The 72,089-nt window shown below is 42.5% G+C and overlaps 2 protein-coding genes, 1 long non-coding RNA gene and 2 pseudogenes across 3 annotated transcripts in view; 2 read left to right on the top strand and 3 right to left on the bottom strand.

The window, feature by feature from the left end:
• Positions 1-12,288, bottom strand: part of SAR1A (secretion associated Ras related GTPase 1A) — a 14,783-nt gene extending 2,495 nt beyond the window's left edge. The window contains exons 1-6 of the mRNA XM_029931818.1: positions 12,198-12,288; positions 8,617-8,691; positions 8,359-8,478; positions 7,868-7,933; positions 4,646-4,749; positions 1,734-1,865 (exon numbers count right to left, since the gene is read on the bottom strand). Coding sequence (XP_029787678.1) covers positions 1,734-1,865; positions 4,646-4,749; positions 7,868-7,933; positions 8,359-8,478; positions 8,617-8,674 — 480 coding nt within the window. The 5' untranslated portion in view covers positions 8,675-8,691; positions 12,198-12,288. The remainder of the gene's footprint in view (positions 1-1,733; positions 1,866-4,645; positions 4,750-7,867; positions 7,934-8,358; positions 8,479-8,616; positions 8,692-12,197) is intronic.
• LOC115275999 lies at positions 11,973-13,970 on the top strand (annotated as a pseudogene).
• A 1,915-nt stretch (positions 13,971-15,885) lies between these two features.
• LOC115286152 lies at positions 15,886-16,001 on the bottom strand (annotated as a pseudogene).
• Positions 16,002-25,925: 9,924 nt separating this feature from the next.
• PPA1 (inorganic pyrophosphatase 1) lies at positions 25,926-57,350 on the bottom strand. The gene is made up of 11 exons (XM_029931819.1): positions 57,181-57,350; positions 54,237-54,295; positions 44,013-44,066; positions 43,020-43,139; positions 40,578-40,664; positions 39,559-39,685; positions 33,753-33,880; positions 33,394-33,479; positions 27,926-27,995; positions 26,861-26,903; positions 25,926-26,277 (listed from the first exon to the last, which is right to left on the bottom strand). Exons 1-11 carry the CDS (start codon positions 57,242-57,244, stop codon positions 26,246-26,248), a joined length of 870 nt encoding a protein of 289 aa, XP_029787679.1. The 5' UTR covers positions 57,245-57,350; the 3' UTR covers positions 25,926-26,245.
• On the top strand, positions 53,478-56,235 carry LOC115285494. Its single transcript, XR_003905546.1, has 3 exons — positions 53,478-53,571; positions 54,132-54,221; positions 56,087-56,235. It is a non-coding gene; the product is annotated as an uncharacterized LOC115285494 (long non-coding RNA).
• Positions 57,351-72,089: the final 14,739 nt, after the last annotated feature.

Below are 72,089 nucleotides of genomic sequence, written 5' to 3' on the forward strand. Positions count from 1 at the left end.
ATCCCTCAAAAGCATATTGAAGCAGGGATTAATGATAGAAATGTAGTCAACAGGGGGCGCTGGGGTGGCTCAGTTGGTTAAGCGCCAGACTTTGGCTCAGGTCATGATCTCACAGTTGACGGACGGGTTCGGGCCCCATATCAGACTCTGTGCTGACAGATCAGAGCCTGGAGCCTGCTTCAGATTCTGTGTGTCTCTCTCTCTCTGCCCCTCTTCCACTCATGCTCTGTCTCTCTCTCAAAAATAAATTTTTAAAAAAATGTTAAAAAAAAGAAATGTGGTCAAGGCCATACACGTAACCTGCCCAGGGCTTCATGTCTCAGGAGAAAAAAAGCGACACTGTCCTATTCCCAGACTCTCTTTGTAAAGAGGCTTTACTTTGAACACACCAGCATCTGGAAAGTTATGGCTGCAAACCAGGACAAAGGCCACTAGGTCCCACAGAACCAGCATGCCGTTTGATGGACAGAAGTCCCCAAGACTTCAGACAGACATTCTCAGGAACACACGCATTCAGAAATCTACACAAATAACAGATTATGTTGAGAAAATTAAGAATTCGTGTGTGTTAACACTCATGTAAAAGGGGAGAAACTAAATTATTTAAAGCAAGCATTTCTAGAAAGAAAGCAATGACGAAAAAGAGGCAAGACTGAGAAACCATGTAAAAAAGTGTGAAAGTTACGAGCGATCCCAAAACTGCACACTAAAAAAGCCAGAATTCCTGCTTAACTATAGCTGATCTCGATTTTTCTCTCGGACAAGCACTTCTCTGCAACAGAGCTCTCCTTCCATCTGGGGACTGCATAGCCCACTGATCTGGAAGACTCGGCTTCTACTCCTAAACTCATCTTGAAATTGAGGATGTCCTACCTCTCTGAGCAGGAACACTGAGGACAGTCCAGGGCTGGGTTTCACTACTTGGAAGTGATAATGAAAGGTCACTCTTCGTCATAACCTGAAATCTCCCGTCAAAAACAAAACTGATTTCTGGTTAAGGAGGCCGCCTTCAGGGGCACCTGGGTGACTCAGTCAGTTAAGCATCCGGCTTCAGCTCAGGTCATGATCTCAGGGTTCATGGTTTTGAGCCCTGCATCAGGCTCTGTGCTGACAGCTAGCTCAGAGCCTGGAACCTGCTTCAGATTCTATATGTCTCTCTCTCTCTCTTTTAGCCTCCCCTGCTTGTGCTGTCTCTCTCTGTCTCTCAAAAATAAATAAAAAAACAGAAAAAAAAAAAAAAAAGAAGGCCGTGTTCAAAAAAGATTTCTCTAGGGGTACCTGGGTGGCTCAGTCTGCTGAGCATCAAACTTCGTGAGTTTGAGCCCCGCATCGGGCACTGTGCTGTCGGCACAGAGCCCACTTCAGATCCTCTGTCCTCCCCACCCCTCCCTGGCTTGCACTCTCTCTCAAAATTAAACATTACACACACACACACAAAAAAAAAGATTTCTCTGAATTGGATTTGAAAGGGAATCAGAAAAGTCTTAAATTTTTAGGTTTGCTTTCCCCACCCATTTCCTCATCCTCATATACCCGAGGAAAATCTCATAAAAAAACAGGGGAAAAAAATAGTCCTGCCTTCAGAGTGATCACAAATCACCGATGGTAAAACAAACCCTAAACCCAGTTAAACATTTGAACGACAACTAAAATCTAGACAGCAAAACACGAATGTTTCAAAGGTTGTGAGTTTCCTTTATAATAGGTCTCCCTCCTTGAGATTTTTCTGTTACCTTTCCCGTGGTCTGTCCATAAAGCCCAAATATCTCACGCAGTTTTTCTTCACTGATGGCATCTGTTCTGTCAATCTTGTTACCCAAGATAAGGATTGGCACGTTGGATATTGTTTCATCAGTCATTAGAGCCTAAAGACAACGTAAGAGCTATGTGAGGAATCTATGAATGCCCACCAGAAAATGAAAACAACTCTGCCTTTCTCTTGTCTATAAAGCGTCAAATGTTATGTGAAAATCTGATCTTTTTTTTTTTTTTTTTTACTCATGTGACTAACTAAAAATCTTGACATGATACAACACTCTTAACATTAGGTAGGAAGCCCTAAAAATTACCTTGACGTTAGGTAACAATTTCCTAAGAGCCTCCAAACTGCAACTTAAGGCTGTGTCTATTTACAAGGCACTTCACTGTGAGGTCTGTCGCCCAGCCACACGCCCTCCTCGGGCTACCCACTGGGCGCGGTCCTAGAAGACTGGGTGCTCCGGCTACAGGAGCTCCCAGCATATTCACTGAGTGTCGGATGTGTGCCAACTATCTCAGCCACGGAGAGGGATACAAAAAGAAGGTAAGACATTATCAGTGGCCTCCGGAAATCCTCACTCTATGTTCATCCACCTGTCAGCAAAGCAGGGCAAGTGGATGACGAAGTGTCACAATGAACAGGGACAGAATATAAATACTAAAAGATGTTCTAGGAAATCAAAGGAAAGTCTTAGCAAGTCCTGAGGAACCCAATCTAAGCGGTGAAAGAGGGTGGGATTTGGATAGGGAGAAAGGAGAAAAATATAAGCCATGGCCTTACAGTAGGAAAGGAACTCAGAAAGTCATATAGAGGAGCTCTGCCTGTCGTTACGCTGACATGCAGTAAAACAGGATGGGAAGGTATGACCACCGTTGCGGTGCCAGTGTGAGGAGGCAGCTGCGATAGATCCTAAATCCAGAGGTTCCCGGACAGAATCTGTATGTAAAAACACAGTGAGTTCACCCAATCTGTGCTCAGGTAAGAGACAACAACCTAGTCCAAGATGGCGGCGTCCCAGGAAGAGTGCAGCAGGCACTGTGGAGAAAGAAACAGACACTGCCGTCTAGACGGGAAGACAGATAAAAGAAAGGCTGGAGCTGGCAGAGATCTGGAGCCTGGGAATCCAGTGACCGGTGACAGGAAAAGCTAGGAAGAGAGAGGAGAGCTGAAGGGATAAAGGGGAACATACTTTGACCATCTTAAATTCCAGGAAGTGTCAGACAAGATCAGAGTCAGGATGTCATTCATTCATTAAATGCTAACCAGATGCCTCCTGTAAGTCTGTCACTTTACTAGGTGCCAGGGTTTCACAAAGAAACAAGACTAGGTCCCCACTGAGTGCACAATTTGATGAGACCTATAAGAAAACCAGTAAAGAACACAGACGCTGATAAGGCGGACAAACTATCCCAGAGGTCAAGAGAAGGCTTCCTAGAAGAGGTCATGGCTGAACTGAGATCTCTTACAGGGTATTTTTTAATTTACCAGCAAAAGGGGGTGGGGGTCCGATGAGAAAGCCAGGCAGGGAGAGCCACTTGTGCATGCTGAAGGAAGGACGGGTTGTTCTCTACATCTGGAATAGAGTTCAAGGTAGGCAATAAAGAGAAAAGCAGCTGGAGAAATAAAGAGAGGAAAGATTAGGAGAGATCTTACACGCTACACAGATTTGTGGGTTTTATCCTGAAAGTGATAGAGAGCTATTAAAGGATGTTAAGTAGACCAATGACAAGTCTGAAAAAGTCCCTTCTAGCATTACAGCATGTGACAGGGGGATGGTGAAATCTACCGTAATTCACAGGACCTACACCACATGTCCGGGTAACAGTGGGGAAGAGTTCCATTCTGGAAGACCGGAAGTCGTAGGTGGAGCTGTCTAGTAGGCAGCGTCATGTATGAGGCTGGAGCTCAAGAGACGTTTAAACAAGAGAAATCTATTTGGGAGCCACTGGCATGTGGGTGGCAGATGAAGCAATGGGAGTGACCTAGACCAGCCTGGGAGAAAAGTACCCACCCCGGGGAACACCAAGATTTAAGCTAAGCAGGGGAAAGGGTGCTTGTGAAAGAATCTGAGAAGTATCAGCCAGAGAAAGCACACCAAAACCAAGAATATAAGTGGGAGTTGGAAGGAAGCGAGAATACCAAGGCCGAGAGGTGGAGTAAGGGAAGGGATGGCGTACAAGCGAGTCTATAGAGACCGGAGCTGTAGATTCAAGAAACACACTCATGAATAACTGTGACACAGTTCACACTGCCAGGAACAAGAACGCAGAGACGGAAATCAGATAAAAAGAGGCATAGGGTAAAGCAGGAGAGGTAACAAAAGCAGTGTGGCAGAAACTGCGAAGCCAAGGAAATGCAATCAATGTTGAGGAAAGAGAAAACTTGAAGCGAGTCCTTCATAGTACCAAATGCTGCCGGTGCCCAAAACTGAAGACTGAAAACGGACTGTGAGCACATCTGCGAAGAACTTACTCGAGTTCAAGCTGAGTTTCCTCAGGAGAGTGAAAAGTAATGTCTTAGATTTTAAAACACCTTCTATCTGCAACCAGGACTTTGGTCACGCGTTAACTGCAATAATGAAGTACTGGCACTACTGAGCTGTATCTCTTAAAAGAAACAGAGGCCGAGGGGCACCTGGGTGGCTCAGTCAGTTGAGCGACCAACTCTTGGTTTCAGCTCAGGTTATGACCTCACGGCTCATGGAATCAATCGAGCCTGCGACACATTCCACACTAACAATAAGGAGCCTGCGTGGGATCCTCACGCTCGCTCTCTGCCCCCTCCAAGTACATGCACACACTTGCTCTCTCTCTCTCTCTCCCAAAATAAATAAACATAAAAAAAAAGAAAGAAAAGAAACAGAGGCCAAGAAAACTGTAATCTTACATTTAGCTCAACTTTGGATTCCATGAGACGAGGATGATCTGCACAGTCCACCAGAAACACAATCCCATTAATTGCTGGGAGATAATTTTTCCAAACCCGGCGTGCTGAAAGACAAAGTTTATAGTTGCCTTAATTTAAAAAAAAAACTGTTTTGAAAAATCGATTTTTTGCCCTAAAATGGGCAAATCTTGGCTAGGTTTCAATAGCATTCGACTCCATATGGCTTCTCCAAGTCCTAACCAGTATTAAACCAGAATCAAGGGTATACATGGATAGTCCCTGAACTAAATCTGACTTTTTTCAAACTCAAAAATCAAGGCTTTCTGCCAAACTGCAACATGTGGCAATGCCGCACACACCCACCCGCGGGTCAGGGGTCAGTCGTCTGCTGGAATTGAGATGTGGCTGCCCCTTCAGATGAGGTCAGGCTCTTCAGTTTAGCAAAGTTTCCACCACTCCCTACCATCTGACACCCAGTCACTTCTCAGTTAATGACCTACCTTGCCGATGCCATTTGTAACCCGAGGTAAATTCCTCAGGATGCAAATTACCTATCCACACACCTATAGTCCCAGGTGAGGTGAGTTCCTGACTAACCAAAGTGCAGGCGCTGGAAGTCCCCAGGCAATCACTTCAGTCTCCCACCTTTAACACCAGCATGCCCCCAGGCAGGGGTGGCTCAGTCAGTCAAGTGTCTCCAGCTGACTTCTGGCTCACGACTTCCCAGGTAGATGAATCTGAGCCCAGCATTCGGCTCGGAGCTGACAGTATGGAGCCTGCTTGGGATTCCCTCTCTCTGCTGCTCCCTCCCCTACTTGCCTGAGCTCTCTCAAAATAAATAAACTTTAAACCAGGATGCCCTACAAATTTTATTTTTTTAAGACAGGAGGTGGTAAAGATTTGGGAAGCAATGCTTCAATTATATTATAATTTCTAAGCCATCCATTTCTAGTGCTTCCCGTGGGAAGAATAACAAAGCATCTCTTCATCAGAGAGTTAATACTGGTGAACTCTGAAGCGTGGGATGGGGAAGGAGAGGCTGGGGAAATGTTCACCTTCCATATTGGTAAGCTGACTATATACTGAGAATTTGTTACGTTGAGCCTGGACTACTTTATTTTTTTTAAGTAACCTCTACACCCAACATGGGGCTTGAACTCATAACCCTGAGATCAGAGTCGCATGCTCTGACTGAGCCAGCCAGACACCCTGAGCCTGGACTACTTTTATAAGTTAAACACTGGAAGTTTTCTTTTCTTAAAAGGAAATCTCCGTATGTATAGCACTTTAATAACTTCTGTAAAATAATAATTAAGTTACTATGATACAGTTTTTCTGTTAAATACATTTTCCTCAAGCAAAACTATATATAACACATTTCCTTTCTTACTCTATCAAAACCTGACAGCTACACATACCATACCAAATAACATCATTCTCAGTCCAGGTGTCTAAACACTTGTACTCCTGCATTCTCCAAATGGTCTCCGTTCAGCTTATAATTGTATTATCTCTGAATTTGAATCCTTGGAAAGCAGAAAAGCCACCATATGCCCATTTCTACTGCAATGACAACAATATGAGCTGATTATAGAAAAAAAAGGATACAAGAGGTGCCTGGGTGGCTCAGTCAGTTAAAGTTCTGACTCCGGCTCAGCGCATGATCTCACTGCTTGTGACTTCGAGCCCTGTGTCAGGCTGACGGCTAGCTCAGAGCCTGGAGCCTGCTTCGGATTCTGTGTCTCCCTCTCTGACCCTCCCCCACTCACTCTCTGTCTCTCAAAAATAAAATAAAAGACACAAAAAACTAAAAAAAGAAAAGATAAAAGGATACAAGACCATCTGTAATCCTCCATTAAAATACACATACTGCTAATATATTCTTTCAGTCTTTTCTCTGTACAGGTATTTTATGTGATTGTGATCATACTACGTATGATTCTGTGGGATACAAATATTAAATGAATAAAATACATGTAATTATATGTTAATGAAATCACATAATATAAAATCATCTAGATCACTCCTTTCCCTTTTGTTTAAAATTACCAAAATTCTAACCACTGGCTAAAGGATGGCTCAGGTGGTTGAAGGTCCAACTCATCATTTCGACCCAGGTCATGATCCCAGGGTCGCGCGTGGGTTCAAGCCCCACATCTGGCTCCATGCTCAGCACAAAGCCTGCTTAAGATTCTCCCTCTTTCTCTCTCTGTCTTCCTCTCCTTCTGCCCCTCTCCCCCATGCATGTGCTGTCTCAAATTAAAAAAAAAATTACTTGGCTAAACAATTAAAACTGTCAATCATGTGGGTTTTTTTAAACTACACTTTTAAAAAGCTATATTATATTCAACCTAATAACATAATTAATGCTCCAAAAGGAGACTTCTCAATTCAGTTTAATAACAATGAATAAATATGACAGAATTTCAACAGTTTCTTTGTTCTACTTTCCCAGAATATTGATTCCCACTTCTTAAATGGTTCACTCCTACGCTTAGAGTCTTGCCAAATGTAAAATGAGTGTCCATCAGAAAAAGATGCCCCGTTCTGTGTCTCTCCAAGACCCACTCAAGGTATGTGACAGGAATCTAGAAACCAAACGAACACAGCCTGCATAAGGCAAAAAGCACTAAGAGAACAAGAGGGTGGGAGGAAAGGCGGATTCTACCAACCACCCCAAGAGGAGAGAGTATACAAAGCAGATCAGAGTGGTCGCAAGTAATCCCTGTGTTAGTTTTGCAACTTTGGACAAACTTGAAATTACTTACAAAAAATAACAATTTTCTACATACTGACACTGCATTGAATAAGCGATAGAAAAGAGACATGATATATGTGTGATATTGTACTGGATCTTGTTCAAGAAGAAAAATGTTACAAAGGAGATTTTGGAGACAATTGAAATTAGAGAAGTACACACTACAGAGTAGATAAAAATAAAACTTCCTGGGTTTGATAACTTAAACATTAATATGTGCTACACAGGGAGGCAGACTAATAAATCAGGGCAAAAAGTATAAAGAAGTGGAGTTCTCTGTATTTATGCAACTTCTGACAAGTCTGATATTACTTAATAATAAAACTTCATTTAATCAGATCTCAATCATAATTTAATTGCAACTTAAGAGGTAAAAATGACACGCTGCTTTAAAAAAAAAAGGGTATGAAAAGAACCAAAATGGTGACCCCTAAGTCAATACCACTCTTCCACTGAATTCTTACCTTGCTCATGCCCGCCAAGATCAAAAGTTGTAAAAGTCATTCCAGCAATCGTCAGCTCTTCTGATGCTGAAAAATGTTAAAATAGAAAACAAATCAACTTCTTCATCCAACAGGGCCCAGCTACCAGTACTGTAAGCCGATACAAATGAAAAACCTAATGAAGCTTTTACCGTGTAGAGGATACAAGAGTAAAAATATTCTGAAACTATTCTAAAAAGCCAAGTTTTCTCTCCAAAGTGTTTGCTGCTTCTTAGAAGTAGGTATGGGAGATGCGTCCCCTTCCAGAGCTAGTGAGAACAAGCAGTGACAGACTTCCAGAGGTGGACACTCATGAGTATATGACCTGAGTGTGTCCTGAAGGGAACTTTTTTCAAGTGAGCTGTCTTTTGGGACCTCAGTTAAAACGAGAACTGCATCAACTGGGGATTCTTCCCCCAACCCTGACACTGGCCTTCAAATATCAAAAGGTCACCTGGTATTTTCAAACCTACTCGGATGTAGTGTTGGAACATGCTGGCCCAATCGGTCATCTTTGAGCATGTGTAGGAGTGTGGTTTTGCCTGCATTGTCCAAACCCAAGAATACAAGTTTTCCAGATTTCTTGTAGAGTCCTAAAAAAGAAAAGCATTTTTCTATAACTTTGCTTTCTACATACATACGTACATACATACATACATACATAGATTATAGATTATTGAGGAAATGTACAAGGTTGAAAGCTCTGATACATTTTAAGGAAAGGGCTTTACCTAGGAACTGGAGCACACTGCTGAAGCCATTGTAGATCCACTCAAAGATGAAAGACATTATTAATGGCGCGCTACCTGAAGAAGACATGAAAGCAGCAAACATTAGCTCTCTGCACACTAGTTCAGTTCCGGAGAAGTTAACTCTCTCTCCGTAGCCCTGATGCAGGTTTACGGGTCCATGTTTTCAGCCCCAAGAAAATAAAGGATTTTGCGCCCTGGAGGAAGTCTCTGGGGTCCTCAGAGTTGCACAAAGTCCTGGTTTTCTAACAGATTTTAGTCTATGATACCCCAAAGACTAGAGTTAAAGATAAACTTTCCTCTTTTACTGTATGACTTACTCCTCCAGGCAGCGGTTCGTTCACATTCTCTAGATACATCACTGCTGTCTACTCATTAGCCAAACCTCTAGGACATCAGTCCCATCAATAATCTGGATCAAAATGTCGTATCAATACACTAAGTTGAAAATGAGAATAAAAAGCACATTAACGTGAATGAAAAGCAGATTAACCCTTCCTTGTGAACAGCTCTGAGAAACAATGTCACCCAAATCCTATCGGCTGACATAATTTGTCCTGCTCCACTGGCAATGCTACCTTTCTTTAACAATACTGATTGAGCCCCTCTTGCAGATAGGTGTCTCAACTTATAAAAAGAGATAATATGACTATTTCAGGAGAGCCAGGAAGAAATAAGAGAATCCTTTAATAATGTGAAAAATCAAGGCCTAACTCTACCTCAGATTTGGGGCAGAATGAAAGAAAGATACTCCACTTTCACTCCTCACTCCATCAGCAAGAGCATCTGACACAAGGCTGTACTAGATGCAACCAACTGCTATCGAATATAACTGTCATGAATTTTTGTTTCTTTAAAATAATAAACAAAAATTCACTTTTGGCACTTTTACTAGTGACCTTAACAAGGGTATCCACAAAAACCTACCTATAGCCCACAAAAATCCACTTAGATTAAAAAAAAAATTTTGAGATGCACCTGGGTGGCTCAGTCAGTTAAGCGTCAGGCTTCGGCTCAGGTCATGATCTCACAGTCTGGGGGTTCAAGCCCTGCGTCAGGCTCTGTGCTGACAGCTCAGAGCCTGGAGCCAGCTTCAGATTCTGTGTCCGCCTCTCTCTCTCTGCCCCTCCCCCACTCACTCTCTGTGTCTCTCAAAATAAAGACATAAAAAAAATTTTTTAATTGAAAAATGGAGACAATATACGTTTTCTTTCTTGTGTCCAATAACTAGGGTTGGTTTTTAAATCAAGCCTGATCTATAAACCTTAGGGACTACTTAATGCTTACTTTCTCTGATTCTTCTCAAGGCCAAATGAAGCTTGGGAGTTTGGGTGAAGTCACGTGAAGGCGAAGGCTAAGGCAAAAGCTTTTTTTTTTTTTTTTTTTTTGCGCTCTTCAGTTACATTAAAATATACTTTGGCAGAGACCAAATTTAGAATGTCAAATAATGTGTCTGGAAACTCTGTCTGCACTTTCAGAAGTCCAATGAGTTAAATATATTTACAAAGCTCCTGTTCTTAAGTTTCCACTGTAGGTAAGTAAAGGAACAATGTGCCTCTTCTCTGCAACCCCCGCACCAGTCACCCTTCCCTACTTTTCTCAGTCTACCACTGGGAGAAGCATGGCTCACCTTTACAGAGCACCGCTCATTAAGACTACCTCTACTCTGATCACTCCTTTAAAACCCACAGTTACATATGCATTTGTACTACACTGGTTTGCAGTCAATACCTTATAGACTCTCTAAAGTTCTACCACATCATTTTAGAATTATTCCCAATTCAATGAATTCTCAAATCAAAGGTGATGAGGAGAAAACTCCAACATAGGGAATTTTTCATGGTAACTGAACTAGTTTGATTTTGCAATTCAACTTCCCTTGACATCCCTGCTTTGAAAGTCCTATCATCCTTCCCTCCAAAATGATCTATGGAAAATGCTTGAAAAAACTATCCAGGTGACATTAAAAAATAATAAAACCCATTACTGGACCCAAAGAGTCGCCTTATTTTGCTACCCAAAGTTAATGAAACGTCTTTGATGGCTATTCCAGCCTTGAGACCTCAGGATCCATATCCCTCATGAGTCGTTTCACTGTTTTATACAATGCCTGCATATACGACTCATTTCAACATCACACACACCTTACTGGGGAGGATTCCTTAGCCTCAGATAACAAGACAAGGATGTGGACATTCCTAAGTCAGCTGGCTTAACCAAAACTGCTCAACCATAAAAAGTGTCAGTGCCAAGACCAAAAGCCTCCTTTTAAATTCCAAAGCCAAAGCTCTTCTTGTTAATATCACATAAAATTCAAATCCAGATAACAAAACTGTTTTTAAAGAAAGGTAAAACTTCCTTAACCCAACACCTACCCAGATGATAATCTAAAGTTTTCTTCCTTACAACTGATCACACCTTTTGAGTGGTATTTTAATAATGGTGCTTTCACCATTCAAAAGGGTATTTTAATAACCAGCATTCTACTTCCTATCCTTGATCCACCCTACCACCTTATGGCATCTTAGGGCAAATCAGAGTACTCTAAAATTTAAGAACTCTAAAGTAACACAAATGCACAACTAATGTATCCAAAACCAAATTTGCAAATTTCAGGACTGACAGATTGAAGTCAATAAAAGAGGAGCACCAGCCAAGTAATATATACATTACTGTCTACACATCCTCTTTACAACTTTGACACACCATTCCAGACAGATCTGGGATGGCAAGGTGCTGGTTTTTTAGCTAAGGAACTATGCTTAGCTGCAGGGTAAATGTCAAAGGTCGGCCCCAAGGCTGACACACAAATCCTCTATAACGTCATAAGCAGATGGGTTGAGGTAAAGGAGAAAACACAACAGCAAGGGAGAATTTAATGAGACACAAGTGTGCTCCTGACCTCTAGGTTATAATCATTAAAACATTAATCTATAGCAATGAAGAAATTAATCTATAGCATGAAGATTTTGTCCAAGCATGAAAGGGAGAGAGGAAAAGTGGAAGGTGGAAGAAGAAAATACAGGGTTCGACCCAAAACATCAGATAACACAAGAGCTGAAAGGGGGGGGGGGGTCGGCGCACTGGACTAGGAGCCAAGAGATCTGGTTCGAACGCTCACTCTTGCTATCTGCGAGGCCTTGGCCAATTCGCTGCCTCGGCGAGCTTTATTATTCCCCAAGTTGCAAACCAAGGATAATCATCAAGGACTCCCACCCGCTGACCAAGGGCTGTTAGGCTCATCCGAGAGGAGATATGAAACCGTTTCGCAAACAGGAGCGCCCAGTACAGGCAAGAAAACTGTTATCCCGCCCAGGCGCTGAGGGACCCTCGAAGGAATGCAGATCGACCCGACACCCCAGGGTCTGGCAGGAAACGGAGCAGACCGGCCAAGTCGGCCCGTCCCCACCCAGAACCAGCCCCCGCGGCCCCACAGAACCGCCTGCGTGTCACTTCCCCCCCACCAACCCCGCCTGCGCGGGCCTCCGCCCCGACCCTCCCCGCCGTCCGCCCCAGCCCCTCCGGCTCCCCGGCTCCCTCCCTCGCAGCAGCCCCCGACTCACGGCCAAGGGGCTTCTCCGGCAGCAAGCGGCTTCGACCCTCCCTCACAACACACAGCACAGCAGCACCCGAAACCGCCAGCTACTCGCCGGATATACGTAATACCCCCTCCCCCGGGACTTCCGGGCGCGTGCCTGCCCCGCCCCCTCGAACGTCACTGCGATCTGCGACGCCGGGGCCGCCTACCGAAACCTCCGGCCGCGGAGGGGCGGGCTCAGAAGCGCAGCGCAATCCTAGGGGCGGGCCCGACTTGGCCCCGCCCCCTCTCTTATAGTCCGCGGGACCCGCGAGACGTGGCAGCGCTGGGGCTCCGAAGGCGGGGCGGGAATCTGGAGTGTACCCTGATCGCCGCTTCTGGTCCGACTGCTTTCGCAGGCGCTCGGGCGAAATCGGGAGCTGTGACTGACGGCTCGGTAGGTCCTCGGAAAGAGGCGTTGCCCGGCCGCCCTCGACCTAGGGTGAACCCCAGAAAGCCTTTGCTTTCGGTCGCAGTTCTCTGTTTTTCAAAGAACAGCTAATACTCATTGAGTGTTTATGTTCCAAGCAGTGCCCTCGTCGTATTTGATCCTGATGACAGCCCTTATGAAGCAGATACTATTCTTATCCCCACTTTGGAAATGAGAGAACCAAATCAGAATAGTCCAGTAACCAAGCCCAAATTCTTACGCCTCAAAGTGGCAGAGCAGCACGTTGGCTCCTGCGCTGCCGTCTTTCCCAAGCTTTGTCTCATTTAATTCTGAAAACAGCCCTACGAGATTGATATTCTTGCTCAATTTTACAGACAGGAAAACTAAGTCAGCTGACAAGATGAGTGATGTTTTTGGATTGTAAGACCCAGTATCATAAACCTCTCAATTCTCCTTAAGTACAATTATTAATTGAACATAATTCCTATAAAAGTTCTAACAGGATTAATAGGTTATGTGACTACAGCAGATCACAAATACCCAAGCTGAAATCTTCCAGAAAAACCTAGAAATTGAACTCCAATATAAGGAAAAGATACAGCAGATGTTCATCTTTCCTTTTGGCTCTGAAGTGTCATACTCTGCAAAGCATGAATAATCATTTGGAAGCAGTGCTAAAAAAAAGAAGAGGGTCCCCCCAGGCAGAGACTGTTGAAACCCTTGTGCCAGGAAAATGTGCCTAATGAAGCTTTTATCACAGATACATGGTAAATTGGCTTGTGTTCCCAGTGCCGTTCATTGAGAGATTGGAAAACCATCTTGAAACAATTAGAAATATCCCTCATGTAGATGCAAATCTGAAGAAAATGAACAAGGCTTTAGCAAAGGTGGCTATTTTGATGACTGAGACAGAAGACCTGTCAGAGAACGTACCCAATAGAAAGTTTTCTCTTGCATCCACCTTCAAAATATTAGCGGAAGGAAGTTAGCTTCATACACATGATATTATAATGCCTCCTTTACTTTTTACTTCTATTTTATTTTTTTAAGTTTACTTATTTTTATTTTTGAGAGAGAGACAGAGAGAGTGAGTAGGGCAGAGAGAGAGGGAGAGAGAGAATCCCAAGCAGGCTCCGCACCATCAGCACAGAGTCTGATGTGGGGCTTGAACTCACAATTCGCAGAGATCATGACCTGAACTGAAATCAAGAGTAGGACACTTAACTGACTGAGCCACCCAGATGCCACACCTTTTACTTCTAAAGTTCATATCTAAACTAGTAAGTCCAAGTGGTTACCAACTGTTTTTGCTTCATTATATGTAATCATGTGATGTCCATTCAGTCATAGTGTGGGTATTTTTAAGCTTTGCTGCTAGCTAGTCCTGAAATAGCCCTCTTCATATTGAAGGACTAAGATTCTCCGTTCACTAAGTCCAAACTGAATTTTCCTTTGTTTTCCATTTATTTTTATTCCACTTTTCAGTAAAGCTTGTGAAGATCAAATAGAACTATTACAATTTATTAACATGAATGCATCAGCCATATCTCAGGCAGCAGACTCGATCATGTCTTGTCTTTTTATGTTTTGTTTGTCTGAATTAGAAGAGTTTTCTTGAGCCTGAAAGTATGTTCCTGTGGGATTGTCAGGAAGTGTGCAGAGAAGAGCAATGCAGCAAGCCAGAGTGCTCTCCCCTGAAAGGGTCTGCTTACATTTTTGGTCCTCAGCTGCCATCTGGGAACTTAAGATTTCGAGAAGGTTCCCTTCTCTCTCATTGGTAAGAGTTGCGCAGCATGACTAAGATGTTTGTTTGGTGTGGTTTGTGCTGAACAGCTACTTTCCTTCTGGGAGTCTAGAATTTTAGAACGTGGTAGGCGGAAGGCACCTGTGTGGCTGGCCCCCAGTAATAACCCTGGGCACTCCATCTCTCAGCCACGTCACACACGTTACAGCTCCGTTGCTGGGGAGATGAAGCACATCCTATGTGACCCCACTGGCAGTGGACCCTGGAAGCTAGTGCCCGGCTTGCCCTGGGCACCTTTTCCTTGTACTTTGTGTGCCTTGCTGTGATAAGCTATAGTTGTGGGTACAACGATATGCAGAGGCCTGGATGGGGGTGGCTTGGGGACCCTGACACACTCAGCAATTCCTGAGCATGTCCCCTGGCAGCCTTAGGAAGGGGCAAAGAAGAAAGGTAAAGAAAAAGGCACATTATGGCAAAACTCTTAGAGGGTTACCTTATAAAATGCTCAGAATAGTTTACCTATCTGAGATTATTGTGCATATAAACGGGGTGGTAACAAACACTAATACTAAGCCTCAGGATATATTCATTTGTATCCGTACTATGATTACTCGTGACTTGTTTTCAGACTTCCGGTTCTCTCTGACTTTAAAATGTGTGTATCAATCCTTGTATTCATCACACTCCCTAACACAAGAAGCCCTAAACACAGTGGACAAGTAAGGTTCATAACGATGCAGGATTGTTTCCCAAAACTATCCTGCCAAAATGAGCAGGAAAGATGCTTTGAAGCCTACATTGGTGACGTTTGCAAATGGGGTGTGGAGTGGTCCTGGTGTCTCGAACGTCACTCAACTTAAGCAAAACTTTTAGTTGTGTTTCACCAGAAGTCTGTTCGAGTTCAGCTTTGCTTTCAGACATGCAACCCTGCACTTTCTTCTCCTGGTTTTCTATACTCATATGCCTGGTTGTTCTGTCTTTTGTTTTTGTTTTCTGTCTTTTATGTCTTGGTCCAAATGAAAAAGTAGACCTGCAATTTCTCACTAAAAAAAAAAAAGATTGACAAAGTCAACTAAAGAAAAATAGAAAAGTTTTATATAGCCAAACAGCATGGACACAACAGTGATCACACTATAAACTCAGCAGATGACAAGTTGGGGAAAAAATACGTGTAATTGCATCCCAAGTGAACGATTAATATGGAAAAGACTATCTGTTGTTAGAATAGACAAAGAATAGGACCAGACAATTTGCAGGAAAGAAATCTAGATGGATTTTAAGGATAAGAAATAATAGAGGTATAAGAGATATTGTAGTATATATAGATATGGGAAATAATAGAAGATAAAACATTTAAAACTCACTGAGATAGTATGTTCCCCGCTTAGACTGGCAAACCCGCATCTGTTTACTGGCGGCCAGGCTATTGTAAGGAGACTAGTTGAGGAAGGCTCCATTCAGGCCCCATTTGGACAGGACCTGAAGGACATGGCGGGGAGGGTGAAATGTTCCAGGCCGATAGCAGAGGCCCTAAGGCAGGGCTGATTCTCAGGCCTCCATAAATTTGAGTGTCATCCATGCACAGGGGCCATGCTAATCTTCTCTTTACCATTCCAGTTTTGGTATTTGTGCACTATACTTGCCGAAGCGAGCACAGAACCTCCAGTGTGGTGAGCTTTCTGTGCCTGGTCCATTTGGGCATCTCCATTTTCTACAGGGTTATTCCAATCCTCATCAGCACTGGTTTTCCCTTTCGTCTCTTTGGGTCCCTTCACCCCCTTCTTTGAAGGGGCCTTTCAAGGTATAGGCTTTGGCTTTCAAGAAACAGGTTTAGAGTTGGAGGCATTATTATGAATTCATATTTAGCTTAATAAAGATACAGATGGCTACACATGGAAATATGTATAGATACGTGTATATACGCAGATTGTTACACACACATATTTTTCCTTGCTGTGTCAGCTGAGAGGACCTCAGTAGCAGCAACTCAGTAGCAATGAGCACACCTACCACACAGATCTTGGTATCTAATACCATTCTCCAGTAAAAGAAACCAAGGCTCTTTGAGACATGGCTGACTCCAGGGCCAGGAATGGAGTATACAAAAATAAAACTAAAAGACAACCTATGGAATGGGAGAAATATTTGCTAATCGTATATCTGATAAGGGGTTACTGTCTAAATTTTATAAAGAATTCATACAACTCAATAGCAAAAAAACTAATCTGATTAAAAAACTGGGCAGAGGATCTGAACAGACATTTTTTCAAAGAAGACATAGATGGCCAAAAGGTCATCATCAGGGAAATGCAAATCAAAACCATGATGAGATATTGCCTTGCACCTGTTTTAGAATGGCTGTTATCAAAAAGACAAGAGATGGCACATGTTGGAGGAGGTGGAGAGAAGGGGCCCCTGTGCACTGTTGGTGGGAATGTAAATTGGTGCAGCCACTGTGGAAAACAGTACGGAGTTTCCTCATAAAATTTAAAAAAAAAATTGAACTACCATATGATCCAGCTACTCCATTTCTGGGTATATATCCAAAGAAAATGAAAACAGGATCACAGAGGGATGTCTGCACTCCCATGTTCATTGCAGCACTAGTCCCAATAGCCAAGATGTGGAAACCATCTAAATGCCCATTGATGACTGAATGGATAAAGAAGAGATGGTATGTATACAATGGAATATTATTCAGCCATGAGAAAGAAAGAAATCCTGCCATTTGTGCCAACATGGATGAGCCTGCAGACATTATGCTAAGTGAAATAAGCCAGAAAAAAAGTAAATACTCTAGGATATCACTCATATATGGACTCCAGAAAAAGCCAAACTCCTAGTAACAGAGTGGAGTGGTGGTTGCAGGGGCTGAGGGGCAAGTAGGGAGATTTCGGAACAAGGGGTACAAATTTCCAGTTATGGGATGCCTGGGTGGCTCAGTCGGTTGAGCGTCCGGCTTCAGCTCAGGTCATGATCTCACGGTTTGTGGGTTTGAGCCCCGCGTCAGACTCTGTGCTGACAGCTAGCTCAGAGCCTGGAGCCTGCTTCAGATTCTGTGTCTCCCTCTCTCTCTGACCCTCCTTTGCTCATACTGTCTCTCTCTGTCTCTCAAAAAAGAAATAAATGTTAAAAACAAAAAAAAGAAAAATTCTGAGGATCTAAGGTAGAGCATGGTGATCTATAGTTAATATTGTATTACATGAAGATTGCTGAGAGAGTAGATCTTAAATATTCTCAAAAGAAATGGTCAATGACACGAGGTGATGTTGATGGAGGCATTAGCTGACGCTGTGGTGGCAGTCCTTTTACAGTACATAAGTGTATCTCATCAATATGTTGTCCACCTTCATTTTTTTTAAGTTTTTAAAATTTATTTAAGTAATCTCTACAACCAACGTGGGACTCGGACTCACAATTTGTAGATCACGAGTTGGATGCTCTTCCAACCGAGCCAGCCAGGAGCCCTGACACATTGTACACCTGTAAAGTCACACTGCCATCTGACAGTGTTCTCTCAACCAATCTAGGAGAAGTAAAAGATTGAAAGAGAGGGAGGTGGGGAGCCTGGCTGGCTCAGTCAGGAACCTGCAACTCTTGATCTCGAGGTCGTGAGTTTGAGCCCCAAGTGGGGTGTAGAGATTACTTAAATAAATAAAACTTTAAAAAGAGAGTGATAGAGTACAAGAGAGAAGAAGGGAGAAATGTGTGATGATACTTACGCGTTTACACTAAATGATTAATTTATAATTTATAGGGATGTATCAAAGAACATATTTAAAAATGAGCTCTGGAATCAGACTGCCTGGGTTTGAATCCCAGTTCTTCCACTTACTTCTCATTTTGGGTAACTTATTTAATCTTAATATGCATAAAATGGAAAATACAAGCGTCTACCTCAGTGTAGTGTCTCTGGTGGCACATCAGAGGTGTCCGATGAAATTTGTTCAGTAATTGACGGAGTGAATGAAGTAATGATTTTTATAGAGATTTAATACGATTGTATAACTTTAGTTTGTTGGCACAGTGCAAACATTCAATAAAGGTTGGGTGTTGCCATCAACATCCTCTTTAGCCTTGGGAACGCTTCCTTTGTGTGGGCTGTTCCCTGTTTCTGGAACACCCTTCCATCTCTTCTGCACCTTGTTTCTCAAGGGTCAGATCAAGCAACCCCCCCCTGCCAGTCAGTCTTTCCCAGGCCCCTTCCTGAATTGTCCCACTGCTTCTTTTTTCCAATTATAGCACTTCTGACGTTGGGTTTACAATGATTTTTTCACAATGGCCTTATTGAGATGTAATTCACATGTCGCAAAAGTCACCCATTTACAGGGTACAATTCGGTGATTTTCAGTATGCTCATGGAGTTGGGCAGTCGTCACCCCAATTTTAGCATATTTTTCACCATTCCTCAAAGAACCGCATCCCTGTTGGCCCTTCTCCCCCTCATCCAGCCTCTCTCGCAAGTGCTAACATACTTTCCGCCCTGCTGGATCTTCCTATTCTAGATTTTCATGTAAATGGAATCATGCAAGATACATGGCTTTTTGTGTCTGGCTTCTTTCACTCAGTGTAATGTTTTCTAGGTTCATCCAGGTTGTAGCATGGGCCAGTTTTTCATCCCTTTTCATGGCTGAATAATACCTACTTCATGGTCACACCACTTAGCCACTCAGCAGTTGATAGACACTTGGGATATTTACACTTTTTGGCTGCTCTAAACAATGCTGTTATGAACACATGTCCAAATCGTTGGGTGGACACGTTTCTCTTGGTATACATCTCGGGGTAGACTGCTGCACGATCTGCTAACACTATGTTCAACTTTTTGAGAAACTGCCTGTGTTCCAAGATGGCTGCAACATTTTGGATTCCCACCAGCAGTGTGTGAGGCGGTCCAGTTTCTCCACACCTACAATCATTTTTTAGTGCACCTCCATACCAGTGAACTGCTTGATGGCAAAGAGGGCGGGACTACAGTTTTCTGTCACTCCAGCACTTAGCCCAGTGCCAGTCTCAGAGAGAAACTTTTTTTTCCCAGCTCATCCCTGCTCCACTGGACTATATCAGAGTCATAGAGACATGATATCTTCCACGTTAAAATACATGCTCAGGTAGGCGTCCACTCTGTTATTATACAGAATGAGGAAACTGAGGCCCAGCAAAGTAAACAGATCTGCCTGATGTCGCATAGAGCCAGAGCTAGAACTCAAGAGTCACGATTGGAAGCAAAGCTGTCTCCTGGAAACTGCCTCCGAATTTACTCCAAGACCAGAGGAGAATCAACTTTGACTCCAGGGATCTGGTGGCATAGCCCCTAGATAGCAAAGCCATAGGTAGCAAATTGCCCTGAGGTAGCATGTTTCTCTTGAAAATCCATGGAAAGCCAGCATTCGAAACCACAGCATGTGTGTATGTGTGTGTGTGCGTGTGTGTGTTAACCTAGGAATAACCTTGTGATTATTCACCCTCCAGTAAAATGGAAGCTGCAGGTCTTTGCACAGTGTCACCCTGTGGCTTTAGGACCCCTGGGCCCAGGCTGCATCCCCGTGGGGTGCTGGAGCCCCACTGTGGATATGTTTTAACGAGCTCAGAGTAGAGGTGCGAGGGAAGGCAGGGATGCTAGGGAAGTAGACTTGAAATAGGCGTGCAGGACAACAACCCCTTCTGCCGCCCAGGGAACGGGCAGCAGGCCAGGCTCAGGGAGGATGGCCTCAGGTGCATGGGTGCGGCAGCGAGGAGCTGCATGTCACACTCCAGACCAGTGCTCTGAGGCGTGGGTGTCAGCGCTGGAAGAGGCTTTCAAGGGAACCCAGGTCAAACCTTCTGTTTGCCAAGAGTGGACGTTGTGTGCCGTGTGTTGAAGGTGACCCAGCTAGTTAGTGTCTTGAGACCACCTGACCAACTGCAGCCAGCGTTATGCAGCTTTGCCAGGTGAAAAATGGAGACCGGCCTGTCACTGTGGGGAGGGCCATGCGGCTGGGGGAATGTCACATTCCCTGCCCTTCACAAAGGGCCTGGCTCCAGGCGCTCAGAGACCTCAGACAGGCCAGTCGGCCTCCCTGGTTCCATGTTGCAAGTGAGTTAAACAAGCGGGAAGTACGGGAAGCATATAGCACAGGGCCTGACATTCGGGAAGCACTCCCAAGGGGGAGCTTTTCATTATGATGTTTTTTTAAAGTAGTCTCTACAGCCAACATGGGGCATGAACTCGCAACCCTGAGATCAAGGGTCGCATGCTCTAATTGACTGAGCCAGCCAGGGGCCCCACACATGGGAGCTATTTTTGTTGCTGCTGTTGCTGTGGTAGATGTTTGCTGGTTATCTCCTGCTGATTATATGACAACTCACGGAGACATCGTTTGCTGATGGATGAAAGTCCTGACCAGAGCAATGGTTTCAAACATCGAGGTATGTTAGAGTCACCTGGGGAGCTGGTTCAAAATGAGACTTCAGGCCCTAGCACCTCCTGGGTCTAATTCAGTTGATTTTATATATACATATATATATGTGTGTATATGTATGTATGTATACATGTTTTTATATACATAAATAGAATATATAGAACACATACATAGTATATATATAGAACATATATAGAATACATATATAAAGCATATACATAGAATATATATAGAACATAATAGAATATATGTAGAATATATATGTAGATATATTCTATGTCATCTGTCATATGTAATATTATGTATATTATGTTATATATATTTGTATTTACTACTTTATTTTTTATCAATATCGCAGGTGATTCAGTGCTGGTGGCGCAAGGGTCACCTGCACCGGGCTGCCTGGAGCCAGGAGCCCTCTGTCACAAGCTGTGCTGAGCACTGTCCACTGGTGTTCTACTGCATTTGATTCTCTTAAAAAAATTAAGTTACACATGCTTTTAGAAAAACAATTCCAAGAACACAGAATCTTATGAAATGGAAGGAAACTCCCTGGACCCCACTTCTTCCACGCTTATCTCTGCGTTCTCACCCCAAGATAATGATTGTTAACTGTGGTTTGTTTCCAGAAGTTGTCTATGCCCATACAAGTACATCCACTAATGTATCTTTTTCCCCCATGCTCACTTCATAAAAAAAGGGAATAGGATCATAGGACTGAGCAAAGATTGGCAAGTGTTTTCAGTAACGTGTTGACTGGGAAATATTTTCGGCTTTGAAGGCCATACGGTCTCTGTCGAAACCACTAAACCCTCCGTTGCAGCTTGGAGGCAGCCACAGCGTTTGTAAATGGATGGGTGCGGCTGCGTTCCAACGCAGTTTTAGGTACCAGCCAGGCAGCAGGCTGGATTTGCCCACAGGCCACAGTTAGCTGCTGCAGAGTACAGTATTCTCTTTTCACTTACACATTTCGAACATCTTTTCCGTACCAGCCCATGCAGTGACTTTATTCTTGAACTGCTACCTGGCACTGATAATACATTTAGCCACTTCTCAGCTGGACAATTAATTTGTCCAGGTTTTGCCGTACTAAACAAAGCTGTCATATGCTATGTGCTCTCAGTCAACTGGAATGAATTCTCTGAGCAGAATTGCTGACTCAAAGGGTAGGTATGAGCTTAAAATTTTTTTTAATGCTTAGTTTTGAGAGACAGAGTGCGAGTGGGGGAGGGGCAGAGAGAGAGGGAGACACAGAATCTGAAGACAGGCTCCAGGCTCTGAGCTGTCAGCACAGAGCCCAATGTGGGGCTCAAACCCACAAACCGCGAGATCATGAAAACCCACAAACCGCGAGATCATGACCCGAGCCGAAGTCGGACACCCAAGTGACTGAGCCACCCAGGCGTCCCGAGTTTAAACTTTTGACAGAGGTGGCCAGATTGCTCTCAGGCTTCTTCTTAAATTCAGGTGGCCACATAACCTTGTGATTTTCATTGCTTCATCTTACTTCTGGTGAATATTTTCTGGTTAATTTGAAGGTTTTGTAATAACTAAAGGAAAGATTCCCCAGACAGAGGGAACAATGAACTATGTGGTAATGGACTCAAGTTTGTAATTGTTTAATAAATTCTTGCCTGCCACAAAGCAATTTGTACTGCCTTCTTGTCAATGTAAAAAGCAAATTCCCTTCTGCCCAGAACAGTAGGGGCAGCTCTTTATACACGTAAAGAACGTTCTGTGCAAAAGCACCACTGACGCCCTTGCCAAGCAAATATGCGGATCAGACGGGACATTATTGTCTTTATAGCTGCAGCGCGCGCAGGCCTGGGCTCAGCGATGGTGCAAATGAATTTTGAATTTCCAACTGGAGCGCTCAGTCATACCCTTTACACAATGGGGCCAATGTTTCAGATTCCCTTCTCTGAAGAAAATGTATTGACCCCACTCGGTGTTGTTGAGACTGCAATTATGAACAAGCAGCGCCACTGAGCACCCGCCCCGAGCCTGGCACAGGGGACGTCCTTCACCTCCACTCCTTCCACCCTGTGATGATGGGTCAATGACCATCTCACAGATGGAAAAACTAAGGCTCACATGGTCAAGTAATTTAACCACGGTAATAATATAGTCAGGTTTGACTTCCATGTCCTTGGGGGGGAAAAGTATTTGCTGCATTAAAGACTGGCAAACACCTTGGTGACGGATTCTTAACCATTGGGCCAATCTTTATGAAGTCCCCCACATTGTATAATCTTCTGTTACAAAATATATTTCCCATCATGACTAATAAATCACTTCAGATATCATGTATGACCGTGACGGAGACAACATTTAAAACTAGACTTACAAAAGGAGTAGGAGATTTATTGCTAAAATCTGAATGCTGACATTCCTGATTCTGGTCCAGACACGATTCATCGCCCGATTTTTTCTTCGCTCCTCACGGCAAAGCACAGCTACAAACCCAGGAAATGGCAAGAGACAACCGAAGGAAAACCCTGAGAAGTGGTAAGAAGGTGAGCTGGTTTGGGAGCAGGGCCAGAGAACAGCGCAGTGGCAGGGCACGTGTGTCCCACCACCCACCGGGAGAGTTCTTCCTGACCCGTGGCCTAGCAATAGAAGACGGTCAGATAGGCTCATTTCTCCCCCTTAGAGAATGGGCATCTCTCTGGTGGGTGAGACACCGCCTGGCAAGGGGGATCCCTGGGAGTCCAGCCTGGAATAAGCCACCAGGGAGGTATTCTCCTTCCCCAGACTCCCCTTTTCCACCAAGTATCCTAGGTGGGTGGGTGGGCTGAGCCTGCGGGGGGAATCCAGCTACAGCAGGTGGATGAGTCCAGGAAGCCTCTTGATCCCTGCAGCCTAAGTAAGACTCTCCTCCCCCACCCAGGGACACTGGCCTAGTCCCTAGCTAGATGGAGGGCTTCAGTTCGGGGACCCGACAGCCCTCCCCCACCAAGATACCACCAATCCCTTGAGGCAGCATCTGTAGGCACCAACAGAAGCCCCAAGAACATCAGATAAAACCAGGGACCAATGTAACACTGCAAAGCTGCTGAAAATGAAATTGCCTTTGAAACCACAGTCCCCAATGTAGGCTGAGCCCCAGGTACGAGGTCTAAGTAGGATGACAGCTAAAACATGAGATTTAAATAGGCCATCACAGACGACATGTCTAGGATACCACTAACAATTACCCATCATACCGTGAACCACGTAAATCACAACTGAATGAAAAAAGACAATGGACGCAACACAGATTAATCATGACAAGGATTTTAAAGCAGCCATCTTAAAACTGCCATTAGACTGTCAATTAGAAATTCCCTTGAAATAGGTTAAAAAGTAGAAAATCTCAGCAAAGAAATGGAAGTTATAAAAAAGAAAGAACTGAACGAAAGCCATAGAACTAAAAATACAGTGACTTCACAGTTCCGTCATAACAGCAGACGTGCCAGGTGGGTTCACCGCCAGAGTGGAGATGACGGAGGACAGGCTCCGTGAACGTGGGGACAGAACACTGCTCACCCAGTGTGCAAAAGAAAACAGACTGGGAAAACAGAACCTACGGGCCTGTGGACAGGAACCAAAGACCCAGCCCTCGTAGCACCAGAAAGAAAGGAGAGTGGTCTTAGGCCTAAAAGAGTATTTGAAGAAACACGACTGAACAAGTCCCACATCTGGTGAAAGACACAAACTTACAGGATAAAATGCGAACATAGCAGTAATTGTCTTAAATGGGAGACAGTAAAGCCACTCTGGAAAACAATTTGGCAGCTTATTAAATTAAACATGCATCTGTTGGGGCGCCTGGGTGACTCAGTAGGTTGAACATCTGACTCTTGATTTCGGCCCAGGTCATGATCTCACGTTTTGTGGGATCAAGCCTGCTCGGGGTTTTCTCTCTCTCCCTCTGCCCCTCCTCTGTGCTCTCAAAATAAATAAACAAACATTAAAAAATAATAAGCATGCCTCTATCATTTGACCTAGCAATTACAATGGAAGGTGACATGGACACACAAACGTGTCTGGGAATGTTCACGGCAGATTTGTAACAGCCAAAACCCGCAATGAGCCTAGAAGTCCTTCAACAGGCAAAACAAGGTTTGGTATACATACCATGGAATACTGCTCAACAATTAAAAGGGATGAATAAAAAATAATGAATTACTGAAAGCATGTAACAACCTAGAAGAATCTCCAGGGAATTATGCTGTGTGAAAAAAAGCCAATCCCAAGGTTACCCACTACATGGTACCTTGTACAGAACAGTCTTGAAATGTCAAAATGGTAGAAATAGAGGACAAGTTAGCAGTTGCCAGGGAGTAAGGTGGGGGCTGGAAAGGACATGAAGGAGGAAAGCATGGTTACAAAACGGCGACAGGAGCTTGTGTTGTTAGAACCGTCGAGGATCTTGTGGGATCCAGGATCCTTCCCAGTGATTCAGTTGTGCACAATACACCACATGAATGAGCTTGGGTGAAACTGGAAAATCTGAATAAGATCAGTGGCCTGTCTCAAAGCCACCGTCCTGACTGTGACATTATACTATCGTTTTGCAAAATCGTACTTTGGAGGAAATGGGGAAAGGTATATAGAGAAATTCTCTGTATTATCCCTTACAACTGCATGTGAATCTACATTGATCTCAATAAAAAAATTTCTGTTTAAAAAATCTGCTTATTAACACATGCCATTGCACAAGTAATATCTTATTTACAACTGAGGGAACTGAAGTTGGGTGGCTGGTAACTGACCTAAGGTTACAGAGGTCAAGTCGATGGGCTAGGATTGAAAATTCAGGTCTGTACAGCTCCAAAACCCATGACCTTAATCAGGGAGCTATTTGGGCTAAGAACTCAGAATATAATGTAAATAACTTAAGAATCCAATTAGTTGATTAGACAAATTTAAAAAAGTAACTATGTTATTTCAAAAGGTAAGCAAGGTTTTGCTTTCTGCTAATAGAAAAACTTTTGCTTTAAAATGGGATGCTAGGAATTCGAGACTACCATAAACACAAGGGGTTTCATTCTGAGGTTCCTAAAAATCAAGTAAATTTTAGTCTAATAATAAAAATACTGACTTATAAGATCATTGATAGAAAACAAACACCAAACAGTAACCCACAACTCCTTGGTAACAGCAGGCTTCAGATTAAAGTAAAAATATTATAAATGGAGTTTCAGCAAAATAATTTTATTTCCTAACACATGGTAAACATATACATCCAGTATGTAGTTATCCTGCATGTGTATTCACAAATGACTTCCAAATTACAACTGCTTTACGAGTGAAGCATGTACTAACAGTTATCTTCGTTGAGATATGAAAAACGCTTTTAGATGGCTAACATTCTGAATATACTGGTCACAGCAGAATTCGCTTTAGTAGATGAGCTCTATGAATTTAAAGCTTTGAGAAGGTACTACTTTTGCATCCAATACTCCAGGCGAATAGGATGCAGCAATATCAGCTTGTATTCCACAGAATTTTCCTTAGTTTTTCTGGTGATGGAACCACTTATCCACTGTGTTCAGAGAAAAGAAGACCAAATTAGAATCTCTATCAAGAATCAAAACATAACCAACATACATCCTCGCACGGATTGCCTTAAAACAAACTTACACGTGACATTTCACAATGTGACATTACACACAACACTTGCAGCAAAAACAGGTGATTTATCACAGTGTTTTCTTTTGGGCTTCTTTAATCTTGATACTAATCAACACACATGTGATCCTCACTGGAGGAACCTTACAGAGAATTCTAAATCTAAAGGGCAAGAGGACTGTATTCCGGGTGAAGCAGCCTGTGGCCGGATTGGGATCCAGAGCCGCACCTGCTCCAACATCTACAAGGCATCTACCCAGCACCCAGAGGAGAGGCGTGCGTCGTGGTCTGGAAACGGCCATGATGGGTGCTGGCGGGAAGGGTGGCGTGCACAGCCATCCACCTTCCCACACACATTACAGGACTCTAGAAATGTCTCTCCTCCCCTCCCTTCTCTTTCTCCATACATGTGGTGCATAAGACGTATCTGTAGAAACAGAATTTTCCCAGACATACATACAATGTTTAGTGTAGTTTTACTAGAATGGAGATCTTACCATCTGTTGGTACCGTGCAGGCAGATTCACATGGTGGTGGTAACTAAAATAAAATATGAAAATATATTAGTCTAATGCCAGAAAAAAAATAAGCTAAAAAAGTATACCCACGCTTAAATTAAAAAGAATCTGAATAGAAGAGGACTCTCCCAATTTTTAAGTCCTAAAAATAATTTATAATATATAGGAACAAGACAACATTTGCTCTCCCACCAAGAAACAAATTCAGGCCTCTAAGCTTTTGAAGGCACACAGGAGAATAAACAAAAGGAAATGTGTCTTGAAATAACTGATTTATGCATTTGCAATGATTTTTACATACATAAAAACTAGGCAGAGCATTCTCATTGTACAGTTATGATTGCTAACCAGTGGTGTTTCCTTTCCAATTTTTCTTATTCAACTCACCTTTGTCAGGATTCATATATACAGACAAATCTAAATATACTGGCTTCATTGTTAAATTACTCTTTTGAATACTATAGTACAGTATGGTACTATACCCCACTTACAAGGCAGTAAGAAGTCAGATTTCATGTTTTCCGTGTGTTTTCCTTATTTAATATAGCAAATGAGAATAATTTAAGATTACCTAGTTCAGTGTTTTGGTTACTCCAAATAATTGAAAATAATAGAAAGCCAAAATTATTTCTTTGAAGAACAGTTTTCTCCCTTACAAGAAAGTCTTTTCTAGGATTATGAACCACTCCTGCATGGTGCCTGAAACGTGACCATTTTCTTAGTCCTTTCTATAACAACTCAAGTAAGTTCCCATTAATTCTTTTGTGGAAAATGGCTTATGATAGGTATGCAGGCACTTGGGTTAGTCGGTGCACTCTGGAATCATTTTGATTGTTACAAATTACACTGTTTTCCTATTTGCCCTCTTTAGGGTTGACTAGGGTCTTTCTTAGGTTCTCCCTTCAGCCAAATATCTACTGGTATGCGCTCATGTGCGCAGGAGGAACTCTAATAACTTGTTGAAAGAAGTACTTTCCTTCCCTATTAGCATATTTTTTTCTTTAGCCATGAGGAATGTTCTTTATCAAGGAAAATTTCACATACAGCGTCCACAATAGCTTTGGCAGCATCGGGATCACACTTGAAGGGGCTCTCAGACACCGTGGTATTCATGCTATTAAAGAAAACAGAAGTAGTCATGAGTCACAGTCACAAAACCTTTTAAGAGTTAAAAAAAAAAAAAAAACAGGTTGAGGTGGGAGGCCCAATGAGATTCAAGTTTGGTTTACCTGAATCAAGTTTACTCAAGTTGTAGAAAATCAATATATAAAAAAAATCTGTTACATTTTCTATTCACTAATAACAAACCATCAGAAAGAGAAATTAAGAAAATAATAACATTTGGGGCACCTGGGAGGCTCAGTCGGTTAAGCATCTGATTTCAGCTCAGGTCATAATCACACATTTCATAGGTTTGAGCCCCATGTTGGGCTCTGTGCTGACAACTCAGACCCTGGAGTCTGCTTTGGATTCTATGTTTCCCTCTATCTCAAGAATAAATATTACAAAAAACCCCAAAAAGAATAACATTTACAGTTGCATCAAAGAGAATAAAATACCCAGGAATAATTTTCTTTAAGTAATCCCTATGCCCAACGTGGGGCTCGAACTCATGACCCCGAGATCAAGAGTCGCATGCTTTACCGACTGAAGTAACTAAGCACCCTAATTTAACCCAAGGAGGTGGAAGATCTGTATACTGAAAACTGTAACACATTAATAAAAAGAAATTGAGGAAGACATAAACAAATGGAAAGATACGTCATGCTCACAGACTTGAAGAATTAAAATGGTCAAAATGTTGATACTACCAAAAGCAATCTACAGATTCAATGCAATTCCTATCAAAATTCAACGTCATTTTTCAGAACCAGGACAAACAATTCTAAGATTTGTGTGGAGCCACAAAAGACCCCGAATAGCCCAAAACAATTTTGAGAACTAAGAGCAAAGCTGGAGACCCCACACTCCCTGATTTCACACTACCTTACAAAGCAGCACCAGTCAGAACAGTATGCTACTGGCATATAAACAGACAGAGATCAGTGGAACAGAATAGAGAGCCCGGAAACAAAGCCCATTCATATAAAGTTAATTAATATATGGCAAAGGAGCCAAGAGATACAATGAGAAAAGGACACTCTCTTCAATAAACAGTGTTGGGAAAGCTGGTCAGCCACAAGCAAAAGAATGTAACTGGACTACCATCTTACATCATACACAAAGATTAACCCAAAATAGGTTAAAGACTCGACTATAAGGCCTGAAGCCATTAAACTCCTAGAGGAAAACAAAGGCAGTAAGCTCCCTGACCCCACTTTTGGGGGGTCAATTTTTGGACTTCTCAAAAAGCACAGGCAAGCAAAAGCAAAAACAAATAAGTGGGGACCACATCAAACTAAAAAGCTCCTGCACTGCAAAGGGGACCGTCAGCAAAATGAAAAGGCAGCATACCAAATGGGAGAAAGTACTTGCAAATCATGTATCTAATAGGGGGTTAAGATCCAAGATGTATAAAGAACTCATGCAACTTGATAGCAATCAATCTGACTAAAAAATGGGTAAGAGCATCAGATAGAATTCTTTCCAAAGAAGGCCTACAGTTGGCCAACAGGTCCCTGGGAACGTGCTCAATGACACGCACCATTAGGGAAATGCAAATCAAAGCCACTGTGAATCACACACCTTAGAATGGCTGTTATCCACAAGGTAAGAAATAACAAGTGTTAGTAGGATGTAGAAAAAATGAAGCCCTTGTGCACTGTTGGTAGAAATGCAAAGTGATGCAGTCACTATGGAAAACAGGATGAAAGGTCCTCAAAAAATTAAAAATAGAATTACCACTTGATCCAGCAATCTGACTTCTGTGTTTTTATCTGAAGAATGCGAAAACGCTAAATCCAAAACATATATGTACCCTCATGTTCACTTCAGCTTGATCTGTAACAACCAAGACATGGAAACAACCTAAAGGTCCACCAATGAATGAAAGGAATAAAGAAAATGTAATGTGTATACACACACACACACACACACACACACACACACACAGGAATATTATTCAGCCATAAAAAGGAATGAGATCTTGCCATGACAACATAGATGGACCTTGAGGGCATTATGCTAACTGAAATGTCACACAGAAAAAGATAAACACCGTATCATCTCACTTCTATGTGGAATCTAAAAACACAAAAAACAAAACCAAGCTCATGGATATAGAGAACATATTCGGGGTTACCTGAGGCAGAAGGGAGGGTGGGTGAAATGGGTAAAGGGGGTCAGAGGAGCCAATTTTCAGTTATGAATAAGTCATGGCTCATACTCACTTGTGCGCACTCTCTGTCAAAATAAATAAACTTTCAAAAAATGGTATATCTAGGAGATAGGATATTATACAGAGATGGAATGTTACATATTTTAAAAACATTTTTTAATGACATGGGGAAATACTTACAGTGTTAAATATTTCAAAAATCAGGGGCCCCTGGGTGGCTCATTTGGTTAAGTATCTGACTTCAACTGAGGTCAGGATTTCACGGTTCATGGGTTCAAGCCCTGCATTGGGCTCTGTGCTGACATCTCAGAGCCTGAAGCCTGCTTCGGAAATCTGTGGCTCCCTCTCACTCATGCTTTGTCTGTCTGTCTCTCTCTCTCTCTCTCAAAAATAAACATTAGAAAAATTAAAAAACAAAGACAAAAATCATAAAACAAACTGTAGATGCAATATAAGCTTAATTATTACTGTTTTAAGTTTATTTTGAGAGAGAAACAGCACACGCATGCATGGGGAAGGGGCAGAGAGAGAGGGAGAGAGAGAATCCCAAACAGGCTCTGCATTCAGTGCAAAGCCCAACGCAGGGCTCAACCTCATGAACTGTGAGACCAGGACCTGAGCTGAAATCAGAGTCAGACGCTTAACCAGCCAAGCCACCCAGGTGCACCGCCGCCCCCAACTGAAATATAAATAAAGATACTGTTGTGGGTGTGGGGCATGTGTCTGCCTTGCATAAATGGAGTCATATTAAGTATACTACTAGAGACTTTGCTTTTCTCCCTTAATATATTTTGGATATCACTTCATATCAACACATGCTGTTCTATTACACAGATATCCTTAACCATTACGTTTTTCCTAACTTTTTGCAGTTATAAAGGGCACTATAATGAACATCCTTATCCACGTATCTTGGTGAACTATGGATATACTCCTAGCAGTGGTGGTATGAGGAAAGACATGCAATTTTAATTTCTGGACTGTTATTGTCCCTTCTGTGCCCATTTATGTGCTCAACAGCTACATATGCATGTTGTTGGCAACCCTGGTTATCATCTAACTTTTTTTAATTTTTGCAAATCTAATGGGAGATTCATTATCTCGCTGAATTGCATTTTATAAGTTATGAGTGAGTCTGTATACCTTCCTCTATGAAAACTTCCTTTTTCTATCTTTTCTCTCCATCTATTGATTTGTCTTTTTCTTATTGACTTGAACAAGCTATTTATAAATTATTTTGCCCTATGTTGTGTTTTATTAAAAAAACGGGGAAAAATTGTATCCTGATACATAAAAATATCACAAGTAAACCTCTCTATTATGGATTTTGAGTTTGTATTCTGTTTAGAAAGGCCTTCCCTACCATAAGCTAATTAATAGGTTCACTGTATTTTTCCTATAATTTTTCACATGGAAATTTTGTGTCTAGAATTAAATACTCATGTAAGACGAGGGCTGACAGACTGCACCCAGTTAAAGAAGGGTGTACAGTAGTAAATGTAAGAAAACGTGCTGAGCTGTTTCTGTGGGAGCTCAGGGAGCACCTGCCCGGTCACCGCACCTTTCAAACACAAATGGAAACAGCCAGAACATGGTGGTGGTGGCCAGTGTGCGTCTGCCATAAGGACAGTAAGGAGGAAGAGCGGATCTAGCCTGCTTTCTTCAACAGCCAGTTGGCCCAGAACCATTCATCCATAATCCTCTATTATAAACTAAATGCCCATACGTCATTGGGTCTACCAAACTCTAACAGAACTGAATAATTTGACTTTCTTCAATATCAAACTTTCAGTAAAACAGTATCACTCAGCATTATGAAAATAATTAATACTCCTCTCCCCACCCCAACACTACCCTCATTTTTTTTTTTTTTTCAGAATTTTCCTGGCTATTTTCCTGTGCAAATTTTTTCTAATGAAACTGAATGTTATTTACAAACATAGTTTTCTTTTTAATATATTTTATATTTCTCAACAGTTAAACTGCTTTTCTTCTGGGCCCTGCAATGTCCTGTTTATAGTGCGGTGTTTTGTTTTTTTAAGTTTATTTATTTTGAGAGAGCCAACGCACGTGTGCCAGTGGGGGAGGGGCAGAGAGTGAGGGAGAGAGAGAATCCCAAGCAGATGCTATCAACCCAGAGCTGACAAACCATGAGATCATGACCTGAGCTGAAATAGTCAGCTGCTTAACCAACCAGGGGAGCCACGGAGGCGCTCCTGAGTACCATACATATTTTAGATACAAATCTGCTTCTTTTTTTTGTTTGTTTATTTATATTTGAGAGAGAGACAGAGTGCAAGCAGAGGAAGGGCAGAGAGAGACTGAGACAGAATCTGAAGCAGGCTCCAGGCTCCAAGCCATCTGCGCAGAGCCCAACACAGGGTTTGAACTCACAAGCATGAGTTCATGACCTGAGTCGAAGTCAGAGGCTTAACCAACGGGGCCACCCAGGTGCCTTGGTGTTTGTTTGTTTGTTTTTTAAATATTGTTCCATATTGTTCATTATAGTTTCTATAACCACTTGTACAGAATGCTATCAATATACATATATACTCCAACACTCCTGCATCAAAATACATCATTTCTCTTACATACTTCACTGACTACTATATTTCAAGAACAACATGAGTTAAGTGGTGATAGTGGGCATTCTCTTGTAAATCTTTAAAAACCCACGAGGAGGCATATGATCCTTAACATGGGCTGGGGGCCACACAGACCTGGATGTGAGTCCTAACTCTGAAACACTTATCGAGGGATGAGTTTGGTGAAGTTTAATTTCCCTGCATCTCTGCTACCTGCTTAGCAAGTACTAACTGCTCGGTAAGCATTGGCTAGTATACTAGCAGTGGTGCATTGTGTGTGCACCGTAGAGCCTGGCTTAGCTGCAACGCATCTCACATACTTAGATCAGAGCAAACCTCTTGTGCTCGATCTCGTTTTACTCACTACGTTCTGAGCACCCTGATGCCAGGAAGCCTTCCTAGTTACCCTCACAAAGCTCCGCTCTCACTCTTCCTTCTACAGCTTTAGTTTGTACTTGTTCCGAGAGTGTCTCCTGAGTACCATTCAGCTGCCTATGTGTCTGCCTTCCCACTCACTTTAGCCCGGACTCACAAAACCACGTATCCCTTTTCTAAGCAACGTGATAATACACCGTCCTATGGTCGTTGAAACCTTTGGAGCAAGCCGGCCTGCTTTCTGTGGGAAACATGCAGAGAAGAGTCCTGCTCACCAACTGATGCCCTTTCCGTCGGTCTTCTTCGTCACTAACGCTCTCCAGTGGTCATGAGTGCTCTTAATAATATCAATCGCAAAATCCTGTAATTTGAAGAGATGTGCGTTACAAGGACAGCTAAGTGTTTTTCCCTTTTTGTCAACATTTTCCCAAAGCCTGATAACTTGGTCTTTTCTGAATTCATTTCCTTGTGTCAGAAATGGAAGAGAACATTTAAGTGAATCAACATCAAGGCTGTCTTACCTATATCTTGAAGCATCTGTTTTATGGTCATATAGTCTTTAAGTGGTAGCAGTATGGTTAAGTTGGTCTCAATACAAACGGGCCTAAAGCTACACTTCTAAACAAAACGTTACCTTATCTTTAAATTCTGCATTGAAAGCAAACTGGTTCTCTGGTTTTCCATCAGGAATCTTGTACCTTCTAAACCAGTCCACAGTAGCTTCCAGGTACCCAGGTTTCAGCCGCTTGACATCATTAATATCTAAGAAGAGAACAAGCAGATTGCAAGACGAATATGTGATTGTTCATGCAATAAAAATATCAAGTGTGTACTTAGAGCGATAGGAGGGATTATCAAAAAAGTTCAAGATCATGTGAGAGCTGACCACCTCCCTGAAAAGAGAACACACAGACATTAAAAGGAAATCACCCAGTGACTTAGAATAGCTCTGATGTTAAGAACTAGGGGAACAATCAATACAACAGTAATTCCTGTGAGATGAGAGGAGGGAGAGAGCCTGGGGCTACGTAATGAAAGAACGTGTCTGGAAGGGTACCTCCTATGAGAAGGGCAGAAGATACGAAAACAGACAGGCGACGGCTGTAATCAGAGGATCATACACCAATTACAAAACACAAGAAAAATGGATTATGCTGAAATCCATGATGGGTTACATATTAAATGAGACTAGACTTATCACTCTATAGGACAGGCATTCCATATCACAGTGCTCTAGTTCTGGCCAACAGAAAAATGTCCTTTTTAAAAACACTTTTTGGGGGTGCCTGGATGGCTCAGTCCGTTAAATGTCCAACTCTTGGTTTTGGCTCAGGCCCTGATCTCAAGGCTCTATGCTGACAGCAGGGAGCCTGTCTGGAATTCTCTCTCCACCCCTCCCACCCCTCCTCCACTGGCAGAAGCTCTCTCTCAAAATAAATAAGCAAACTTTATTATTGGAAGCAGGAATGCATTCAACAACAGAAGCTTATTTACATTTTATAAAATAAAATTTATAAATCTATGTAGTTAAGGAATATCATGCATTCTATTATCATAGTACCACCAAAAGTAGGGAAGTTTACAAAGTGAACTGGGAAATGTTGAAACACATATACCTTTCAAGGGACTTATAATTAACATAAAACGTGTCACCTGACACCAAAACTTGAAAATCCAGAAATCTGAAATGCAAGCGTGGGCACTTTCTAATACCAACAAACCAACTCTCCAGTTCTCCAGGGACCGACAGTGTGTCCAGTTCAATCCAATTCTGACAAGATCCGCCAGGGGTGAGCATCAGCTCCCGCAGGTGAAGGAGACTGACTCAAGCCCACAAGACTGATCCCACTTCAGACACCGTGGCCTCAGGGGCTCATGGGACTCCCTCCTTATGTTTAATTTGCTAAAATGACTCAGAGAACTCAGGAAAACCCTTTACCCATGTTTACTGGTGTGTTAAAAAGGATACGACTCGGGAACTGCCTAATGGAAGAGATGCACAGGGCAGGCGTGGGGGAGGGCAGGGCTTGAAGCTTCCAGGCACTACAGGGGGGGGGGGGGGGAATGGGGGCGGAGAGGTATGCCATCCTCCCAGCCCCTCCCATGTGTTTTGGAGAGCTTAATCTCCAGTCTCCCCTCCTCCTTCCAGAGGTCCATGGGAAAGGCTGAAAGTTCCCACACTCCACCCACTTGGTCCTTGGTGACCAGCCCCAGTCTGAGGCTAGCTAGGAGCCCTACCTAAGTCACCTCTTTGGCATAAACTCAAGCGTGAAGAAAAGGGCTCATTAAGAGTAACAAAACACACTCCTAAACACTCAGGAAATTCCAGAGAGTTTCCTGCCAAGACTTGGAAACAAACACCAAATACATACATACATATATATATCTTTATCTATCTATCTATCTATCTATCTATCTATCTATCTATCTATATTTTTATCAACTGTGAGGAAAACTGTCAGAGCTAATTAACTGTCTGATTGTGAACCAGACATTGAAAGGTATGCTGGACCCAGACTGGAGAATCCTGAACACCAGATCCGAAAAGAAAAGGTCAAAAAAGAACCCAGGCAATTTTTGTTCCTCATCTTGCAATGCTGCACGCAGAATGACACAATGACGGAAGTGGTATTCAGAGCTACCTGAAGTGTGTCCTGACGCCACGTCGAGCCCCTACCTGTGAGAGTACCGACTCTGTGCTATTCCCTTGTGGGTGCAACTTTCCTAACCAGCCCGGCAGTCCTGGCATAGCAAGCGTGGGACCTCAGGCTTACTTTCACCAGTTCACCAGATCTGGCTGTCACGGGCTCCACAATGACTACGAGGACCAATGTGTCTGACCTGACCGCTTTAGTGGGTAAGCAGTCCTCTGCCATGGCTCTGTGTGCGTCTCTCCCAAAGTTGTGGCTAGTCAAGAATTCTCTCCATCTAGAAATGCCAATAGACGCTTCAGATGGTAACAGATGACAGACAGATGAAGTCTTACCCGGACATGGAGCGAAAGCTGCGTGCCACTTGTGCCATGGGGCCACCCACCCAGAGAAAGTTTTCAGTGCTCCACTGGCCTCCTCTGCAGGGCAGTGATGCCCTGGCAAATGTTGCTGACATAATGACAGGGGTGCCTTCACCAACTGTGGCCAGAGCATGCCACTTAGCACGTGTGCTCTTGTGTAAGGAGCAGTGTGAAAATGGACATGTTGATCAAGAGAATCACTGCGAAAGGGTAAACGAATTGAATGAATGTATTCTCCACCACGAAATTTAAATAACACAGAACTATCTGACACACAAAGTCCATCTTTCTCCTCCTTGGATTGTTTCTCTGACTCTTCAGCTACCACATCTCCTTCTGGCTGTAGCTGGGAAAGGTTCTCCGCTTTCAAGGACTCATGATTCGATGGGGCCCATGTGGACAACCCAGAATACTGTCCCCGCTCAAGAACCTAACATGAATCACATCTGAAAATCCATCTGCCATGTAAAGTAACCTGTTCAGTTTCTGGGGATCAGGCAGTGGACATCTTTGGAAGGAGTGGGGCACTATTCCGGTACTATAAAAGTCTACAGGTTTTGATAAATGCATAGTATCATATAACTACCGTAACAGTGCCACTGTCTGTGGTGAGAAGATGGTCCTCACTCAAAGATGTACGTACCCCACTTCCCAGAACCTGTGACTGTGGCATGTTACATGGCATGGGGGAATGAAGGTTGTATATGGAATTAAGGTTGCTAATCAGCCGATCTTGAAATTGGGAGATTATCCTGGGCAATCTGAGTGGGCTCAGTGTAATCATAAAGGTCCTTTTGTGGAAGAGGAAGGCAGAAGAGTCACCGTCAGGGAAGGAGACTTGAGGGAGACTTGTGACTGCTGGCTTTGAAGCCTGATAGGGGACACGAATCAAGGAATGTGGGCTGCCTTTAGAAGCTGAAAAACACTAGCACAAAGATTTTCCCTTAGTGACTCCAGAAGGAATGCAATTCTGCTGATACCTTGATTTTAATCCAGCAAGGCTCACTTCAGACAGGAAAGAGAAGACTAATTCAGGAACCAGATAAATGGATTAGATCACCAACTAGAGGCAATGTTAATATAAAATAGTTAAGATAGTGGTGCCTGCGTAGCTCAGTTGGCTGAGCGTCTGATTCTTGATTTTGGCTCAGGTCACGAACTCATGATTCATGGGTTTGAGCCCTGCATTGGGCTCTGTGCTGACAGCTTGGGATTCTCTCTCTCCCCCTCTCTGCCCCTCCCCTACTCAAGCACTCTTTCTCCCTCTCAAAATAAATAAATAAATTAACATTTAAAAATATAGTCAAGATAATAGGATGCAGAGTTACAAAGCATAAATATTTCGTTTTCAAAAAGGACTCAGACAATCAAATTGTAGCACTAGCCCATTCATTTATGGTCAACTGATTCCCAATAATAGTGCCAGGATAATTCAATGAAGGAAAGAACAGTCTTTTCAACAAATGGTGCTGCAACAATGTAGACATTCACATCCAAAAGAATGAAGCTGGACTCCCACTTCATACATACCACACCTTAAGAACTAACAAACAGGGGCGCCTGGGTGGCTCAGTCAGTTAAGCGTCTGGCTTCGGCTCAGGTCATGATCTCATGGTTCATGGGTTCAAGCCCCATGTCAGACTCTCTGCTGACAGCTCAGAGCCTGGAGCCTGCTTCAGATTCTGTGTCTCCCTCTCTCTCTCTCTCTGACCCTCCCCTATTCCCACTGTCTCTCCTCCCTGTCTCTCAAAAATAAATCAAAGAACATAAAAAAAATTTAAAAAAAAAAGAACTAACAGATCAAAGACCTACATGTGAGAGCTAAATTTATTAAAAACATATGTGCAAAATCTTTGTGACCTTGGACTAGGCAAGGTTTATTAGATAGGACACCACAAGCAACAAAAGAAAAAAACTGATAAATTAGACCACACAAAAATGAAAAACTTGAGTGCCTTCATTAAGAAAATAAAAGGACAACCTACAAAATGGAAGAAAATACAGATGAATCATGAATGTCACAAAGGTCTAGTATTCAGAATATATAAAGAACTCTTATAAATCAACAAAATGTGCCACTAGAAATGGCAATAATAGTAATAAAAGGTCCAGTGGGCAAGGAAGTAGAGAAACTGGAATGCTTCTGATGGGCTGGCAAAACTATAAAATGGTACAGCTGCTTTGGAAAAGATTTTGGCTGTTTCTCAAAAGGTTAAACATGAAAGTCCCCATATGACTCTGCAACTCCACTCCAAGTATCTATACCCAAGAGGCTTAAAAACATAGGTTCACATAAAAACCTGCTCAGGAATGTTCATAGCAGTGGCATTATTCCTACTAGCCAAAAACAACCCAGATGTCTATCAGCAGATGAGTGGACAAACAAAATGTGGCAAATATCCATACATATCCTTCAGCCACAAAAGGACTGAGCGCTGACACCTGCTACAACATTGATGAATCTAGAAAACATAACCTAAGTAAAAGAAACCAGACACAAAAGGCCACATGTTTTAGGATTCCGTGTACATGAAATATCCAGAATAGAGAAATCCACGAGGCCACACAGCAGATTATTGATTGCCAGGGCCTGGGAGGAGAGGGGACAGGGAGTGACTGCTTGGACGCAGAGTTTTCCTCTGGAGTGACGACCTGTCCTGGAACTAGACAGCAGTGATATCATGTGACCTTGCAAATGTACCAAATGCCACCAAATTGTACACTTTAATATTGTTAAAATGGCAAATTTTATGTTAAGTGAATTTCACCACCAAAAAATAACCAGAGGGGAGGGCGGTGGGGAATGAAGTGCTGATACACGTTATGAGCCCTGAACACATTATGTTACATGAAAGAAGCTAGACAGACACATTATCATACAATCCCATTTGTGTGAAATGTTCAGAACTGGCAAACCCAGTAAGACAAACAATACCTTAGTGATTGCCAGGGCCCAGGGGAAACGGGGCTTACTGTTAGAGTAGGGAGCATGTTCTGGAACTAGACAGTGGAGACAGGTGCACAACCGAGTGAATATATTAAAAATCGTACAAGCGTACACTTTAAAATGGTGAATTTTATGGCATCCAGATTGCATCTCAATAAAAAAAATGTTGATAAATAAAAAAATACATAAAGCAAGAGAATGCTAGTATGTGTGGAAGGAAAAGAGGAAAGAGTAAACACAAACTACCAGATTTTTTCTTTCCTGGAAGGAAGGAGAAAGTTTACTTAGTTAATTACTAAGAGGTTCACCGGGTGGAGTAACAGCGCTTTGTCAAAGGTTTGGCTTCTCTGTCCTTTAACGGCTTGAAGGTGTGGGCTTATTCCTTGCTGTTTACCGGCGGCCGTTCCGTCTCTACGGGCTCAGTTTGGTGGGGAGTAAGATGTGGGTAAAAAACGACTTTAGATCTTCAGAGCTCCTTACCATTGTAATTGGCTGCATCAGGGTCATCCACATTAATGGCAATGACTTTCCAGTCGGTTTCTCCTTCATCGATCATAGCCAGTATGCCCAGAACTTTCACCGAAATGATTTCACCTCTTGCACATACCTGAGAGTCAATAACCACAGTTAGGACAATATCACAGGATGAAACTTTGGAGGAAAAATTTTACTTGGTGGGTAACAGGAAAGAAGGAAGATGCCAAGTTTCTCCGAACTTACCTTAAGATTGTTTCTTTAAGCAATTTTTAAAGTGCTAAACAAGCAAATACCTGTCCTATCAAAATTGAAAATAAGTACTCTTGGAGGCCTTAAGAAAATCAGTAACATTGTTCAGGGTAATGCACATTTTTTGAGGTGTCATTGATTGTGCTGAAGAATACATCCTCACAAGATGTTTCAAACGCATATTTAAATGTGCTCTTTACTTTTTATTTTATACAAACAACTGAATTAGGCAAGTCATACTATATGACTTAAAGACCTGAATGCCAACTTTCTTTTCAGTTAACTATTTCCCTGAGGCTGAGAAAGATCATAAAGAAATTATAACTACAGTCATGATGTCGGAGCTGCCCTACTTGATAGAGAAATTCTGACCATCAATCTCCCACGTGTGAGGTAGGCTGACATGGGTCGGTTCACTGACCGCTCCCCATCAGTAGGCAAGGTTGGCCTTGTACGGAGATGAGATCCGCCTCCTCACACCCTTCACCTGTTGACTAGTCACCTGCCCCCCAAAGCAGAGCACACCCCCTTCCTCTGCATGTATGAACAGTCACACATACATGCACATACACACCTGTTTTTAGACTAGGTTTAAATGCACACATTAGAACATACAAATGCTTAGCTAAACTAGAAGCTTTTAACTTATCAAAGAGATATCCTTATTTCACCAATATTCATCTACTTTATCACAATATTCTTTAAAGTATGACCTTTGTAAACTTCATAACTATCGCCCTGACACTACAGAAACAGATTTCAGATTCCATTACCTTGCTTCCAATTTCACACACATCGATTGGGTCGTTGTCACCACAACAGCCAGTGTGTTTGTCATTGTGTCCTGGGTCTTCCCAAGTCTGAAAATAAATAAATTAATTAATTAATTAAAAATAAATAAGACTGAGAGTGTATCACTCCTATATAAGCTACTGACAAAGTGGACCATATTTGACATTAAAAGATAATAGCCCATGAATCTTTCTGCAAAAATATGGATCTTCAGCTACTTTTTTCTCATTTTTAAGAAATTCTTTATTCACCTCTAAAAATCTTCACTACACACAATAATTTTAATTAAATCCTGGGGCCCTATTTTGCTGAATATGCTATACAGGCTCAAATAAATATGCTAAACTGAATTTAAGCTTTTGCTTTTTAATTTTTTTTAAGTGTTTTTTAAATTTATTTTGAGAGAGTCAGAGAGAACAAGTGGGGGAGGGGCAGAGCGAGACGGAGATAAAATACCAAGTCAGGCTCCAGGCTATCATTGCAGAGCCGGATACGGGGCTTGAACTCACAAACTGTGAAGTCATGACCTAAGGTGAAATCAAGAGTTGGACACTTAACTGACTGAGCTGCCCAGGCATCCCTAAACTTAAGCTTTAAAACAGATAATACTTTTTTATAAAAGTCTATTTGTTTATTTTATTTTTAGTGATCTGCACTTAATGTGGAGCTTGAACTCACAATCTCGAGATCAAGAGTCACATGCTCTCCTGACTGAGCCAGCCAGGTGCCTCAACAATGATCCTATTTAAAACAAACAAAAACCAACCATGTAATAGCTGAGACAACATGCAAACACAAATACAGACCCAAATATTTACTTTAAAAATACATTAAAAGAAAAGTGCTCTGATGAACGTTTTGTGCTCACTATTTTCTACAAACTAGATTGTCTAAAACTAAAACGGAAATGAGACGTCCGGACGGTTAAGTGTCATCACAGACCAGGAGCCAGGACTGAAGAGTTTATTCAGGATTTTCCGGAGCTTTTAACTACTGACTTTATTTCTTTTTTTTTTTTTTTTTTTTTTTTTTTTTTGAGAGACAGAGAGAAACAGTGCAAACAGAGGAGGGTCACAGAAAGAGATGGAGACACAGAATATGAAGCAGGCTCCAGGTTCTGAGCTAGCTGTCAGCACAGAGCCTGACACGGGGCTCGAACCCATGAACCATGAGATCATGACCTGAGCCGAAGCCGATGCTTAGCCACTAAGCCACCCAGGCGCCCCAGTTAGCTTTATTTCTTGAATCTTTGCAGAAATCTCACAAAAAACAGATGGCTTGTGCTTGCCTGGACCTTTAAAATGTATTTATTGTTCTATTTCTTTTCTCCCCCAATCTAGAACATATTTCTTGGCTTTGTTTGCCTACTCAGCTGGAATAAAGGCAAAGAGATAAAAGTGAAGGGGGAAAAACAAAAACCAGACCCAACAAGGCCAAATCCAACCTCCAGAAGAGTAAGTATTTCAGCAGCATTTTCTGGGACAGTATTCTGAGGCTAACTACTAAATGAGTGCTGTCATGAAGGCAGACAGAGGACTCTGATTACCAGATGAGTTTGATCTATGTTTTGGTAACTTACAGACTGTTTCACAGTAGATTCTACTTAATAGACTTAATGGTTAATGAAAACAAATCATTAATCAACAGGAAAAAGTCAATTGAGTACTTCATGTAAAAATCCTAAGTACCACAAGGCATTAGCCTAGCCAAACCGGAATTAAATAGCCACCATTTACTCATAATAGATGTGATTCTAGTGACTCTTCATTCAAGTACAAAATAAGAACCTGCCTTACACCCTGGCATTGTGCTGGGGATACACTGGTAAGCAACACAGACACCCTCCCTCCTCACAGGGTTGTCTGTTTAGGAAAACAGAACCCCATTGTTACTTTACCACAAAAAGACTGGCATTAAGGAGAAGAAATCAGGACTCTCAACATGAAAGCTTACATGCGCCAGGGTCCTCTCAAGAGCCGTGTGAGCTAAGTGCTAGTGACGTCTCCGGGAGATCGGTCCCAGAGAGGAGAAAGAGAGGCAAGTTAGGCGAGCTAGCAAGTGGCGGGCTTGGGACGTGGTGCCAAAAATCCGTGCTTTCCACCAGTAGCTTACACTACCCGCTTCGCCACTCGTTTGGTAAAGAAACAATGTATATGGTTTATGGCCAGTCCATACAGAAAAATAAATATTTCAGAAAAGAACCTTCAAATGTGCATTTAAATACATGAAACATTTATCATTCAGTTTATCTTGAAATTAAGTTTATTCAAGGAAGTATTAAAATAGTTACTCTTACGTGGGTAAAATCTGCTATAGCATGAACTTTCAGCAGATGTTTCAATCTTCTTCACAAAAGCTGTAGGTGAATTTTTTGCAAGCTAAGAAGTACACCTACAGCACCCGCCACCCGCGCAGACGCACACCTGAGGGACGGCGCCGTAGTTCCAGATGTACCCTTTATACGGGAACAGATTCGCCACGTAACGTAGCTTTCCTTTCTTCACATCTTGTTTAATTGGGTTTAAAGGGTCCTTTGTAGCTATCTGAAATAAAAAATTTCAAAGCGAAGTATATCTGGATATGAAATACTATTCAAACAAGGATCTGAAGAAATGAATTATGGAATGCGCATCCCCTAATTCCACTTTAATGGTATATTTTGCCTCTAACATTTTGATTTGATATAAAAGCTTTTCTATAATCAGCCTTTAAGTGGAAAACTTACTTGAGGTGGACAGGAACTATCAAGAAGGGAAAAAAAAAAACCCTAAAAAATAAGTAAAATTTACTTATTCAAGAAAGCAAAAAATAAAATTACCTGGAATAAATCCGAACACTGGAGAAATGTGTTAAGATTTGTATGAAAAGGACAAAATAAATATTATCCAACTTAGGCTTTCTTTAAAACATTTTAAATTATTCACATATTTGAGTGTATATTGCATGCAAAATATGGTTACTGTCAAAAAGCTTGATAGAAAATATGTAACATATCCATGACAAAGAGCTGACTCTATTAGGAGTCATCAGAAAGAAATTAACAAAATGCAACAGAAATTCCAGTATAATCATCACAGGTGGCCGGGGTAACTAAAGAAAGCCCGGTGACTGTGGAGGCACCAGTGATGGACTTCAAGGGGACAAGATGGGAGAAAAAAGTAACTCTAGGCTTTCAGAAGCCAGAACCCAAGGTGTGGGGAGGACAGTCGGCAGCTTATTTGCAAACAGTAAATTGAGTCGGAGCCCAGGGGGAAGATTGGCAGGCAATTTGGAGACACAACTGCAGAACCGGTATTGGGACTAGCAAGAAGAAAACCTTAGACTCCAGCGGCTGAACCCTCAAGCAAATGCAAATCAGTGCAGCTAGATCAAAATTAACATCCCAAGTCTGATCACCACTGTAAGGCGAAACGTACCTCCATCTTTGCATTAGACCAGCGTGGTACTTCCACCACCATGTGGAACACGTCCTGAAAAACACACAGAAGTGGAGACGGTCACAGGAGCTAATTTGTTCTCTGACCTCAGTGAGCGTCTCACTGGTTCTGCCAAAGTTAAACTTTCATTGTATTGGAACACTGAAGGCGATGGGCTTTCAACACAAGTCATCAAGAAAAATCAGACACAGGGGTGTCTCAGTGGCCCAGACGGTTAAGCATCCAACTCTTGATTTCCGCTCAGGTCATGAGCTCCTGGTTCCTGAGATCGAAGGCATTTTGTCTCTCTCGAAATACATACATAAACTCAAAAAAAAAAAAAAAAAGAAGACCAAATATGCAAAGTAACTGTAGAATTAAGGTAATGGGTGTATTCTTGTCCACTCTATAATTCTTTTAACTTTTTTGTGTGTTTAAACATAATAAATTTTTCATAATAAAATTTTGGGGGTGAGGGGTGGGAAGAATGTTCCTGTAAAGAAAGGAAACAGTTTTTAAACATAACAGAACTTCTATCTCTGAGGAAGGCCACCTCCAAGCGATCATCTCCAGAGGCGATTCGCTTCCTCCAGTGACTCTGCAATTGCTCAAGATGTACCTAGAACTCCAATTACAGAGGTGGTTTGGAAGACAAACCCCAAGTCAGTTTACTCTGTCATACTTTAGTTTGATACACAAAATCAACTTGATTAACCACATTAGTCTCCCAATTTGGCTGTTTTTTTAAAAAAATCAAGTACTCCTCAAAAAGAAGTTTGAGATTGAAGATCAAGTAAGTTCCAAAAATATTTTAACCAATAGTAGTTCTATTGTAATTAGTTTGCAGTTTTAACCTCAGCTTTAAATGGTCAGAAAATTATTTTACCCACGAATAAGACTTTTTAAAAAATTTTTTTTAATGTTTTATTTTTATTATTTTTGAGAGAGACAGTGTGAGCAGGGGAGGGTCAGAGAGAGGGAGACACAGAATCCAAAGACAGGCTCCAGGCTCTGAGCTAGCTATCAGCACAGAGCCCAAAGCAGGGCTTGAACCCACGAACCGTGAGATAAATGACCTGAGCCGAAGTCAGAGAGGCTAACTGACTGAGCCACCCAGGCACCCCACATGAATAAAACTTTAAATGCAGTTTTTCAGTTTATAGCCTTGCAAAAGGTTTACATGAGGCCAACTTTGTAATTATTCCTTTATAAAATGTATATTTTTTAAAGTGGATTTAAAATGAAAGTGACTTATGGGGTACCTGAGTGGCTCAGTCGGTTGACCGTCCAACTCTTGATTTTGGCTCAGGTCATAATCCCAGGGTCATGGGTTCAAGCCCCATGTCAGGGTCTGCACTGAGTGTGGAGCCTGTTTAACTTTCTCTCTCTCCCTCTGCCCTTCTCCCTGACCTGTGCTCTCTCACTCTCTTTCAAAAAAGGCATTTTTTAAAAAATGAAAGTCACTTGGTTACACACTTTTTAGAATTATTTCTCTACTACTTTGCATAAAAAAAATCCCACACAAAACAAAAACAAAAACAAAAAAACCTCAGAGACTGATAAACTACAAAAGCATAAGTCAAAGGTTTCCAGCCAATGATTACTGTGCTGTTACTTTTAAACACAAGCAGAAAAGCTAGTGTTTACAAACTTCTGCCCCTTATTTAAGTTCTTGGTCCAACTGCAGAAAACAAAAAGATTTCATGAGTTTCTGCCTCAAGCCTCTTAACACCTACTTAATATAACATAAAAGCCACAAAAAAAACTGGAGATCTAAATTCAGGACTAAGTGCTCTATCCCTGTTAAGTAATAATTGTGTGGTTTAGAAAAAGTGTTCATGGGCAGATCCAATCTCTGATTAAATTTCAAGATTTAATCAAAGAAATGTGATTTCTTTTCAAGAACTGCCTCTATCTCATACCACACCTCAGGTATTAAAATGAAAGGTCCATATGTCTAGGAGCAAGTCTGGACTTTAAGTTTTCAGCAGCAATACCTTAAATGTTCACCAGATGGAGCTGTGACCACATGAAAGAGTAACTGAGACGTGACAACCAGGAGATGAGTTAAAAATTTTTTTAAAGCATTATCAAAAGAATAAATTACCTCAAGAAAAAGGTAGCAAATAGAGCTAAAATGTACAAATCTGAAGTCAGGTAATCATATTGAACATTTTAATGGAATAAGTGATAGATGCATATAGATCCTCAAAAACCACATTACCTAATATCATGAAATCTTCATAACTGTAATGGAAAGCAAGCAAAGAAAAAAAACCAACATTTCAGGGAAGTAAACATCTTTCTGAAAATGGTAACTCAACTCCACTGCACAGAGTAATTCCAAAAGCCTGCAGGTTTGGTGCTTTTGAGAAGGTACCTAAGCCTGGGGCGCCTGGGTGGCTCAGTGGGTTAAGCGTCCAACTTCAGCTCAGGTCATGATCTCACAGTTCGTGGGTTCGAGCCCCACGTTGGGCTCTGTGCTGGCAGCTCAGAGCCTGGAGTCTGCTTCAGATTCTGTGTCTCCCTCTCTCCCTGCCCCTCGCTCGCTCTCTCTCAAAAATAAAAAATTAAAAAAATATATATTAAAAAATTAGCTGAGCCAAATAGCAGGGAGTATCCTACAAAAAGCCTGAGAGCCAAAGCATTCATGTTCTCTCAACAAGTAATGAATTACCAAGTGCCACTGTTCCGTGTTGCTTTCCTAGGCACTGAAGACTAGCAGTGAACAGAATAAACACTCTTGTAACTCCCTGAAAGTTAGATCTCCAGATCCAATTGTTTCTGTGTGGAGGCCGCAGGCTATAGCGAGGGTGGGGTGGGGTGGGGTGGGGTGGGGTGGGGCATGGGGGGTGGGGGTGGGGGAAGTGTGGGGTTCACAAACCTGAGGGAGGGAGCTTATCTGTAAAACGAATGCTGAGCACATTTTCGAGTGTATGCAGATGCCCTAGTGATTACTGGATCTTTCTGGAAAGTAATGAACTTACAGGGGTTTGGTCATTACATACCCCATCCATTTTCGCAGCAGAAGGTAGTAAGTATGTTGATATAAAAAAGAGGGGGCTTCATCCTTTGGCAGAAATTACCACTGACGAGTAGACTATTTCTCCTAGAGACGGCTACAATTCAGGAAGTTGTTCAAGTGAGCAGCGGTCCCTAGCATTTTCAGGGCGATTTAGGAAATCCAACCAATTCCCCCGTTGGAAGCGCTTTCACTGTTAAATTATGCATTCTAAAGGAACTCCTGTGCACTGCTGGCAGGAATGTAAAATGGTACATCCGCTGTGGAAAACGGTGGTTCCCCCCAAAATAAAGTGACCACATGATCCAGCAAGTCCACTTCTGGTCCCCAAAAGAACCGAAAACCAGGCCTTGAAGAAGTATTTGTACACCCATGTCCATAGCAGCATTATTCACAATATCTGAGCCACAGAAGCAACCAAAAAAAAAAAAAAAAAAAAAAAGGAGGAAATCCTGACACATGCTATAACCTGCGTGGACGAACCTTGAGGACATGCTCAGGGAAATAAGCCAGTCACAAAAGGACAAATACCATGTGATTCCACTTACATGAAGTATCTAAAGAAGCCAAATTCATACGGAAACAGAAAGTGGAAGGGCAGCCGCCAGGGCGGCGAGAGGGGGGAATGGGCTGAGTTCCGGAGATGAAGGGTGGCGAGGGCGGCACGACAGTGTGAGTGTCCTCAATGCCCCTGAACTGTACACCAAACAATCATTAGGGCGAACTGTCTTACGTTATATGGATTTCACATTTAACACTTGGAAAGAAATATGCATTCTCCTATTTCCAACATTTACGCATTGAAAATCCGGAGACAAGACTTTAGGATATTTAGTACCACCCGGTTACAAATTCATGTCTTCTTTCTCTAATGCTAACTGGTTTTGACTATTACTTGGCTCAACCCTGGATGGAGAGGACAATCTGCTCCCACTTCTAGTCTGCTTTGATTCTCAATCCCTGCTCTGGCATCAAGCTCTCAGCTCCCTATTTATAGTTTCAGAGGAAGGGGTTAGTGTCCCCAGCGGGATGATTTGGATAAGCCTGTAGGAGGCAGAAGAAAGGCAAACTACCGCTTTAGTTCTGACTTCCAGAAGTCAGAGACGTAACAATCTCCCAGCTTTATAATCATTTCATAAGAATGTCAATGTTAAAGGTGTTCAGACTGTAAGAAGATTGGAAACTTACATCTAAATTAATTATACCATCCCATTAAACCAAAAAGAGTGTAAATAAAAATATTTAAAGGGTAGAAGAAATGTAACCTATATCTTGATTAGTCTTTTAACTTAATTGATTAAATAGGAATATTTCAATAGCATGGTGATCAGGGGTTTCATCTCCACACTGGTTAGTTTTCTTACAGATCAAGTTAGCAGCCCAACAAGCTGTTTACTAATGAACAGGCGATGGCTATTTGGTAGGCTATTATAACTAACGTAGTTAAGTATGTGTTAATAGGGAACGTGCTCTTCATTTAATTATATCCCATCACTGAATCTTAGTAGTAAACTTAAATGTGTCATTATTGGGAGGCCTATGAACACCTTAAGACTTATGATCTGTTTCCAACATTGGATCCGAAGCCTAGCGAACATGACATGCTAGATTACAAAATTACCTAAGTGGCTTTTAAATTAGCATTTTCAAGTTGACCCACCATGTACTTCTCCAGATAACTTCAGAAACCAAGTAAATGCCAGACTTGGGAAGAAATACAAAGTCACTCTTCAATTCCATCATCCTTCCTTTTATTTTCTGTTTTGCAATAAACTTTGCAGAAAATCAGTGGTGGTAGAGAGGATTTTCTTCTAAATTCATCTAGAGATTAGACAACAAGCAAGAAGCTAATAAAAAAGAAGAGGAGCTTGTGTTTTGTTTTGTTTTTTAACTTCTGGAAGAGTTTTGGAGTATAACCCCCCTATCAGAAAAGCTCACATAATTAATAAGGGAATGTTCCACCCCTAAAAAGGTACTTTTGAAAAGGTGTACTAGATTTAATCCTAAGGATATTTTACCTTATTATGTGCTCACCAGGTGACAATGGCACTTATTCCTTAGTTTAGGTTTAGGCTTCAGCGTCAGTTTTTTGGTTACAGGATATACTCTAAGCTCTTAAATGCGAATGGATTCGTCCTTGTGCTGCCGGTGGGAACGTAAATTAGGGCAGCCATTATGGAAAACAGTATGGTGGTCCCGCAAAACACTAAAAATGCTCTAATGAAATTTGCAAAAAGAGAAGATCTTAGGGGCATGTGGGTGGCTCAGTCAGTTAAGTGTCCGACCTTGGCTCAGGTCATGATCCCACGTGTCAATGTAATAATTCAGGGACCCACTTACTTTTTCTTTTTAAAAACTTTAATTTCTTCAGCTTTATTTAGGTATGAATGACAAATACTCATGTAGTCAGGGTGTACAATGTGATGTTTCGGTGTATGTGTACATTGTGAAACGACCCTCCCATCAAGCAAATTAACCTCTTGATCACCTTACATATTTACTTTGTGTGTCTGGCAATACTTAAAATCTACTCTTTAAAAAAATTTTTTTTTACATGTTTATTTTTCAAAGAGAGAGAGAGAGAGAGAGACAGAGCATGAGCAGGGAGGAGAGACAGACAGACACCAAAGCAGGCTCCAGACTGAGCTGTCTGTCAGAACCTTGAGATCATGACCTGAGCCAAAGTCAGATGCTTAACTGACCGAGCCACTCAAGCGCCTGGATGATGACTAAAAATTTTGAACATGACTCCTTCCCAGGAAAATGCACTTTTACACCAAATCGGAGTATTACAGAGTTCACAGAACCTCAGAAACCCACCTGTGGCCACCTGAGGGTCTTGGGGCCACCAAGAATCTCTGGACTAGAAGACCTCTGACCTTTTGCAAAGGAAAAAAATCTCTCACTCATTTCCTTTTAAACTCTAAGCTAAAAAAATAAAATAATAAGTAGGCTTTTTATCTGCATTATCAAAGAGATATTTACTGTAGGTCTCAGTAAATATATAAAGAGTACAAAGTAAAATCCACCTCACATACATATTCATAGTCACTCAAGGAAGTGGAGCACAGTAGCTAAAACCGCAGCTCCTGGGCCAAAATGCCTGGCTTTCAAGCATGACACTACTGCTTATCATCTCTGGCTGCTGATCCTGGACAATGGGGCTAATGGAAGAGCCTTGCTTAGAGAATATGACCCACAGAAGGGCTTTAGCATAGTGTCTAAGGTTATAGGAATCATTCAATAAATATTAACAATAGTTTTGGACCTTTTTGTAAATAATGATCTTTAATGAGGCTTCATCAATAAGCTATATACACAGAATCCTGGGATATCAACATAGAATGTCATGTAAAACACCCACCACGATGAACACGGCTCAGAGATGGGGTAACTTGCTCAATATCGTAAAGCCAGTCAGTGGTAAAACCAGGACTAAAGTCAAGATGCCTTAGTCCTAATTCAGTGATTTTTTTTCTTTTTTTACCCGATACAATAGAGTTCTGAAGGACTAAAGAAATAATCAGACATTGCCCTTAACATCATCGTCCTATTTGATTGGTTACTGTATACTGAGGGTTGCCTATAAACCCAGGCATCGTGGTACGTTAGATGCATATTTAACCATCCCAGCTTGACCTTTTCAGCGAAGTTGACAGACCACAGAGGTTACGGTTAGAAGATCTGTTTTCAAAATTTAGTCGCCTGAAAGCTCATTGTTGGAGGTGGGAAAAAGCAGGAGAGTTTACTTTTAGTTATGACATCCTGATTAAGCTTAATGGTCATCAGTTTTCATCTGTTCCCAGTTCTAACTTTGGTTTAAAAAACATGAAACCAAAAGATAAAACAAAAATCCAGAAAACCCATTCTACATACATGTAAAGTTGGAGAAGAAAACGGAGTTAAAGTTATTAATTCATTGACATTTTAAAACCTTCCATTTAAGGAACTGTCTATAAAAAGAAATTGAAAATTTGAAATAAAGCAAACTCCGTGAGGAAGTAAGTCATCAACCAAACATCTGCTTGACTAGATCTCTTCTAAAGGGCTCAGGTACAGTGAGTATCTTCAAAAAGAATACCATGAGCGGAGGGGGGCCTGGCTGACTCCATCGACAGAGCATGTGACTCTTGATCTTGGGGTTCTGAGTTTGAGCCCCATGTTGAGTGTAGAAATTGCTTAAAAATAAAATCTTAAAAAAAAAAAAGGATACACGACTGCAGAAAATATCATTAAATTTCTGAAGCATCAACCTATTTGATTATAAGCTGAACTTTTAGAAGAGGAGAAAAGAAACATAGTTCTGTATTTACATATTCTCACCAACAGTCACCGGTAAAACGAATAGAAGCCTATATTATTAGAATATTTAACATCAGGGACGTGTGGGTGTCTCAGTCGGTTAAGCATCAGACTTCGGCTCGTGTCATGATTTCACGGTTTGTGAGTTCAAGCCCCATGTCAGGCTCTGTGCTGACAGCTAGCTCAGAGCCTCGAGCCTGTCTTCAGATTTTGTGTCTCCCTCTCTCTGACCCTCCCCTGCTCACACTGTCTTTCTCTCTCAAAACTAAATAAAACATTAAAAAAAATTTTTTTTAATAAAAAAATATTTAACATCAAAGTATAAGACACAGAACCAAAAAATACCAAACTTCTCAACCTAAATATCAAGTCAGGATATTTGAGCACTTTAAGATTTAGATAATGCTTAATCAACCCACTATTTCACACTACTTATGCTACGTTTTGGATTTTAAAAATCTCTCTTACCTAAAAAGTTTTATGTCAGAAGACACCCTGAGCTACGGGTATTTTCATATGTGACCCCATAATAGACCCAGAGCAAAGGACAAAATCCAGGGAGTCCTTGCCTTTGCCTTCTTCCACTGAATGGGTTTGGAAATAATCCAGGCAGGACGTCTGCGTCGCAAGGGTCCCCAGTACTGGCTGGCTTGATTACCTGGTGGCTATTCACACTGCGAGGTCCTGACCTAGAGCCGCATATAGGCCTTTGGGGATTTTTCCTCAGTAGAGCTAAAGAGTTATGTGGAAGACACATTCCCTGGTTATCACCCTGTGAATGACTGACCATATTAGAGGTAAAGACTACAGCCACACACATAAAATGTATTTACATAAACTTAATAACACTGGAATTAAAAAACATACACACAGATTCTTCTGCAACCAATAGAATTAGTCAGATCTTTTATTTAGGCTATAATCCAAAACAATTTCTGCGTACCACACCCTTTTGGTATTTTGTATATACAAAACTTCCTTAAAAACAAAACCAAACAAAACAAAAGAACTCTTTCCTGCTTCTCCAACAGGAATCTGAAGGGCTGAAGTTCACTGACATCTGGACCACTAGTGAAATCCAGAGTTGTTGCAAGAGCTTGTGTTTCTGAGCCAGCTCAGGGCGGTGCAAAGTCTTCATTTGAGTAATCCCAGATTATAGCCACAATCAGTCCTAGACAGGACTTCAAGGAGTCGCAGAAGAATCTGAGTGAAGGTGTTTTCCATGGCACCAAAATGTAGCCTCTGTTTCCTATTTTGCCATAACTTGAAGCAGTCAAAACACTAGGTACTGCAACTGCTGTGAGCATTCTGATCCTTGGCTAGTATATTATAGCTTATGTAATATAGAATACGTATCCGTTACTTATAGCTATGGTCTGTATGTTTGTGTACCCCCAAAATTCATTTGTTGAAATCCTAACCCTCAGTGGTGATTATACTGTGGGTGGGACCTTTGGGAAGTATTTAAGACAGGGGTGGGACCCTCATGAGTGGGATTAGAGCCTTAAAAAGAGGTTCCAGAGAGATCCTTAGCCCCTTCTGCCACAAACGTATATAGCTACAAGTCCATGACCAGAAGAGGGCCCTCACCCAATCATGCTGGCACCCTGCTCTCAGACCTCCAGGCTCCCTGCACTGCAAGCAGTAAATTTCTGCTGTTTGTAAGCTACCAATCTATGGTACTTTGTTACAGCAGCCCAAACAGATCAGGACACTTATAAACACACACACACACACACACACACACACACACACACACACACAAATAGCTCTTAAGAAAATATTTTTCTTCCTTATTAGAAATATAGCAATTTACCATCAATAAACTTTCAGTCATCATTTTATACCTCTTAACTACTCAAAACGGTGTGAGATACCGGAAAGGACTTTGATATGTATACCAATTAAACACCAAACCGATAATCAAGTCAACCAAATGATGCCAATTCAAGAGGGAGGAAGGAAGGATCCTGCAGTTCATGCCAACTCCCAGGAAATCAGACATAACAAATTAGAGTTTCTGAATACAACTTTGAGAGTCCCACAGAAGAACACATGCCAATTAGAGGTCCCTCCTGTAACTGTGACACATGATTGGCCGGCCTTAGGCTATTTCTCCACACTCTCCAGTGGGAGGCCAGCTCAGGCAAGCTCCTAGGAAGCAACTTGTGAGCTGGGATTTTCTGCCAATGCCCAAGTGTCCATCTGGAACTGTAGCAAATTTCCTTGTACCAGGTCAGTGAATTTGCCTATTTCTCTCTGGTACTCAAGTACAGAAAACCAGTAGGACTCAGCACATACAAGGACAAGATTTTATCTACAAGTGTATTCTAGACTTGCACTGGAATTCGATGTTCATGTGTATTATGTATTGGCATTTAGTTAAGGAAGATCAATAATCTATGTAGTGTTTACAACAATTTTGTGCTGCCTACCTGGTGTATTTTATTTTTAAATGTTCATTTAATTTTTGAGAGAGCAGGGGAGGGGCAGAGAGAGAGAGGAGACAGAGGCTCCAAAGCCGGCTCTACACTGACAGCAAAGAGCCTGATGTGAAGCTCGAACTCACAAACCATGAGATCATGACGTGAGCTGAAGTCACTTAACTGACTGAGCCACTCAGGTGCTGGTTAATTTTAAAACCACTTATGAAGTACTAAGATTTTTGTTCCAAGGCAGCTTTGAAACATTTGTTATCCGTTCCTCTACTCCTTCCTTGAATTATAATTGCTTCTTTAGGCCAAATAACCTGGATTTAAGACTGACTTCTTAGTCAATGTACCTTGAATTTGCAGCACAATGAGGCATTTAAGCACTTATGAAGACATACAAGAAAATCCATATGTGGAATTAACTGATCTGAGTAAAGAGACAATGTTTAAATGGTAAGGACATCTTACCTTATCCGCATAAATTGGAACATCATGAAATGGAGATATATACTGTCCTTTTTCATTTTCTGCAAAATCAATCACAAAAAGTCATTACTAACTTCTTTTTTTTTTTAAGAGAAGTGATTATTTATTTATTTATTTATTTTTGAGAGACATAGCACAAGCACGGGAAGGTCAGAGAGAGGGAGATATAGAATCTGAAGCAGGCTCTAGGCTCTGAGCTAGCTGTCAGCACAGAGCCCAACGCAGGGCTCCAACCCACGAACCGTGAGATCATGACCTGAGCCGAAGTCAGCCACTTAACCGACTGAGCCACCCAGGCGCCCCATTAATTTATTTTGTTAATTGCATTTCCAGATGCATTAAGCACACATTTTAAAAAAATAATTGAACTTTTAGAGTCATTTTAGGTTTACAATAGGATTGAGAAAAAGATAGAGATTTCCCATATGCACCCCATCCCCACACTCGAATGGCCTTTCCCATTATCAACGCCATTCACCAGAATAATGAAGTAGACCGTTTTTATTCCCACGCAAGAAAAACTGGTTGTATACCTTACCTTCTGGATCCCTCCAAGATTGCGTTAAATTTTCATCCTCTGGTCTCCTTAGGCATCTAACAGATACTAACCTCTATAGAGAGGGCAGGGGCTGCCTTACATACTTTTGTATCCCCAGACTCTAGCAGTGCCTAGCATACAAAAGGCGATCAAATTGTTCTGGACTGATCTTACATCAGTTAACAGCTTTCACAACTAATGAAATAATTGGGCTTGGGGGGAAGGGAGGGGATCGATTGCTAAGTTATAAAACCATGTTGTTTTAAGCAATGTTCCAGGAACACAGAGACATCTTAGATTATATTTCTTAAGGATAATCAAGGTTCAACAACCCTTTCACAGGTAATTTCTATATTCTAGAGACTTAGCTACACTATCCAAAAAATAACGTCAAAACTTCTTTAAAGGGGCACCTGGGTGGCTCAGTTGGTTAAGATGTGACTTCAGCTCAGGTCATGATCTCACGGTTTATGGGTTTGAGCCCCACATTGGGCTCTGTGCTGACAGCTCAGAGCCTGGAGCCTGTTTTGGATTCTGTGTCTCTACTCTCTCTCTGCCTCTCCCTGATTCATGCTCTCTCTCTCTTTAAAAGATAAACATAAAAAAAAAAAAAAGACCTTCTTATATTCTTTAGGAAACCTAAAGGTCAGTCCACACAATGTCCCTTCACATTTACAAACCGAGGTGGAATAGGAAAAACTGAGCAGTGACCATCCCCAATCCCATTATGATCCCTTCAGTCACCTGTGACTTCACAGTCCAATCCACTATCAGTTTTAAGGAGATTGGCACATGTAACTTTATTGAGGTAAAAAATCTCCTATTAAGGAAGGGTGCTAAAAAACTGATTTTAAAAAACCCTTAAAATTATGTAATTACATAGTTAGTTCTAACACTGGTATTTCTTAAGTCCCAGAGAGTTCCATCTGATAAAAAAAAGTACTTTAGCCAGTGTCAAAGTCAAGGAGTGGCTATGGTTTTCCACAATGGCCATTACATTCTTGCTGTCATTACATAACCTAAGTAAAAACTACTGTGCAAATACAGCTTCAAGCCAATTACCCAATCATCCTTCCACCTTCAAACTTGAGTCACCAAGCTAAATATCTCCTATAGAAATTCTAACGAACTCCAGAAAAAAATAGTGTAGTGAAGTATTAGTCAAAATATCCTACCCTGCCTTTATTTAAGTTCCAAATTAAATAAAATGGGGAGTCCCATCCTTTCTGGATTTTACATGGTAATCTTCAACTACATGTGTAAACCTGAGTTCACATTCCTTTTCCTCCCACAGCAGGTTGCTTTTTGCTTGGATCTTAGTTCATTCTCTCCGTGTTCCCGATGGTCCTCTCCACCCGGCTCTTTCCTGTACTTGATACATCACCAGAAAAGACTTTCCTGCACCTGCCCATTTCCTTCCGAGTAAAACAGCTCTTTACAGTTACAACAGAAACACTTTTGCTGACACATGTTCGAACGCCTCGTCTCTCTCCAATAGTCTATTCCTAGTGGCGTGGGGGGGGTGGGGTGGTGGTAGAGATCAAGATAAACCCGAGGCAGCTTTCCTCCACCTGCAACACAAAAGGCGGTGGGCGAGAGAAAGCGGAGCTCGGACAGCCCGCAGCGTGCAGGTCTCTAAGGGCAGCTCTATGTGTGGACTCGGGGTAGATACCCCTCAGATGACGATTCCCTGCCCACGGGTAAAAACTTGGCACTTTCTCCCTCTTGCTTCCCAGACTGACGTCACCTGTTTGACTTGAGGCGAACAGCTTTCTGTTTCAACACAGTTGCAACAAGGCTCATTCCCAGTATCCGTCCTACAGGGGAAACCCAGGCGGGAGGGGCAGGAGCGCGACCCGGCCCTCCTGGGGATGGGTTCAGTCCTCCACTAACGGCTCCAGCTCCGGACCTCAGTATCCCCCTTTACAGAACGAGGAGTTGGATCGCACCCTGCTTGGTACCCACCCACAAGCTGAGCTATAGTTCAGGAATTAAGGTCCTTAGGGAGTCATCCTCCCACCCTGCCCGGTTCCTACAAATCAAGCAATCCTCTTATGCAGATTAGTTTACCTCCAGACACCTTTCTAGAGTGACTCGGTGGTTTCCTTTCCCATCAAACGCTGCCCGAGGACACCTGCAGAAGTAGCCCGGCCCGGGGTCGGGTCCCACCGCGCATGTGAAAGAGAAACACCGACCCCCGCCCCCGCGAGCAGGACCTGTGAAATGGGAGGGCTTGGCCGGCCCAAGGCCCCGGGGGCCCGAGGAACCCGGCCGGCGCCCCGACAAGGGGCGGAGCGCGGGCCGACTGTGCCCGGGCAGAAGGCTAGTCGAGGCCCAGGAATGAATGGGCTGACGAACGGGGAGGGGTCGCGGTCCGCCGACACTCACTGAGGAAGACTCGGTACTCGAGGGTGAAGGGCGCTGCGCGCTCCTCGCTGCTGAAGCCGCTCATGGTGCGGATGATCAGCCGCCGCGGCCGCTGCCACAGAGCCACTAGCCTGCACGCGGCGCCGACTGACAAGGAGAAAGCTCCGCGCCTGCGCACCGGGGAGACTGGACTCCGGAGCGGGGCGGGGAACGGCTTTAAGTGGCCGACCCACTCTAAGCGCAGGCGCACTCCGCCCGGCCCCCGCGCTTCCCCGTGCCCCGCCCCTCCGGCCCCGCCTCCGCGGGCCGCCCCCTCCGGCTCCTAGGTTGGGCCACGTGGCTAGCGGCGAGCTCCGGCTTTGGCTGTGTTCTTTCCGCCTCCGCCCCACGCGCTTTAGGGCTCTGGCTGACCGAGGACGCCAAAAGCGCAAGTTCTCATCTTGCACCGTCTAGGAGTGGCCTGGCGACCTCTCCGCCACCAGGCACACTGGGAACTTTTGAACTCACCTTTGACTCTCACCCCTCCCCACCTCACCCCCTCAGAGTAATTCCTGGTCTCAAAAGGAGTTCTGAAGTCACAAGCTTCATCAGACACGCCCTGCCTTTGATCTTAAAGGTGTGCATTTTAAGCGAATTTGTGGCTTATCACTGACCCCCTGATGGCTACCAGGTGAGTAACCAGCTCCACCATTTTTTAGTGTAGGAGAGAGGGCAAGTTGCTGGTTAACCTTTCTGACGCAGTTTCTCATCTGGGAAGTGGAAAGAGTAAGAGACACTATTTCATGCGTTGTTGGAATGATTAACTGAGTTGATTCATGGAGGAAGAGGGACACCTGGGTCGCTCAGTTAAGCATCCGCTCAGGTCATGATCTCCCATTTTCATGAGTTCAAGCGCCACTTTGGGCTCTAAGCTGGCAACACAGAGCCTGCTTGGGATTCTCCCTCTCCCCCTCCGCCGCTCAGGCTGTCTCTGTCTCTCTAAATAAATAAGTAAACTTAAGAAATTTAAAAAAACGTTTAATCTGTGTTTATTTTTGAGAGGCAGAGAGCGCAAGCAGGGGAGGGGCACAGAGATAGAGGGAGACACAGAATCAGAAGTGGGTTCCGGGATCAGAGCTGTCAGCACAGAGCCAGATGTCCGCTTCAAACCCACTGACGGTGAGATCATGACCCTAGCCGAAGTCGGATGCTCAACCGACTGAGCCATCCAGGCATCCCCCCAAATTTTTTTAAAGAAATACATAAAAAAGAGTCTAAGGAAGAGCCTGGCTTGTTGTAAGCACTCTGTAAGTGTGACTTGTTATTTCTACCCTCCCCAGTGAGGGAGGATTCCTTCTGCCCGCTTCCTTGCTCAACCCGCCCCAGGTCCCCGAGGGACTTCTTAGATGTAAGCATTGGGAAAGTCTAGGTGTGAGCTCAGAGTCCCTTGAGCACATTTCTCTGAGGCATAAGTTCTTTGGACCTTGTTGTTCATCTTTTGTTGACTCAGGCCAGACCCCAACAGCTAAAGTCTGATTGTCCGATGCAGGCTGTGTGTGGTCAGATAATTGCATCACTTACTTCCCCAATCCTATATATTAAAAAACAAAGTGTATTTCAAAATCCAAATTATAAATTAGGAACTCATTATTCACTATTTGATTATCTACTAATGAGTATTTCTTTTTTTTAATTTATTTATTTTTGAGAGAAAGGGAGAGAGAGCAAGGGAGAGGCAGAGAGAACGGGAGAGAATCCCAAGCAGGCTCCCCACTGTTTGGGGAGGAGCCAGCCGTGGGGCTCAAACTGATGAACTTCGCGAGATCATGACCCGAGCCAAAACCAAAAGTCAGATGCTTAACTGACTGAGCCACCCAGGGCCCCCATAATAAGAAGTATTTCAAAGAATGCCTAGTGTGATGGGCTGGGTTTCTTTAAATGATCTTATTTTTCTGGGGCATTAAAGATAATGTGTTTTAAAGACATTTGGATTTAAGCTTTTTTATTTCAAAACAGTGTCTACTATATAAAATGAGATGCCCTCTGTATTAAATGAAAACCTAATAAGATAGTTCTCTAATTAGTTAGGAAGAGCGTCCCTCCCTTGGCTCCATCCAGACTCCCATTAATTTTCAGAAGGCCATGACTCGTTGACCTTTTGAAGAGTGTACCACGCTGCTCTACTGTAGTTGGAGCACAGGAGTGGGGAAAAAAAAAAAACAGTACAGCAGTTTAGCTGGTAATACATTGTATTGTTGGAAGTTAAAGGAATCTCTGCAGAATGAACACTAAGGATTAAGCTCAGAGAGTTTCTTAAGGGGATGCTTTTTGGTTAAATTGCTCTTTCAGTTTTCTGCCTTTGAGCACAGGAACTAGCTTTCTTGGGGAAAAAAAAAAAAACAGCCCAAATCTCCCTGCGACTGACTTAAGAACAGATAGAAATGATGCAATAGTGTACCACATACACTTTCCCTTTTGCCTCCTTCCAGCTCAGAGCAAGATAACAAAGCTGTGCTGACCTCTGCACTTAACATGCTAACTCGGGTTTCCTTGAGTGTGTTTGGAAAGCCTGTCCGTACCAACTCCCATAAAATGCCAAGCCCAGGCTTTGCTAGGGCACAAGTCAGTGCTTCGTAACTTTCCCTTGCAGGCAATGGTGGTGAGATCCACGGGCCCAATGAATATTGTTCATGTCTCCCTGCAACCTAGCACAGCACCTGGCCTAGAGTCAATGTTTAATGAATCTATGCCAGGGTACTGGGTAGAGGAAGTAATGAAAAGGAGGCGGGCAGTACCTTCTCAAGTATATTAGTTTGACAAAGGATAACCCAAGTGTCGTCATCAAATATTTCTTGCTCTGTAATGACTCCAGTGGCACTTCTTTTCAGCCTGTATCCTGTTCTCTTTGCTGTGGTGGACCATGTTGATTACCTCCAACTTCCCGATGCACTCTCTTCTTTGGCTTATGACCTCATTCTCTCTGACATTTCTCCGACTTATCAGGCCATTCATTTCTCATTCTCCCCCTCGGCTTCGTCTTAAACATCATGGTCTCTCTTACTTCTCGTGTTCTCTTTAGCAATTCCCTCTCCCTAGATTATCCATGTATGCATTTGGTGTCAACTGCCAGCTATAGGTTCTATAACATGAAAACTTTGTCTTTTTTTTTTAAGTCTTATTTATTTATTTTGAGAGAGAACACATGCGAGAGGCAGAGAGAGTGGGAGAGAGGGAATCCCAAATGAGATCATGACCCGAGCCAAAATCAAGAATTGGATGTTCTGCTGACTGAGCCACTCAGGCACCGCCCGCCCCCCCCCCACCCCGCTCATAACATGAAAACCTTCAAATCTACAACTAAGTTTTATTTAACACTTACTGTGGCTATTGTCTGTACTAGGTGGTGGAAGTGTAGCACTTAGAAAGGCATGGTCTTGCCCCTGAAAGAAGTCATAGTCCAAAGAGAAGATAGACTTCAACAAATTACAATAAATGCAGATAAGTAGAATGATAGAAAAGTACAGGGCATTGCATTATGGAAGCAGAGAACCTCTCCAAGGAAGTAACATTTAACCTATGACCTGAAGGGTAAGAAGGGGTTAATGAAATGAAGAAGACAAAGCAGAAGCCAGAAAGGGATTATTAACAGATAAGACCAGAGAGGTAGGTCAGAGTTAAATGGTGGAGGGCCTTGGAAGGCTCAACAGAGGGTTTGAACTTTTTCCTAAAAGCAATGGGAAACTTATCAGTTTTAAGAAAATGGCAGGCTCGGGATTGCTTTAGAAAGTGGCTCTGGGGGCACATGGGTGGCTCAGTCGGTTAACCATCCGGCTTCAGCTCAGGTCATGATGTCACGGTTTGTGGGTTCGAGCCCCGCGTCGGGCTCTGTGCTGACAGCTAGTTTGGAGCCTGGAGCCTGCTTTGGATTCTGTGTCTCCCTCTCTCTCTGACCCTCCCCTGCTCATGCTGTCTCTCTCTGTCTCTCAAAAATAAATTAAAAAACAAAAATTTTTTTTTTATATTAATAAAAATTTTTTTTTAAGTGGCTCTGTTAGCAGCTTGGTGCGTAGATTGAAGTTGTAGCAGGTCAAGGATGCTGACCATGCCCTGGACTTAGGTGCCAAAATAGAAGAGCGATAACAGAGCTCTGTTTAAGGTAGAATCAATGGAATTGATCATTGGTTGGACAGAGTGGAAGATGAGGAACTGATTGCTTGAAAAGGGAACGAGCAGCTCCTGGGTGTCTCAGTGGGTTACGTGTCCGATTCTTGGTTTCAGCTTAGGTCGTGATCCCATGGTTTTGGGTTCAAGCCCTACATCGGGCTCTATGCTGGCAATGTGGAGCCTGCGTGAGGTTCTCTCTCTCCCTCTCTCTGCCCCTCCTCCCTCAAATAAATAAACTTATTAACCTTGAAGACACTATGCTAAGTGAAATAAGCCAGTCACAAAAGGACAAATATTATGTGATTCCACTTACCTAAAGTACGTAGAGTTGTCAAATTCAGAGACCCAGAAAGTGAAATGGTGGTTGTCAGGGGCTGGGAGAAAGAGGGACTGCGGAGATGATGTTTAATGTTGTTTAGTGGATATGGAGTTTCAGTTTGGGAAAAAGAAAGCTCTAGAGATGAATGCCAGCAATGGCTGCACAGAAGTGTGAACATACTTAATGCTACTGGACTGTACACTTAAAAACAGTTACAATGCTAAAAAAAAATATGACAATCAAACATGTCTTCCTTTAAAAAAAAAAATCACACAAAGTCTGAGATGTCTCTGATCAATAGTTACTCCAAAATGTATAATAGGGTTTGTACCAGTGAGACTCCAATTTGAAAAAACTACTCAAAATGTTTAAAACCAAGGAACTTTAATGCAGAGAATCAGACAATAAGTAACAGAAGAGCTGAGAAGCCAAATACAGATTAGCAACAGCAGGAAGCCACCACCACCAGGCAAGAGGATGAGGCAGGGTCACCCGAAGGGAGGAGCGCAGGGCCCAGGGTCAGGAGCAGGAAGACCAGTGGGCCTGCCTGCCTACCTGGAGATGCCGCCTGCCGCCAAAAGGCAAGGGGAGGCATACTTTTCCCGTCCTCACATCTTCTAGTGTCCTGCCAGCGTTTCCCACTGGCTGGGTCCAGATGCAAGCCAACTGTATTAGGCAGTTTAGACGAGTTTATGCTGCTGTGACAGACAGTATAAAACGTCTGTTTGCTCACAAGAATGAACGCAAATTTCTGGCCCAAGTTTCGTGGTGGTGATAGGAGTCCCCTGCGGCTTTGGCCTGCATGTCTTCTCATTTGCAGACTGACACTGAAGTAGCACCCCCCAGCTTACCCTACCAAGACCACGCAGAGGGGAAAAAGAAATGCCCACGCCACACAATGGCTCTTAAGCTTTTGCTTAGAAATGGTATATGTCACTCCCACTCACAGTCAATTAGCTAAAGCAAGTCACATGACCTTGCCTGATGCCACTGTCTTCTGGAAACATACTCCTCCTTTAGCTGACAGTGCAAATGGGTAACCGTGTCGAGGGCTGTTTGATTCTCCTACAGGGAGAGAAGCAAATAGTAACAATAATAGTCTCTTATCACAGGCTGCCTTGGTCATAAATAATCATTTCTCTCTTTTTTTGCATGAAAAATATACCCACTCTTCCTACAAAGAGTGACACCCCCAAAGTTTTAACCACTCGTGACATCAAGGCCAAAGTTTAATAATAACTCATGGTATTATGTATCTGGACATGGATTATGTCCAGATAGGGCTCCTCTTAATCCAGAAACTAATGAGCAAACAGATGTTATCAACTGCCCACCCATGTCTATACCTTATATGAAATGGTTGAGCCAAGACTGAATAAACACTTCTGTTCATGAAAAGAAAAAATGACAGACTCAACAGCCATCACTGGTTCTTAGAATTCCAAACTCCTGCCGGGTGTAGAGAATAGTCCTTGAATAAGTTCCAATTCAGGTCCCTGGGAGGAGCCCCTGCTCTTCAAAGCTTCTGGCTTCTGGCTGGGTGAGCAGCTTTCCCAGCTTCCATCCTGCCCACAGAAATTTTGGAGCCCAAATGTTGGTCTCCAGCAATCATATCTTTTAACCCAAGCTGATGTATCTTGGTTGTGCACCTCTCTTTCAACCTTGAATAGCATTTTACCTGATTCGAGTCAGCTCTATGTGCAAATTACCATACCCTATAATTCTTTTTAAGACGTCCCTCTCTCTCTAGGCATAACTGGTAAGGTAACTTGAACTTACCAAGCTGCCACTGGAGAGCATGCCCTTAGACTACTGAGAACCACTTTGTCCAACAAAGGACTTACTGGGAGCCACTGTTCATGCCCTTAATCTGGTCTCTGTCCTAAGACTGAGGGTGTTGTTTGGTTTTTTTAAGTTTAGTTATTTGAAAAAAAGGGAGAATCCTAAGCAGTTTGCACTGTCATCACAGAGCCCGATGTGGGGCTTGATCTCACCAACCACAAGATCATGACCTGAGCCGAAATTGAGAGTCAGACGCTTAACCAACTGAACCACTCAGGCACCCCCCAAAGCTGAGTTTTAATCTCTGCTGACAAAACAGCCAATTCTTTTCTGAGCTCATCTCATTCTTGTAGTAGCCTATCAAATGCAGCTAAAAACAACCAAGTCGCACTCATGACAATCTGTTTCCCAACCTTTTGCCTAAACTCACAAACTACTTGGTACACAATCTGCCTTCTAAATGACCATAGGCTACACCACTTGCTGTCCACCCCTAGGACCCAAAGTCAATGGCACATATTTAAGCACAGCATTCTGTAACTTGCACCAATTATTCGATTAGCTTTTTTAAATAATGTGGTATTAACAGACAGCTCTCCCTCTCTCCCTGAAATCTCACCACATTCATTTCTTCCTCAGATTACAGGTCAGGGCTACAGATTGGCTTTGGCTCTGCTCCAGGTGTCTATTATTCTGGGATCCTGACAGAGGAAACAGCTCTTATCTTGGTCTCATGGTAAAGGGAGAAGAGAAACAGCTGAACCACATTGTGGCTCCTAGACCTTCTGGTCAGAGTCGATATTGAACGTCTGTTCACTTTCCATTGGCTGAAGCAAGTCATGTAGCCAGGCCTGATGCCAAGGGGACAGAGGAGTGTTCTTATCTTCAGGGAGGCACTATAAGGCACTTAGTAATAAAGGGTTCTATACTCCTATTTCAGAGAAGGGAGTGAATAATTGGGAACAATATAATAATATAATCTTACATTTCTCTGACACAGGAGTTTGGGAAACCGAGTCTATGGGAGTTTACTGGCCCCTGCCTCTTGCCCACGACGTATACAGCAGAGCAGGGGAAGAGAGGAAAACATGGATGGAGATGACAGCAGGGACCCAGGATAGCAATAGAGCTGGATGAGGAGGCAGCTTGAAGTTACATTTGCATAGTCCATTGTATAAGACAGGGGGAAAATATCCAGAATTGTCAGTAACAAATCATGAAGAAAACCTTACAGAGATTTTGGGAGGTGAGTAGAGACAAAAGTCCAGGTTGAGAAGTCCAGTAAGAGGTTAGATATGAGGCCTGGAACTCAGAAGAGAAACGAAGGTTGGCTCACATCACTGATTTGAAGACAATTGAAATTGACACTGCCCAGAAGAAATATATATAGTAATGAAATACAATTTGTTTTATTTATTTTTATTTTTTATATAGTTTATTACCAAGTTGGTTTCCATATAACACCCAGTGCTTTCCCCACAAGTGCCCTCCTCCATGACCATCACCCCCTTTCCCCCTTCCCCCATTCCTCTTCAGCCCTCAGATTGTGTTCAACATTCAAAAGTCTCTCATGATTTGCCTCCCTCTCTCCCCAACTCTTTCTCTGCCCTTTCCCATTCCCATGGTCCCCTGTTAGGTTTCTCCTGTTAGACCTATGACTGACAATATATGGTATCTTTTCTTCTCTGCCTGACTTATTTCACTTAGCATGACTCCTTCTAGGTCCATCCATTTTGCTATAAATGGCCGGATTTCATTCTTTCTCATTTCCATGTAGTACTCCATTGTGTATATATACCACATCTTCTTGATCCATTCACCAGGTGATGGACATTTGGGCTCTTTCCATGATTTGGCTATTGTTGACGGTGCTGCTATGAACATTGGGGTACATGTGTCCCTATGCATCAGCACTTCTGTATCCCTTGGGTGGATCCCCAGCAGTGCTATTGCTGGGTCATAAGGGAGTTCTATGGATAGTTTTTTGAGGAACCTCCACACTGTTTTCCAGAGCAGCTGCACCAGTTTGCATTCCCACCAACAGTGTAGGAGGGTGCCCGTCTCTCCACATCCTCACCAGCATCTATAGTCTCTTGATTTGTTCATTTTAGCCACTCTGACTGGTGTGAGGTCGTATCTCACTGTGGTTTTGATTTGTGTTTCCCTGATGCTGAGTGATGCTGAGCATCGTTTCATGTGCCTATTGGCCATCTGGATGTCCCCTTTGGAGAAGTGTCTGTTCAAGTCATCTGCCCATTTCTTCACTAGATTATTCATTTTTCGGGTATGGAGTATGGTGAGTTCCTTGTAGATTTTAGATACTAGCCCTTTTATCCGATCTGCCATTTGCCGCTATCTGCCGGTTTGCCCATTCTGCCAGTTGCCTATTAGTTTTTTTGATTGTTTGCTTTGCAGTGCAGAAGCTTTTTATCTTGATGAGGTCCCAATAATTCATTTTTGTTTTTGATTTCCTTGCCTTTGGGGATGTGTCCAGTAGGGAATTGCTGTGATTGAGGTCAAGGAGGCTATTACCTGCTTTCTCCTCTAGGATTTTGATGGCTTTTTGTCTCACAATCAGGTCCTTTGTTCATTTTGAGTTTATTTTTGTGAATGGTGTAAGAAAGTGGTCTAGTTTCATTCTGCGTGTTGCTGTGCAGCTCTCCCAGCACCATCTGCTAAAGAGGCTGCCTTTTTTTCCATTGGATACTCTTTCCTGCTTTGTCAAAGATTAATTGGCCATACAGTTGTGGGTCCAGTTCTGGGCTCTCTATTCTATTCCATTGGTCTATGTGTCTGTCTTTGTGCCAATATCATACTGTCTTGATGATGACAGCTTTGTAGTAGAGGCTAAAATCTGGGATTGGGATGCCTCCCGTTTTGGTTTTCTTCTTCAATATTACTTTGACTATTCAGGGGTGTTTTGGTGGTTCCATACAAATTTTAAGATAACTTGTTCTAGCTTTGAGAAGAATGCTGGTGCAATTTTGATGGGGATTGCATTGAATGTGTAGATTGCTTTGGGTAATAATGACATTTTAACAATGTTTATTCTTCCGATCCATGAGCATGGAATGTTTTTCCATTTCTTTGTGTCTTCTTTAATTTCCTTCATAAGCTTTATATAGTTTTCATCGTATAGGTCTTTTACATCTTTGGTTAGGTTTATTCCTAGGTATTTTATGGTTTTTTGTGCAATTGTGAATGGGATCAGTTTCCTGATTTCTCTTTCTGTTGTTTCATTTTTGGTGTATAAAAATGCAACCGATTTCTGTATGTTGATTTTGTACCCTGTGACTTTACTGAATTCATGGATCAGTTCTAGAAGTCTTCTGATGGAGTCTGTCAGGTTTTCCATGTAGAGTATCATGTCATCTGCGAAAAGTGAAAGTTTGACTTCTTCCTTGCCAATTCTGATGCCTTTTATTTCCTTTTGTTGTCTGATTGCTGATGCTAGGACTTCCAGCACTATGTTAAACCACAGTGGTGAGAGTGGGCACCCCTGTCGTGTTCCTGATCTCAGGGGGAAAGCTCTCAGTTTTTCCCCATTGAGGATGATATTAGCTGTGGACTTTTCATAGATTGCTTTAATAGTGTTTAGGTATGTTCCTTCTATCCTGACTTTTTCAAGGGTTTTTATTAAGAAGGGATGTTGTATTTTGTCAAATGCTTTTTCTGCATCTATCGATAGAATCACACAGTTTTTATCTTTTCTTTTGTTAATGTGATGGATCACATTGATTGATTCGTGAATATTGAAACAGCCATGTAACCCAGGAATGAATCCCACTTGATCATGATGGATAATACTTTTTATATGCTGTTGAATTTGATTTGCCAGTATCTTGTTGAGTATTTTTGCATCCATATTCATTAAGGATATTGGCCTGTAGTTCTCTTTTTTTTGGAGTCTCTGTCTGGTTTAGGAATCAAGGTGATATTTGCTTTGTAGAGTGAGTCTGGAAGTCTTCCTTCTATTTCTGTTTTTTGGAATAACTTGAGAAAGATGGGTGTTAACTCTGCTTTAAATGCCTGGTACAACTCCCCTGGGAAGCCATCCAGCCCTGGGCTTTTATTCGTTGGGAGAGTTTTGATAACTGATTCAATTTCTTCACTGGTTATGGGTCTGTTCAGATTTTCTGTCTCTTCTCATTTGAATTTCAGTAGTGCATGTGTGTTTGGGAATTTGTCTATTTCTTCTAGATTGTCCAGTTTGTTGGCATATAATTTTTCATAGTAATCTCTGATGATTGCTTGTATTTCTGAGGGGTGAGTTGTAATAGATCCATTTTCCTTCATGATTTTGTCTATTTGGGTGCTCTCTCTTTTCTTTCTGAGGAGCCTTGCTAGAGGTTTATCCATTTTGTTTACTTTTTCAAAAAACTAGCTCTTTGTTTCATTGATTTTCTTTCAACTGCTTTTTTGGATTCTATATTATTTCTTCCCTGATTTTTATTATTTCTCTTCTTTTGCTGGGCTTGAGGTGCTCTTGCTGCTCCCTTTCTAGTTTCCTTAGGTGCTCTGTTAGATTTTGAGTTTGCGCTTTTTCTAGTTTGTTGAAATAGGCCTGGATTGCAATAAACTTTCCTCTTAGGGTTGCCTTTGCTGTGTCCCTGAGCGTTTGGATTGTTGTATTTTCATTTTCATTTGTTCCCATATATTTTTTAATTTCCTCTCTGATTGCCTGATTCGCCCAATCATTCTTCAGTAAGGTGGTTTTTAACTTCCACATTTTTGGAGGTTTTCCAGACTTTTTCCTGTAGTTGATTTCAAGTTTCATAGCATTGTGATCTGAAAGTGTGCATGGTGTGATCTTAATTCATTTGTATTTATGGAGGGCTGTTTTATGACCCAGTATGTGATCTAGCTTGGAGAATGTGCCATGTGCACTCGAGAAGAACGTGAATTCCCTAGCTTCAGGATGCAGAATTCTAAATATACCTATCAATTCCATCTGTTCCAGTGTGCCGTTCAGGTGCATTGTTTCTTTAGTGATTTTTCTGTCTGGTTGACCTATCCATTGCTGTCAGTGGAGTATTAAAGTCCCCTGCAATTAGCACATTCTTATCAATAAGATTGTTTCTGTTTGTGATAAATTGTTTTATGTATTTGGGCACTCCCGAATTCGGCACATAGATGTTTATAATTGTTAGCTCTTCCTGATGGAGAGACCCTGTAATTATTATATAATGTCCTTCTTCATCTTTTATTGCTGCCTTTACTTTAAAGTCCAGTTTATCCGATATAAGTATGGCTACTCTGGCTTTCTTTTGGCTTCCAGTCACATGATAGATATTTCTCCATCCCTTTACTTTTAATCTGAAGGTGACTACAGGTCTAAGGTGAGTCTCTTGTAGACAGCAAATAGATGAATTTTGGTTTTTTATCCATTCTGCTACTCTGTGTCATTTGATTGGAGCATTCAGTCCATTTACATTCAGTGTTATTGAAAAATGTGGGTTTAGATTCATTGTGTTCTCTGTAGAGTGCATGTTTGTACTGATGACTCTGGTGTCTTATATTCCTTGCTACATTTCTCTCATAGAGTCCCTCTTAGGATTTCTGGTTTGGTGGTGATGAATTCTCTCAATTTTTGTTTATTTGGGAACACCTTTATCTCTCCTTCTATTTTGAATGACAGGCTTGCTGGATAAAGGATTCTTCATTGCATATTTTTCCTGTTCATCACATTGAAGATTTCCTGCCTTCCTTCCTGGCCTGCCAAGTTTCATTAGATAGGTCTGTAACCACTCTGATAGGTTTCCCTTTGTATGTTAGGGCCCTTTTATCCCTAGCTGCTTTCAGAATTCTCTCTTTATCCTTATATTTTGCCAGTTTCACTATGATATGTCGTGCCAAAGGTCGGTTCAGGTTACGTCTTAGGGGAGTTCAGTATGCCTCTTGAATTTCAATGTCTTTATGTTTTATTTATTTTTAAAAAGTTTATTTATTAAGTATTTTGAGAGAGAGAGAGAGAGAGAGAGAGACAGAGAGAGAGAGAAAGGCAGAGACAGAGGAATCCCAGGCAGGCTCCACACTGTTAGCACAGAGCCCAACATGGGCTCACACTCACAAACCTCGAGACCATGATCTGAGCTAAGGTTGGATGCTTAACTGAATGAGCCCCCTAGATGCCCCTACAATTTTTTTTTTAAAGCAGAGGGCCTAGAAGAACCTTGAGGAATCTCAATATTCCAGGGACGGATGGCAGAAGTGCCAAGAAAGGGTTAAAGAAGGAATCCAGAGAGGTAGGAGACAAAACAGGAAGTATGGTATCTTGGAAGCCAGAGAAAGAAATGGGGTTTTAAGAAGAAGGGGATGGTGGGGCGCCTGGGGGGCTCAGTCGGCTAAGTGTCCAACTTTGGCTCGAGCCATTTTCTCATGGTTCATGGGATGGAGCCCCATGTTGGGATTCTCTCTCTTCCTCTCTCTCTGCCCCGCCCCTGCTCACATGTGTTCTCTCTCTCAAAAGAAATAAATTTTTTTTTAAGGAAGGGGGTGATCAATGATATAGCCGCCTTCTAGACTTCTCAGCTTGGCTGGTACATGCGCCTGTCCTACTCGCCAAGTCCAAACAGGAGCCTCCCGTTGTTTTCTCTTGAGCCCCCTCTCAGCTAACAGCGCCTTCACTGCGCAGTCAGCCTGCCCAGCAGCTCCTCCTGGCCCATTTCCTGGTCAGCGTCTGTAGCAGTCACCGGTGATTGCCCACCGAACACCTGTCCCCTCCCCTTTCTCCTTCCCAACAGGAGTCTGTTGTGCAGACCTGCATCTACCCACCCCTGTGTGGCGTGTTTCGGGAAATGAGGTGCCATCACATGGCCAGGGGAGGGTTCTGTTCCTCCTGCCAGTGACTAGATTGATTGTAAATATGTGACAAAATTCTACCTATGCAATCTAAGGGGAGGTGTGACAGGATCTTCTGACAAAGGTTCTCTTGCTTCTATGAGATACTCTTTTTCCTTTACACATTGTCATGGAATTTGCCAACCACGGCAGTCTTACAATCTGGAAGGGAAATAGGCTGCGGGTAACACTAATATACCCAAAATGAAGATGCCAAGTGACAGATCTTGGGTCTTGATGTCACTGAGCTCCTGACTTAACCCTGGGCCATTCCTGCTTTAGGTCTTCTCATGCAAAGATAACACATTGACCTTACTAATTGTTAATATATTATATGAGGTAATAAATTGGCTTTGCTATATTTAAAACAATACGATCCAGAGCATTATGTTTCTTGTGGGCTGGAAGACATTCTCTAATGGATACAACTTCCCATCAACCTGTCATTCCCTCCCCCAGATTAATTAGATTGGAGATAGACTCTCATTCCAGGGATGGGCTTGATTTGTCTAAATCAATCATTGTAATCCTATCCCCTTAAAGTTTTTTTTAATGTTTATTTTTGAGAGAGACAGAGCATGAGCAAGGGAGGGGCAGAGAGAGAGGGAGACACAGAATCTGAAGCAGGCTCCAGGCAATGAGCTGTCAGCACAGAGCCAACGTGGGGCTCAGACTCACAAGGCAAGATCATGACCTGAGTCAAAGTCAGATGCTTAACCAACTGAGCCATCCAGGTGCCCCAAATCCTATCCCCTTTAACTGTTCTAGAACCCCATCCAAGAACATGGGATTCAGAACCTGGCCACAGGGACTGGTTCTGGAATGGATACCTGACCTGATAGGAACCAATGTAAGTTTCCTGCCTCCTTCTGAGAAGTTACTTTGTTCTCTTAGAGAAAGTCACTGGAAGAGATATTCCTTCTCTCTCTCCTCTCGATGTAAAGAAAAAGCACACAGCTCTGACTGCTACATTCTGTACCATGAGGGAAGCCGGACTGAGGACCAAGTTCATGCTGTAGATGGCAGTGCACCTGCATGGAGACAACATGGTCCTTGGTGCTATTGTTGAGCTTCTTTATTGACCAATTGTCTTCACTAACTTGCACACCTTTAGTGGAAGCTGGTTACTGGCAACTAAAAGTATCATAGAATGAGGGCCCATCCCCCTACGTCCTCGTGGTTCTCAGGTGCTATTGAGTTGACCTCTCAAGCATCTCATGAACTTGCCATCTCCTCTCCATTCCTAGTGCCTCAGCCAATCCCAGGATATCTCACCTGGATTCCCCCCCAAATACCTCCGCCCTCACTGGTCTCCAGCTCCATCTCCCTCCAAGTCACTCTCTACCTGCCGCCAGTGTAAGCTTTAACAGATGAAGGTCTGAGTGCATCATTTCCCTGCTTCAAACCCTCCTGTCCACCTGGCTGTCTCTAATTTGGTCTTGAAGACTTGTTTCAAGCCTCTTATGGGAATTCCTTTCTGATACACCTCAGCATGTCTCAGTACTTCTTTGGCCAACCATGATATCCCATTGTAAAAAGGACTATACTGCATTACAATTTTTCTCTCTCTTTTTTTTAATGTTTATTAATTTTTGAGAGACAAAGAGACAGAGCATGAGCAGGGGAGGGTAGAGAGAGAAGGAGATACAGACTCTGAAGCAGGCTCCAGGCTCTGAGCTGTCCACACAGAGCCCCATGCAGGGCTCGAACCCACGAACCACAAGATCATGACTCGAGCCAAAGTTGGCCACTTAACCGAGTTACTCAAGTGCCCCAATTTTTCTCTTTTCTATCGCTGCCTACGTGACTGAGAGAGGTCCATGTTCCCAGGGTCAACAGACAGTAG

This window comes from Suricata suricatta, chromosome 2 (genome assembly GCF_006229205.1).
Source record: "Suricata suricatta isolate VVHF042 chromosome 2, meerkat_22Aug2017_6uvM2_HiC, whole genome shotgun sequence".
Taxonomy (NCBI): Eukaryota; Metazoa; Chordata; class Mammalia; order Carnivora; family Herpestidae; genus Suricata; species Suricata suricatta.

Coding starts and splice junctions, on each gene's coding strand:
- PPA1 (XM_029931819.1), bottom strand. CDS start 57,244: ATGAGCGGCTTCAGCAGCGAGGAGCGCGCAGCGCCCTTCACCCTCGAG. Junction 40,665..43,019: donor ACTACGGCGCCGTCCCTCAG/GTGTGCGTCTGC, acceptor ATTTATTTTCAG/ACTTGGGAAGACCCAGGACA. Junction 39,686..40,577: donor TGTGTGAAATTGGAAGCAAG/GTAATGGAATCT, acceptor ATTGACTCTCAG/GTATGTGCAAGAGGTGAAAT.